Genomic DNA, 60,825 nt, shown 5'->3' with positions numbered 1-60,825 from the left:
TCCTTTTTTCTTCTCTTGTACCTTCTCCTCTACTTCTCTCACTCTTCCTTCTCTCTTTTGCCTTTTCTCTTTCTCTTCCTTCACTACAATTGCATCACTATGCTACCATTGTGTTGACTCCTTTTCTTTCTCCTTATATTCTTTATTTTTTCTTTTTCTTTTCTCCTCACCTATCTACTTAAATTATAATGTATGTCTCGTCAGATTTAGACAATAAATTTATTACTTTTTATAATAATAAATTTATTGATGGAATAATCTGTTAGTAATAAAAATTTAAAATTACCAATGAATTCTAAGATATATGATTACTGACGAATTTTATTGACAAAAAAATCTATTGGTGATTGAAATGTGTATTAACGACAAAAATAAATTCATTGATGAAATTTTTAAATAATAAAAAATTTAAAATTCATCGGTAAAATATGTCAATAACTTGAATTTATCAATGAATTTATTTTTGTTAGTAAAATTCCATTGATAATTCTAAAAAAAATTGTAGTTCAAACAACACAATATATTATGATAATTAAAGTATTATACTACATTAACATCCTTCACATTTCATACTAAATATCATGGTCGTTGTGACAATGAATAAGAAACACAATAAATCATTATTGAATCACTTATAACCAATATGCAAGACTATTATCAACTAGATATCATTGATTGAAAGAAACTATCACACTCAAAACTCCTTCTAAAAGACTCACACTAATAATGTTCTAATAGAAAATAACATTTAATTTATTAGAATCTCCATAAATAAAAATCAAACTCAAAATCTTATATTAGGATGATTACTTGCATTTGTTATTATTTTAATTCATCAAGTTTATTAAGATAACATTGTTGGATCAATCATCGGATTCAATGTATTTTCTATTAGTCTGAAACTTCTATTATGATTTTGTTCTTAAAAGATATCTCAAAAATTTAAGGAGAAAGATATATTTAAGTTCATCTTAGTTGACTTTTAATTTATGTAAAACTATTGAATATATTAAAACAATCACAAAAAATGGTAATAAAATAACAATATTTAAATTCTCACCACCTTATGTGATCATATCATCAAGAAAAGGATATTTTTCTTTCTTAATAAGTTTTGTGCTTAATATTACACAATATTATCTCAAGTATCCTCACCATATAGTAATAAAGAGACAACATACCAATAAATAATCAAAGTGTCTCACTAGATATCACTTAAAACATTCATATGTGTATCATACAATCACTTCATACCATTTATAATATTCTAAAAACATATTTTCCTTATCAAATTCATAAAATAAAAAATAACTGAAGATAATTGACTTACCTTGAGAAAAAAATCTCTCAAATGACAGAGAAAATATCAAAGATTTAAAATACATACAAACTAAAACATTATTCAAAATACAATAAAAACATCCTAAAAATATTTCATCAATTTAATATCAATAAAAATAATGCATATAAACCTTTGGAGGTCATATCATGAAAACATTTCTACTTTAGTTTTGCTAATTTATTAAGATCCATTTCTACTTTCCCAAAGTCAACATCAATTCAATAATTTCAATGTCACTAGCAATTTTACTATATTAACTTGATGAGGAAGTACCTCATAAATAAAAACAATTCAATCATATAAACCAATTCAACATTTTAATCAAAATTACAAATAAAAAAATCAAATAAAAAAAATCAACCAACTATTTATATATATTCAATTTATTTATTCTTAACCAACACCACCATTTTAAGCCAACTTGAAATTAACCAAACTAACCCCCTTAAGTCTTTTCCAAAGTTCGTCAATAAAAGATTTCAAATACTAAGTTAAGTAAGGAAAGTTTTAACTTGCTCTTGTAGAACGTGATTCACAAACAAAACAATAATACCATCTAGACTAAATATTAGTCCAATTTGTTCATATATCACATGTTAAATATATACCCACCTCATACAAAACACGCAATGAAAAAAAATGAGATCTATTCTAAAACAAAATTTGATCAATTTGTCCCCATCTTCATTATCTTTTACAAGATAATTTCTAATTGGAGAATATATTAAAAATGAAGTCAACATTAAGAGATTTAGAAATAATGAAATTTATAAAATGAAAACTAAATTTATATATTAAATATAGCTTCAAACTTTTGACATTCATTTTGGTTACAATCATCTTTACTAACATTAATAATCGGTTCTTCAATGAATCAGAGGCCAACTAGATACATATGCATAGGGCCATGCTTGATCAGAAACTTTGAAATTTAATTCAACATTTTAGACTATCACATCTCTAGCAACAAAAAGGCGTCAACGGTATTTGAGTTATGCAATAATTTCATAAGCATTTATAATTTACGTGTATGATGTGACCTTCCTAAGTTGTAACGTACGTCTATACTCAACATCCGTTGAAAATAGGATAAGTTAAAAATTAATATAATAAGATTGAACCTAGTCACGAAGTTTGGAATATAATTGCATCTAAATTTTAAAACATTACTGTCAGAAAACACCATGGGTAGGTCTTATAAGTAGCATAAAATTCGAGAAAGTGGAAAGATGGCAAATGGCACGACCTAGGGTAGTCTCTATCCAATATTAATTTAATATTTCAATGATTGGTCCTTTTGACATGCAAAAATAGAGAAAAGATTGATGATAGTTGATATATCATGATAGGAAGAGCTATATGAAAAGGTTATAAGAAAAAGACACATAATAATAAATTGACCGAGAATTATACATCCTGACTAAAATTAGAGGAGAAATTAACCAAGCCAATTAAATTATATATATATATATATATATATATATATATATATATATATATATATATATATATATATATATATATATATATACTGAAAATTATATTAACATATATTACATAAATATAACTAGTTTTTATTCGTATATGATTATATTATGTGATGTTATATGCTAGTAAGAGATTTTCCATAAAAAATATTTTTTTAAAATTAGATTCATTTATACGTAAATGTAAAAAATAAAATTTATATAAAATGACTTATACAAAATAATTTATGGGAAACTAATTTTTAGTGATTAGAATTTTATTTTAATCGTAAAATTATTAAGTATTTAATAAAAATTGAATGCAGAAACTTGTTAAGAATGGAAATTGGCAGGATGAATGAGGAGATTAAAACTGAAAATATAAAAATTACACGGAACTTAAGACAAAATAAAAAGTATATTAAACCATTTTTAAAATGTACATTTTAGGGTGGGAATATCAGTAGCACTTTGGCATGTTGATCTAAGAGAGACCAAAAAAGAAGTTTAAAGCTCTATATAAAGAATTTGAATTTTGATTAAAAAGCATAAGTAAGGTATATTTTTTGTGGCATTAAAACGTTGTGAAGTCATAACTTATATTTGCTAAAATAAATCATGAAATTAATCTCTTTTTTCTATCACATTAAATAATATTTAATTTCTTTCTTTTTTAAAATCATAAATTTGATTTTATAAACAAGAACAATATAATATTAAAATCACTATTTTTCTAAAATTCATTTTTCTAAAGTTTTTGTCTTCTTTATAAGTTTATGATCTTCTCAATTATCTATTTAACAATAAAAGATTGTGATGAGGGAAGTTATGGAGAAAAACAACTGATCGATTTCTTCTTTTAAGTAAGTGGATTTTTGTCATTTTTATTGGTTCAATTTGTTTATCGTTAGAGTCGTCAATGTGATCACTCTCGTGTTTCTATGTGTAAAACATTTGATCGTTTGAAGATGGTTGTGTCTTAGAGCAATTTTAAGTTGTCTTGCCAAGTGAAGTAAGTTAATTTTAGCTTTTACATGTTGAATTTTATTTTAATTGTTTGTTATGAATAGAATGATGTGTGATATTGAGCTTGTGAATATTGATTATTTTGATTTGTGTTGATTGAATGATATTAAATTTGTTAAGCCTGATATTTTAATATCTGTGATATATTAAAATTGTGATAAATGATGTTGTGGTATATGCTTGGTGATCCAAGGGAAATTCATCTTTTAGTGGATAATTTAAATACAAAAACAGAAAAGACATATTACTTTGGTTATTTGAGATTGAAGCCAAATTTCTTTCCTTAAATAAAATAATTAAAAAAATAATAAAACTTATAAATTTCTTTCACATATCTTTTAACATTAGTTCTTTAATAATGAAAATTAATATATATATATATATATATATATATATATATATTTTTTTTTTTGTTCTAATGCAACCAAAACCTATAAATTCATAAAATTTTTAAAATTGTCACAACTTTTTTAATATATTATATTATTCGAAACCGAAACTTATAGGATGAATTAAAAAAACAAATTTACACCAATTAATGCACCCCAATACATTATATATATATATATATATATATATATATATATATATATATATATATATTAAAATGACTTTTCCATCTTGCTTATTACCTTATAAAAAATGAACTATTAATATCCAAAATTAAATTATTCTAATGTTTTAAAAATAATACATAAACTAATCATACATATATTCAAAACAATTTTTAAATTTATCTATTTCTTTTATTAAAACTTAATAATATTCATGAATACACAAAAATATTTGTTTTTAAAAAGAAAAAAAAAGAGAATATGAATTATTTCAAATAACTATTTTTACACACATTCCTAACTATACTAATCTTCTATCAACCATGACAAATATGATATTCTCACAAATACTTTTTGAATGTAAAATACAAATATATCATCCCTAAATAACAAATTAATTGTTCTTATATTTTCAAAAAAAGCATTTAATGCGAAGTTTTAAATCCTACAAAGTTCTCAATCCTAAACATTTACGTTTTCATTAAGGTCAACATCATGTGATGATTCTGTGAGCTGGGGAACAGCTTATAATAAGTATAAAAAAATTATACATTTTTCGGTTTTGTGGCTTGTTTTCAGTTTCATCTCTTAAAATTAAATATCCAATTCACGTTACGTTTTCCATCCTTTTGAAGGAAAACCTCAGTTTTCATTCCCCTTTCATCTCTCTGAATTTGTCATTAAAAATTAGTATTCATTACTTCTTTCCAAATACCAAAAATTGTAAACTTCCATCAAATATACAATTTTAGACTAATTATTTTGAATGGCAATAAACTTATAAATAGTATTTCTTTTAAAATGGAAAAAAGTTTAGTACACTACTAATCTTAATATTCCTTGTTCTTCTGGAAATAAATTATTCCTCGACATTATCCTTTTCTCTCTGTTATTAATACCACCATTCCTTTTTCATGACACTTCTTTCTACTTATGCATTATTTATTTATACATATACACTGATATAATTTATACATATACATATATACATATACACTAATATAATTTATTTGTATTAATTATTTTATTAAGGTATGGTTTCAAATTGATCTGGCAATTTATTTTTCACTAACAATTATTTTCTTTAGTTTGAAAAATATAACACTCTTCATTCATAAATTTTAATGAGATTTTATTTAGCACGGAATTTTTTTATCAACAAAATGCACCAACTTAAATAAATAATTTCTAATGAATTGCAAAAAAAAATGTAGATAATAAGCTATAATTGAATCGTGCTATAGACTTTTAATGTGAAAATTATTGAATAGGGAATTTTGGTTTATATCAGTTGTCATGTAAATATAGATGAAGCAAGTCAAATCTGGGTGAAATGAAATCATAACACTACATTTTGAGTACAAAGAATTAGTCAACTTTTCGTACAACTTTCCATCCAAGATAAACAACTTGCCATAATAAAAGAAAAACATATTTTAATGGGACAATTATTAAATATGAGATTTTGATTATATCGATTCTCATGTTGGTCTATATGAAATGAGTAAAATCGTAATCAAATTAAAATGTTTTTGGTAGAATAAAATAAAAGAAAAGATGTTGTTAACGGAAACCAATTCATTTACAATGGTACTAACATGTTTTCAGTTTTTAATTATGATTAAACATCTTAGTATTGTTATTAATCAATTAAAAATTATTTAGTTTAATATAAACTTTAAATAAATTTTATAAAAATTAATAAATGGTTGAACAAGAATTTTGAATTAATGAATATATTGTAATAAAACTCAACGTGTACAGAACAGCTAGCAGCATGCAACTCCAACTTAAATAAAGTAATTAAAATTTGAATAAATAATTAAGAGCATTAAATTAGTGATTAAATATTTTGTCCCTTGCAATAATTTTGTTAAATTTAATTAATCTCTTAAACTTAAATCTGTAGAAAAAAAGGCAACGTATAGTAACAGAGAGTGCTTATTCATATTACTTATTCATTCATTCAATCCAATTCAATTCAGCACAAACAAACAGTCCACTCATCGTCCATTCATTTCACACAAACACACAGTCCAAGCAAAGCAAGAACCAAAGAGAAGAACCTGATTCCACCGCCACACTCTTCTCTCTCTCTCTCTATCTCTTCTTCTTCTTCTTCTTCTCATCGACTCTTTCACCATGGGTGTGTGTCTCTCTCTCTCTACACACGTACTCATTTAAATAATAACGCGTCTTTCTCTTCCGTCATGCTCTCACAACTCCCCATGAAGACGCACAACACCATTATATAACGACAGCAACACCTTTCACGTCAAACGCCACCACAAGCCCTTCAGTTTCGGTTTCTTTCTGATTCATCGGTCAAACAATGGCCAACTGGGCAGCCCTAGTTCAGAATTGCGTTTCCAAGAAGCAAAACAAACAACTCACAAGACTCTACTTTCTCACCTTCACCACCTTCCTCTGCACCCTTTTCTACCTCCTAGGCCTCTGGCACCACTCTCCGCCCTCACTAGCCGCCGTTTCAGCCGGCACACACCTCTCTGGCGCCCGCAACTGCCCCGACCCAACATCAAAACTCCTCTCCAATTCCATTTCCAATTCAACTTTGGATTTTTCCGCTACCCATTTCGCTCCCGATCCCGAGGAGTCTGCGCGTGGGTTCCACGCGCCGCCTTGTGATCCGACGCTGGCGGAGTACACTCCCTGCGAGGATGTGCAACGGTCGCTGTTGTTCCCTCGCGAGGACTTGATCTACCGAGAGCGGCACTGTCCCGTGGAGGCTGAGGTGCTGCGGTGCCGGATTCCGGCGCCGTTCGGATACCGTGTGCCGCTGCGGTGGCCGGAGAGCCGCGATGCTGCGTGGTTCGCGAACGTGCCGCACAAGGAGCTGACCGTGGAGAAGAAGAACCAGAACTGGGTCCGGTTCGAGGGAGACCGGTTCAGGTTCCCAGGGGGTGGGACCATGTTTCCACGTGGCGCAGGTGCGTACATTGATGACATCGGAAAACTCATTAATCTAAAAGATGGGTCCATCCGAACCGCCTTAGACACTGGCTGTGGGGTACGTACTTTCTTTGAACCGGTTCGGTTTAAGAGTTTCATTCCTTCATATTACACTGTTTTCTTGTTTAATTTTACTGTAACACTTGTTTTCAGATCTTCATTTTCGATTAAAATTTTTCTATATGCTTGTATTTTGAAAATAAAAATTCTGAATATCATATTCTTTTATTCGATACACGAATTACATTCCATTTCTGATTGAAAATTGAGAGGCCTGAATCTCAATTCGTAATTTATTTTGTTTTGTTTTCTAATGTTTTTTAGTTTTAGTTGAACCGGGCGGGTCACCACCTTTCCATGGATTTTTGTTTACTTTTGATTATTTTATTTTATTTTTCTGTAGAAGCTTTATGTTTGTGTTTGGTTTCAGGTGAACCGAGTGGTTCGCCTCTTTTCCATTGGTGGTTTAACAACTATAGAATAATGGGTCCACGCTTGACCAATTGGGTTTTTCCGGAAAAGATAAACTCTTTTTCTGGTATTAATAATAATGGGAAATTTTGTCTTATTTGGAATGTTTCGAAAAGAGAATGAGGATGAATCGGGATTGTAAATGCTACGTATTCTTTCCTTCTATGCTTCAAAAAATGTTATTTTTTATGGAATGGAATATCTTATTTGAGTGATCATGTGGGTGAAAGAAGAAAAAAAAGGTCGAAAATTGATCAAAATTAAATCCCGCAAATTTTGTCTCAGCATGTTCTTCCAATTTTTTAAAATATATTTTTAATACTTTCCTATTTTTTTATAACATGTGATGGTGGCCCTTCCTTGTGAATGCCATGAATTAATAGATAAGGATTTGAGTGATGATATTAGAGACGTGAAAATTGGAACAACGAATTTGTCCAGTTGTGAAGGGAGGAAAGTGAAATGGGAATCACATAAAACTAGTTTACAAAACAATCTACTTAATTCTTCAGATCGAAGTAAAGTGCGATCTTGACTATGACAATAAAGTACTACGCAATTGGCCAAACATACTAAATATATTTTTCAATTCAATCGGTGCTAATCATGGTGATAATATTATTGGAATTTATGTTGTTCGTTGAAGAATCTCTGGAAAGGACAATCTTGATTATGGAGTTAGATGTTGATCCCTAACCAACCATCGTAATTATGCTTTCTTCATCTGATTTGCAATTTACTTCATCAAACTTCATTATTAGAAGACATTTTGTTGGACCCCTCAAGCTTATTTCTCATGGTTTTGAAACATGTTCCATTACGAGCATTATTTTGGTAATCACATTGGAATGGTTTTCTGTTAAAAATTTGGAACACATTATAAGCCTATTACTATTGACATGGTTAATTACCAGAAGAAGTTCATTTTTGTATGTCACAAATTCTCCATTTGGCCTAATTTAATGATTTGTTTATACCATTCAGGTTGCAAGTTGGGGAGCATATCTTCTGTCACGAGACATTTTAGCAGTGTCATTTGCACCAAGAGATACACACGAAGCTCAAGTTCAATTTGCTCTTGAACGAGGGGTTCCTGCATTGATTGGAGTTCTTGCCTCAATTAGGCTTCCTTACCCTTCAAGGGCCTTTGACATGGCACACTGCTCACGTTGCCTCATTCCCTGGGGCCAGAGAGGTACATATAATAAATTCATCAAATCTTGTTTCGTGTGCACATTTTTGTGTGGACTAATTTTTGTTTTTTCTGGTTTTCAATGGTGATGTTGGCAGAGGGAATTTATTTGACAGAAGTTGATCGAGTGCTGCGTCCAGGTGGTTACTGGATTCTTTCAGGGCCACCGATAAATTGGCAGAGCCACTGGAAGGGTTGGGAGAGGACTCGTGAGAGTCTCAACGAGGAACAAGATACAATAGAGAAAGTGGCAAAAAGCCTATGCTGGAAAAAATTGGTGCAAAAGGGTGACCTTGCCATATGGCAGAAGCCCACCAATCATATACATTGCAAAATAACAAGAAAAGTCTTCAAGAATAGACCCTTTTGTATGGCAAAGGATCCAGACACAGCATGGTAACGGCAGTACCAATCTTAAGATGGCTAAAATGTGTTTTAGCAAAATTGATTCTATTTCCATGGTTTTAGAAACATATATAATTGGTGGCAGATTTAGGATGAGAATAGACCCTTATGGCTGAAAGTTGAGAGACCTAAAATACGTCTTAGATGAAGATAATTCTCGGATAGTGAAGCTTTAGGTCGGCAGTATTGCAGATAGATCGACTTACAATCACTGTCACTGTTAGTTCCGTGTGCTATTGATTTTGCTTTTGAGCCTATAGCTTTTCTATTTTCTCTTTTCTAAGGATAAAAAGCAAATTATGCTTGCTGCCAATGAGAGTTTAGTAGTGATACCAAAACCACTTGGAAGATAAAGCTTTTAAAGTGACTAGTCAGTAGTCAGTGCAACCATCGCTTTTTCCATCTTGTTTCTCACTCCATTCCCTTACCTTCCCGAATCTAGCTGATCAGCCAAAAGGAGAAGATTCTGTGTGGCCCCTAATGTTAAATATTTTGTTTACATGCTTTTGGCGACCTTTTCACTTTTAACATTTTGTTTCGTTGTCAGGTACACCAAAATGGAGACCTGCTTGACACCACTGCCAGAGGTGAATGACGTCAGTGAAGTTAGTGGTGGCAAATTATCAAATTGGCCCGAGAGATTAACAGCAGTGCCACCAAGGATTAGTAGTGGAAGCTTGAAGGGAATTACGGCTGACATGTTTAAAGAAAACACAGAGTTATGGAAGAAGAGAGTAGCATACTACAAGAGCTTGGACTATCAGCTAGCAGAGCGTGGTAGATACCGTAATCTGCTTGATATGAATGCTTTCTTGGGAGGCTTTGCAGCTGCACTGATTGATGATCCTCTGTGGGTCATGAACACTGTCCCTGTTGAGGCCGAGTTCAACACCCTTGGTGTCATATATGAACGTGGATTGATTGGAACCTACCAAAACTGGTATGCCTTTCTTCCATAATAGTAAATTAGTAGAGGGACTCATTCTAGGAAAAGTAGAACATAGTTGGGTAGAAAGTAGCTTTCTCATTGACTGATTAGATTAGAAGCATATCTCACTTTAGCTTAATTTCTGTTCACCACTGCTAAATGCTTAAACACAACTCAAGTGGTACCAACTTTTGTCCTTTACCATAGACAGGGCACTGTTATACAGATACACTTGTTTTCAATCTATTATTATGAATGATTTAGAAACCAAATCTTTGTCTTTACACTTTTCAACACTAACTACTTTTGCTTACAGGTGTGAAGCAATGTCCACATACCCAAGAACTTACGACTTCATACACGGTGACTCAGTTTTCAGCCTATACCAAAACAGGTATTTCTCAATTTGGTCAGCTAAAAAATGTTACAGGGATGGCATCTCCTACTTTCGAAGTTGACTAAGTACTATTTCAATAGTTGATCGAAAGACTTGAAAACTGACAGATAACTACTTCAATGGTGGTTCAATAATTTAAAAATTGTATTAAATAATTGTCTTAACCTGTGGCAGGTGTAAAATGGAGGACATTCTTCTTGAGATGGATAGAATTTTGCGGCCACAGGGCAGTGTGATCCTGCGTGATGACGTGGATGTGTTGTTGAAGGTGAAGAAATTTGCAGATGCAATGGAATGGGATTCCAGAATCGCAGACCATGAAAAGGGGCCTCACCAGAGAGAAAAGATATTCTTTGCTGTTAAGAAATACTGGACTGCTCCACCCCCAGAACAAAAATCAACATAGAAAACTCTAAATTCGTCTTCTTTCTGGCTCATCATATGTGTAATTTTTTATTTCGTGTTCACAATTTTTTTCAGAATTCTATTCTTTTCCAACCCCCGCTTCTATGGGTGGTGTGCAAAGTGAATTTTTTTCTTTACACCAATTATGGTTTCTTAAGTTTTTCACTTTTTGGTAACTTATCTATCCTGTACTCCATATCTATCAATCAAATGAGTGTGCAAAGGAACCGATTATAATGTTTTTACCAGACACCAGGATCTCTACATCATATGTTTGTCTCCTTACAAAATGTCATTTTACACGAATATGAACATTTTTATAAGAATTAAAATTTTAATTATTATTAAAAGGTAAAACTGTGAAATGAAATTTAAGCAGATTAATATCACAATTTCCTTATAAAGACTGGGAATGTAAAACGTACCTGCAATTACTGGTTATGTAAGGAATCGAGCTGGTTCATAACGCGTTTTATTTTGTTTACTGACTGTCACTTAACACATTAATATGTATTTAACAAATTTAATAACGCGTAATGTAATTGTATCGTTAGATCACAACATTTTTTCAAAAATAATATGAAAAGTTAAAGTTGATGCCAGCTTTGCTATTTTTTTTATTGAAATTAAAATATTGAAACAGTTAATAATGATTAAAGCAGCTTTCTCGAAAAGAATAATTCAATTTTTTTTAGTGAAACTAAAATTGAATAAAACTAAATTTCTTCAAAAAGTGTCATAGAATAAAACTATCAAAATAAAACATTACATAGATAATAACTTATAACTAAAGACAAAAGCAAGAGTAAGCTACGAGTAAAACAATTTATCATAATAAAACAACATTGCAACATGTTTTACATCTCACACAACATAAACATCCATCCTAAACATGCAACAAACTTAGACTTGACTATCCGGATATACAATGAATGTCGAACTAAAACATGTTCTGCCCTTTGTGTAATGAAAAAACTGACAACCATCAAAGCTACCTCACAAGGTTAGTCCTTCAACATGCCTTTTGCCAGATGGAGAAAGGCCCTAGGCTAAGACCATAGTGGGTTATGCACTTGTGTAGTGAAACAACTGACAACCATCAAAGCTACCACACAAGGTTAGTATGTACCGCGTCTTAGGCCATACTGGAAGCACCTAGACTAAGACCTCATGCTACTCTCACCACATGACTCATTTCTCTCTATTTGAGCATGAATGATCATTAGAGTGTCAGGATAACCCATCAGAACTGAGCTTCTTACCTTCATACTTAGAATACTTGAAACCACCACCAAGAAGTTCCACCTTGGAACTAACCTTTATAACTTTGAAACCATTGATATCACTTCACATTCAAATAGTACACCAATACATGAGACTACTAATCATACATTAAAGAAATAGAAACAACCATACAAGTAATCAGAAATCACCCATTAACATAATTTATTTGTGGCACCTTGATACTCATATATTTAGGTAAGGAAAACAACTCTGAAACCCTCACCAATAGCTCTGGAATAGGGTCCAAAACCCCCAAATTAAAATAAAAGAACGTCCAAAACGAACACTCGGAACCCCAAATTTGAGATCCCGAAAAGTGAAAAAAAAATCTGCTGAGTTGCGCCCAACGCCCCCAAAAGGGGCGCCCGGGTGCCAGACCCCTGGAACAGGGGCGCTAAGGGGGTGCCCAAGTGAATTATTCTCGCAAAAACGCCTAGGGGCCCTTGGAGGGCGCCTAACGCTGCACCAGGTTCTAAAATTCACCTATTTGGACTTTGGTGACTTTCTATACAACTTTAAATTATTCCTAAAAACTCTTAGGCACTGAGAAACATTTAAAAACAGACCCCTAACTTGACTTGACCACTCGAAATCCCAAATTGACCTATGAAAACCCAAATTTACTCCTATAAGCTACCCAAACTCAAATGTATACTTTCTAACCCCTATATCAGTTTCCCAACTGCATAACCAGGTCTAAACAGACTAGCTAGTACACCCCAACACCCCAAATTGATTACAATCCCTCTGTTTCAAGATCTCACCATTCAAAATCTCAAATTGGGCCAAAAACCTCTCAAAACTCATCCTAAGATGACACCAATTGTCCTATACCAGATTTTTCTCATTGAACAACCTAGACAAGTCCTAATGAGTCTTATAACACACTCTCAACTGTCCAAAACAGTCAACACTTCTTACTTCTAATTCTCACTACTCAACCCCCCCCCCCCTTTTCCACTAAAACATTTCAAAACATCAACAATGAACCCTAATCTTTGCTCCATATCAGTTTTCAACCATTTAACTCTTCTAACAAGTCCCAATTAACCACATAACAGTGCTAGACCAATTGTCATATCACTCAAATACCAAATTCTCAATTTCACTCACCAAAACCTCTCTTTTAAGCTTGAAACTCAAGTAACTTGACCAATATTTCACTTAACCACTTGAATTCAGTTTCAAACATTTCAACATCATCATCATACTCAATTATAACAGTATTAATCATCATAATCACACTATATCACTTATATTCAACATCACACTATCAAAATCACCAATCAAACATACATTTTATACACCTAATCATACCAATTTTCTCAAAATCATCTATAACTCATACATACACCAAATTTATAATATAAACACAACTAAGACAAGTTCTAGTTTCCCTTACCTTAGAAGAAACAACCTCAATCCACGGAAACGTCCCGACGGTCGCTTGAAACGCAAGAAATTCCTAAACAGACCTACGAGGCACCAAAATTGAAACAAACAGAGTTCTTAGAACTCTAAATTCATCAAGAGCAAGAAAAGAGAACTAAATGATACATGCATAACAATTTTGTCCATGACCATTGACCGAAGCAAAGAGGACAGAAAAACGAGTAGAAACTTACTTGCTCTAAAACAGAAATTGATAGGTTGGATTTGTAGACCTTGACGTCATGGTCGTCTACACACCTCTTGATCGTCAAAGAGATAACTCAAGAGTTAGAACTCTTAGAGAGAAGGTAGAGAACGAAAATTGGTTTCTTGAAAGATGATACGTTTTAAAATGATGAAACTCGTTTATAACAAAACTATTTATAATAAAATCGTTTAACATTAAAATAATCGAGTTTCACTATTTTTAGACCTCCACCACTTATAAAAATATCATTTTTTTGGGGTTTTACAAAAAAAAATATTTGAATTAATCAAGATTAGTTAAGATTTAATATATCTATTTATGAAAAATGTAATAGATTAAGAAGGCTAAGAACTCATTTCTCTAATCTTTCAAACATAATTTGGGATCTGTTGTTTTCAGGAAAAGCAAAGAAGAAGTGAAATTTAGGGTCTTTGATATTTTTTTTTGTATTGATGTTAATCATGATGTGTGTTTTCTTTTTCTACCTATAAGACGAAGTGATCAAAGAATATGTTTTTTTATTTATTTCTTAGTATCATATTGGCACTGTCACCTAAAACAATCATATTGAGATTGCAAATACTTTTGTAATAAAAATAATCAAATTTAAATATCACAAAAAATTTATGTGAAACTCTTCTACCGCCAAGAAGATGTTTCTCTTATTCTAGAAGTTATATTTATTATTAATTCAATATCATTTTATACTATATATATATAAGGTTTAAATCATCGGATAGTCTTATATTTGTTAAAAATTTCAAGTAGATTCTCGTTTTTGTAATTATCTCATGTATATTTGAAAAATTTAAGCCAATTAAATCATGTCTTATTTTTAAAGAGACGTGTCATTGTGATTAAATTTAGTAAATGATATATTTTTTAACCAAATAGCCATAGTTTAGGAAAGGGCAATGAGAATACAAAAATGTCTCACAAATATCATTACCTTTTACCATTTTCAATTCACACATAAAAATCAGCTTGCAAAATTTGTTAGTTTATGAAACACATTTTGAGTTCAACATGCAGACTTCTTCACCGTAATTTTATGAGAAAATCCTTAAATTTAGGGTTTTGTTTTTAATTAATTTTGGTAAAAATCCCTAATTCTGAAATACGATTCATCTTTCCGTGTTCCTCTGTGTCAACCTTGATCTGGAGTTCAATTGGTATCAACCGTGATCTCGCATTACTTTTAGTGCTGTGATGGAAGTGCGACAATTTCTTCTCCCTTCCCATTCTCCGTCACGATGGAGGACTGGCCTCGCCGTGTGGTCTGGATTAAAAATCAACTTAAAATTTAGTAATGAAATAATGTTTACTAAATTTATTAGAGTCGTCTTTTCAAAAGTCTATATTTAGTAAATTAACACTCATAAATTTAAAGTTTATTGCATGTGTAAATTAGCAAATTTATATAAACTTTATGTGTTAGTATTTATTTTTTAACAACATTAATCGTTTATTTTCGATCTTTCAAGTGTTGTGTTCCTGCAGGCAAAGATTGTTGTCCACACATGTTTCGGACGAGCTCTTTTGACAGTTTCTTCATCAATGGTATTCACTATATTGTAAAAACAACGGCTCTTCACTAATGCAGCAAACACATAAAAGTAATCTTTTTCAAAGTGCTGCAGTACTGAGTCACGTAACATTGTAGACAAATTTGTCACCATTTCACAATCATGGCGATAAACCTGCTTTTGCAAGGAATGTCTGTAAGAAATCTTGACGAAAAGATGGATATGGAAAAAGGTGACGATAAATATCTGAGTTCGGAATCTAACTGCACCCATTGGGTCTGAAGCCTCAATAACTATATAGTAATATTGACTTTATCATTGCATCCTAATTATACTTTATGAATCACACACTGTTTACTTAAATGGTATATCAAGCGCCTGTGGCCTAATGGATAAGGCGCCTGACTATTAAAAAAAGTAATCTTAATTTGGTGGTTATCTAACTTAATTTAATTGATGTGATATAATATATTTATAAAATATATTAAAATAAGTCATCAAATTTTAAATTAATTATTTTGTTTTATTTATTACTTGTTATATTTTTTATTTTAATCATGTTCTCTTTTTAATATAAAAACATATTAATAAAATATTAAATTTACCTTTTTGTTAATATTTGAATATTTTCATTTTAATTATTCGTTTTATTATATTATAATGTGTTTATAAATATTTACTAGTTATTTATGTTTATATATTTTAATAACTTATTATGTTACAATAAAAGGTAAATACTTTGTTTAAGTTAATGAATTAAATTTTATGTCGAATAGATTATATATTCTCGTTGTATAACTCTTTTCACACTTTAGTGTGGAAAGTTATTTACTGTTTCGTTTTTTCTTGATTTATAAACTATCATAAAACTTTCTTTTTTTTTTCTCGTTCACACACCCTCTAGTCTTCCGCCTTCGCTTCCAATATTTCAATAACACAAATTAATCAACCAAAAAATTTAAAATAAAAGACGAGTAAGGAGATAAAGTGGAGTTACGCACTGGTGTAAGGAAGGAAATTGGCAATTGCTTCGTTTTGGATGTACGAGAATGGTAGGTTTTGCCCATACCAACTCTAGTCATAGTATTTTTAAGGTTTAATTCATCATGTCCCTAATTTGGAGCGTTGTTCAAAGTTGTCCTATCTTTTAAAAAAGTTTACTATTATCCTATATTTCGTTAAAAACGGTTTAAGTTGGTCCTTTTGACTTACAACGTTAAAAACATAACGGTGCAATGATGTGACAACTGTGATCTGTCCAATTTTTTATGACGTGATAACTGTGATCCATTGATGTGGCAATGTTAATGTAAAAGGATGGGAGAACACCATAAAACCCTAATTTCCCTAAGACCAGAAACCTTTGTACCACCACCGTGAAACCCTAGCCGTCGCTGCTGTCGCAGAACGAAACGCGCCACCACCAAATCCTCAGGCCATCATGCCGTCATCACCACCATCAACAAATACATACAATTCGAAGCAGAGAAAAAAAACAGAAAACCCAGAAATCAAACCTTAGCCACCATGAAACCCTAAACCGTGTCGCCAGTAATCAGGGCAAAATCTCCACCATGCGTTGCGCCTCACCACCATTAAGCAAGAACCGAATCGAAATCTCTAACCTGCAAACCAAAAATTCCAACCCAAATATGAACAAGAAAATCGCAATCGTGACACTTAGAAACCCAATTCACACCTGCAGCAAACCATAAACATACATAATCGCTAGCCAAATCGTAGAAACCCTAGTTTGCAAGCAGTATCCATGGGTACCAACCTACAAATTGCACAAGCCAGAAACACAAAAACAATGTGAAGGTGAAGCTCAATGTTTACGTTCAGGTATAGGTGTTCATGTAATGTGAAGGTAAAGCTCAATGTTTACATTCAGGTGTTTATATGTAATGTTAAATTTAGTTTCCCCTTTGGTCAAAAAATGTGCAATGTCGTCCCCTTTTCAATTTAAAACTGTGTACTTTGCTCCCAAATGGATATCAACGAAAAACACATGAAAGATATCTGGCTTAGTTTCCACCATTAGTTTCCACCTCTAGTCCACCGTCTTTGTCCACCTCCACTCCACCATCCACCTCCTCTCCACCATTACTTTCCACCTCCAGTCCACCATCTCTATCCACCTCCACTCCATCATCCACTTCCTCTCCACCATTACTTTCCACCCTCTATTTCCACCTCAAACCCTAACCCCCAAATCCAACAACAAGAACATCAAGTAAGTAGGCTAGGGTTAGTAACACTTACCTCACGTACGTACGCTCTTCAAATTTGACCTTCAAGGAATCACCACGCCACAGTGATTACAAGACCAATTTCATCAGATTGTTAAACCCAGAAATCGCGATAGCATTCCTAGATAAGTATAATTTGATTTAACCCATTTCGTTAAACCTAGCTGACATCATTATTTTTTTAATTTACACATTCAAATATATCATATGTGCCACGTATTGCAAAACTTTACACGTCATTCAGTATTGGCCACGAAGGCAACTGCACTGTTATGTTTTTAACGCCATAAGCCAACAAGACCATTTTGAACATTTTTTAACTAAATATGGGGCCTAACTGACTTTTTTAAAACGTAGGACGACTTTGAACAAAATCCCAAAACTAGGGACCAAATGATGTATTAAACCTATTTTTAGTAAAGATTATTGGTGGTAACATTCGGATTCATCACAGTGATGAGAAGAAAGAGAGCCTAGGGTTTGTGAGAAGAAGATTGAAGAAAAAGGTGAAAGGATATGAAATAGAGAAAATAATTTTAATTAAAAAATAAAATTAAACATGTTACAATCACATCAAACTAAATAAATGTCACATGTGGTAGCCTATATTATATTTAGAGGTTTTTTATTTATTTAAGATAGATTTCTTTTCTTCTTTTATATAGATATTGAAATATACTTTTCTATATGAAAGAAAAGGAAAGTTATATCTTATATGTATCTATTTTTTCATAGATCATTTCTCTTTTTCAATATTCTAAGTTTCACCACTTTGTAATCCTCATAGAGTTTAGAAGAAACACGTGTTTGTGTCATATCAAATATGGTATCAAAGTAGGTTAAAAAATCTGTTTTTGTTTGTTTGTATTTCTTTTCAAGATTTTGAAGTTTTTTTATATCTTCCTTTTTAAAGAACATAACTACTAGTAAGGAGCCAACCTTCAATAATCAAGCAAATCTTATAGATATGACTTTAAACCTCTCAAGCCCATATGAGGTGTGCTCTTTCGTCAAAGAACAAAGTAAAATTCCTAGATGGAAACATAAAGACTCCCATATCTGATGATTCTACACGTGAAGCATGGGAATGAATGAATGTGATGATTCTTTCTTAGATCATTCAAACCTTTTCACCATAAATAACACAACGTCATATATATTGAAAATGCAAATGATTTGTGGGAACTGAAAGAAAGATTTTCAAAATGGGATTATTTCAGAATTTCTAATCTCCTACAAGAGATATATTCCACCAAACAATGTGAAATAAATGTTAGTAAATCCTTTACTAATTTAAAGATTTTATGAGAAGAACTTGAATTTCTTAGACCTATTTCTAATTCTGTTTGTTCTTGTGATCTATATAAAACCTTAGTGAAATATAGAGAAATAGAGTATTGGATTTGTTTTTGAAAGGCCTTCATGATATATAGAACACTATCAAGACACAAATTTTCCTTATGGAGCCTTTACCGAATATCAACAAGGTTTCTTCTCTAGTCTTAAAACAAGAACGACAATTAATTGGTATTGGTTTAGTGGCGGAAAGCAAACCTCTAATCAATGTTGTTGAGAAGACATGAAATTGGAAAATGCAAGGACGTGGAAACACAGGTGAGATAAATCAAGGAAGAGGACGAAAGCTTAGCTATGGTAAACAATGTTTATATTGCAATGAAATGAATCATACTACAGATGCATGCTACTCAAAACATGGTTTCCAACCATGGTATAAGCAGACACGGGAGGCAGTAAGGTAAATTGCAATCTCAACATGAAAGGAAGAAACGTCACAAATTAATATACAAACTCCCAATCAAGATCTCAATCAATTCACACCCAAGCAAATGCAAAATATTTTGAAGCTTTTAGAAAATGTTGACAACCCTACTCACTCTGTTAATCATGTTCAAAGAAATATAATCGAGTATTCTAAAACTGACAATCAACAAGGTAATTTTCTTTAAGGAGCCACATGTTACCTATGTTAAAAACTTTTGTCACTTTTTACTAAATCGAACATGTACATGTCAAGATGCCTAATCATACCCATGTTGTTGCACAATATGTAAGACCCTTATAGTTTTCAAAAATATCTTATTCTTTTCAATGTTCTCTTCATTCTAGATTTTTCTTTCAAATTAATATTTGTCCAAAAATATGATTAAAGACTCAAACTGCAAACTAACTTTTTGTTGTGTGAGTATTGTCAGATTCAAGATAGTTCATCATTAAAGATGATTGGACGTGTTGATCTATGTAAAGGATTATACTACCTATAGGGTTTTTCTTCTATTTTTGATAAAGATTTTGTCCCTATTATTTTTTTCTATACTTGTAAACAAAATGACATTGATCTATGTAATTTTAGACGAGGACACCTTGCCAACAAAATTGTTGAACAAATATGCATGCATTTTCCTTACATCATATTATACTCTAAAACTATTTGTAATATTTATCATCATGCCAAACAACAAACACTTTCTTTTAAACAAAGTGATACCAAATATCCTAGAATCTTTTATTTTGTTCATATAAATATGTGGGGTCCTAGTTTTATATCGTCTGTTCATGGCCATACATATTTATTAACTGTTGTAGATGATTTTAGTTGACAAACACATATTTTCTTAACGAACAATAAATGTGAAATAAGACCCTTTTTAAACATTTTTGTTACTTATATAAAAAATCAATTTGAACAAAACATTATCAATTTGAACAAAACATTACAATAATCAAAATTAATAACTGATAAGAATTTGAATATTATGATTTTGACAACAAACATAACATTTTACACCACGAAAGTTGGGTGAAACTTCACAACAACATTTTGTTGTGAATAAAAAATACCAGCACATTTTAAACATTGCACCCAACCTTATTTTTCAATCTAATTTACCCAAAGCCTATTGATCTTATGTAGTTTGTCACGCTATGCATCTTATCAATAAAATGCCTACTATTGTGCTTTTTTGGAAAAACTCCATATGAACTACCTCATGCCTCTCCTCCTACTTATTTGAATCTTAAATTTTTGGATGACTATGTTTTGTCTTTATTCTTGAGTATAATCGAACCAAACTTGGGCCTAAATCTTAAAGATGTGTTTTCATTGGTTATAAATTTGGAATTAAATGTTATATTCTCATGGACATTTAAACTAGAGAAATTTTTATTAGGATAAATGTAGTCTTTTATGAAATTATTTTTTCTTAAAGACCCTAAAGTTTCTATCAATTGCGTCCTAGATAATTATTGGAACCAATTTCTCAAACAGAAATGGAAATTGTATTTCATCCTATCTCTTTTGTCTTATCTTGTTCTCTATCTAAAGGTCATTTAATATGCAATCTTGTCATATTTAGTTGTAATGAACCAATAAATTATAATGAGGCCCTCAAACAAGAAGTCTGGATTGATGTTATGAGTAGAGAGATTAAGGCTCTCCAAGATAATAAGACACAATATCTAACTAGTCTTCCTTTAGGGAAGAAACCCATGGGTTGTAAATGGGTTTACAAGATAAAACACAAAGTTGATGACACTATTGAAAGACCCAAAGGTTGGTGGCTAAAAGGTATACACAGCTCAAGGGAATCGACTTTATTGACACTTTTCCTCCTATAGCTAAATAACAACTGTTAGGTTATTGCTCACTTTTGTTGCTATCAAAGATTGACACCTACATCAACTTGATGTAGGAAATGGCTTTCTCCATGGATAGCTACATGAGGTAGTTTACATGAGTCCTCCTCTTGACCTTATCACCAACAATTAGCAAGTATCTAAACTCACTAAATCTCTTTATGGCTTGAAACAAACAACAGATAATGGTTCACTAAGTTGTCTAATTTCCTTATTTCAAATGGTTTCATTCAATCAAAGGCTTATTATTCCTTATTTACCAAATGTTATTCTAATAGTCAAAAGTTGATTATTCCTTACTTGTGTATGTAGATATCATTATATTGACAAGAAATTCATTAATTGAAATAAAGAAGATTAAATACCTCTTGCACAACACTTTCAAAATAAAAGACCTTGGTGAGATGAAATAATTCATTGGATTTGAAGTAGCTAGATCTATAAAGGGTATCCATTTATATCAATGCAAGTATGCACTTGACATTCTAGAAGAAGCTAGAATGCTTGGAAGCAAAACAAGTTCCACACTGTTTTGTTTTAACCAAAGGAACAACCTTGCAATATTGATTCCTATAAGAGACTCATAGGGAAGATCTTTTATCTAACAAATACTAGCCCTGATAAAATATTTGCAGTTCACCTAATCAATTTTTACAAGCACCTAATGTTCAACACCACAAGGCACTTAACACATTCTTTGATATATAAAGTTTTGTCTTGCCTGGGCGCTTTTCTTCCCTTCCAACCCTAAACTTCAACTTAAAGCATTTAGTGACTCTGACTAGACAACTTGTTCAAAAACCTTATGTTCCACACAAGGTTCTTCATTTTCATAGGGAACTTGATTTCTTAGAAATTCGAAAGGCAAAACACAGTATCCAAATCCTCCATGGAGGCAAAATATCATGACTTGACTATTGTCATATGTGAACTTCAATGGCTCCCATTTCTTCTTCACGATTTGCAATAACATCCTTCTACTCTGACTATGTTGTACTGCGACAACCAATTGACTGGTCACATAACTCACAACCCAAGCTTTCACGAACGCATGAAACACATAGACATTAACTGTCATGTGGTTCATGAGAAGATTCAATCAAATATCCTACTTCTTTTGCCCATTCGCACCATCGAACAAGTCACAAACGTTTTTACAAAATTCATTCATGGGAGCCAATTCAAATCTAACATTTGCAAGCTAGGGTTAATGAATATTTATTGCCCAACTTAAGGGAGACTATTGTGTTTAGGGATTTTCTGTTTTTTAGTTAATGAGGTTTGTTTTATAGCTTATTTAAGATAAGCTTCTTTTCTTCTTTTTATAGATATTAAAATACAATTTTATATGTAAATAAAGTTATATTACTTTTTATTTCAATCTCTGATGTGTATCTACTTTTTCACTAATTATTCATTTTCTTTAATCTTTTAGGTTTTATCACGGGCAACCTCCATGAAGTTTGAAGGAAACACTTCTACATGTCTGTGCCATTATTGTAAGTGAAACATCATTTGTCACGTAACAAAATTTTAATGTTATTCAAAACCAGATATTAAAACCATTACTTTTGAAAGGATGATGATTAAAATACTTCAAAGTTTAACACATGCCATTTTCAATACCAAAAATATATTTAATCTTTAAGTATATTTGTCATATGGTTTAGCAAGCAATTAGAAACTCATACCTTTATGCTTTTTACACTCTCCCAATTTACTATTTTCATCTTAAACATTATACAAAATATTGATTTAAAATAAAAATCTATAATTATCTACTAATTTTAAAATAAACAATTTAAGATGTTTTTCGCTCTGAAATATAAAAAATTCATAATTACTAATTCTTAAATATAACAATTCGAATAATTTGATTATATTTAATAAAATTATTTCTAAAATATCTTAATATATTTGAGACTTTTTTCTGTAACATCCCAAATTTAGTAATATAAAACTACTAAACTGAACATTACATGTATAATGATAGAATAAGAACTACAGATTAGGTGAATAAAAATTTTCACCTGAAGAACAAAAGTAACTACCTATACTATAAGCTTCACTCCCCACCTTCAGCTGCGCCAACTGAAAAGGCTGCATCTTTGAGCTCACACCATTAAGGTGATCATCGTGAAAGAAAAACAACATACAAAGACAAACCACAAAAAATCAAGGGTAAGCTAGAGTATCAAAAGGTTTTACATACTATTTAAAACAATAACAATATACATGCATATGATTAATCAAACAACACATCAACTTGTCCAATCCATTTGAAACACTTTTTACTATCCGGATAGATGCATTGATATCGGACTCATGGGGAATCTGCACCCGTGTATGGTGGAGCAACTTAGCCCATAAATAATAATAATAACCACATCCTCAACCACCAACAATAAAATCATACACCAAGGTTAATCCGTCAAACATCTATGGCCCTAACCAGTGACCATGGACTATGACCTTTTGCTACTCTCCACAACATAATCACCCATCTCTACATGAAATGGAGTTATTGAGAGTCTCAGGATCATTCCCCAATCCAGGAGCCCCTACATCAATATATAACACCACATAATCAACTTAGGATATTCCTCCTTGGAATTCTTTTCTCACGTGGAACATGAAATCCACAACTCACACATTACTTGAACATCATCATCACATCACATCTTTGATCATAAAATCTCATACATACTTATACATCATTTACAATGAATAGAAATGTAGCTCCGCTAAGAAAACAAGAATAGAAAGAATAAAACACCCCCTGGACTAGTCGCTCAGTGACCAAGCGCATTGAGCAACCACAAAGTCCTCTCGCTCAACGACCCCACTCGTTGAGCGAATAAAAAGACAGTGGTTCAGACCCCCAACTCACTCGCTCAACGACCCTACTCGTTGAACGAAAAACCTGAGATAATGACCCATACTCCTTGACCTTTCGTTGAGCGAGTAGAGTCGCTCAGCAAGTCTGCATAATTATGTAGCACGAAAACTGCATAATTATTACCCCCAAACCACTCTTGAGCAAATGAACATATGTGGAAAATAAGACTGATTTATTATTCTCAATCATAAAAAATACATTCTGATACTTTCTATTTGTAATAATCTAATTCTTCTAAAAAGGGAAATAGGAAAACTAGGAAAGTAAAATAAAGGGAAATAAGGAAACTAGGAAAGTAAAATAAAGGGAAATAGGGAAACTAGGAAAGTAAAATAAAGGGAAATAGGGAAACTAGGAAAGTAAAATAAAATAAATATTATATATTTATTTCCTCTAATTAAGAAGATTCTAAAGATATTATCTCAAATTACAACACTCCCCCTCAAGCTGGATCATACAAGATTTTATGAACCAAGCTTGGAATAGTCAAACTCAATTGTAGAGAACGTCAATAAACCAAATTGAATAGCAATGGACAAGGGCGAACTAGCACCATGAAACTTCAACTTGGACAGCAATGGACGAGGGCGAACTAACACCATGAAACTTCAACTTGGACAACAATGGACGAGGGCGAACTAGCACCATGAAACTTCAACTTGGATAGAAATGGACGAGGGAGATTTTCATGAAAAAGGGATGATGACTTGCAGCAGCAAACAACAACAAACTACAAGAATAGATGAAGGGCCTCTAGTGGCGAACAACAACACACTGCAAGGACTGGATTGCCATCAATAGTGGCGAACAACAACAAAACTTCAAGAACATGATTTCCATGAGTAACATATGGGAGGCCTTCAAAGGCTAACAACCACAAACCTGTAGGGACTTAACTACCCTAAACAGCAACAAACCTTCAGGGACTTAACTGCTCTAAACAACAACAGACTTGTAGGGATTACACTACCCTATAGCGACACTAAAAGGCTAACAATCAGAAACCTGTAGGGACTTTAACCACCTTGAACAACAACAAACCTTAAGGGACTTACCTGCCCTAACAACAACGAACCTTTAGGGACTTAACTGCCCTGAACAACAACAAACATGCAGGAACTGAAGTGTTTGTAATGGCTAACAACAACAAACCTATAGGGACTTAACCACCCTACAGTGGTTGAAACAGCAACAAACCTTCAGGGACTAACTACCCTACGGCGGCTGAAACTTTTCTTCCCCTCACGATTGAATGACATATGCACATCAATGACAAAACGTGAAGGTGGAAGAACTGGTGAGAACCGATCCGTACTTGAGGACAAATCTGAAACCCCTAACATCGAACGAGTCAAATCAGCGGGTGGTCTCACAAAACAACTCTCATTGAGCTGTTACAACAAGGCATTGGCAGAAACCAAAAAACACCAAAGATTAGGACTTATGATGACATCAAAAGGCCAAAGATAGGTTGGAGATCCTAAGTTCTCTACTGGACTACTCCCAAATGGTGATACTTACAATGTATCACAAAAGTACGGGCTAAACTCTAGCCCAAGAAGAAAGTTCTCGACAGGGGCTGAAAAATTTTTCCCCTCACCACAAACAGCGGAAACTCTTGATCAAAGAAAATGGGACAACAATGACAAACTGTAGAGGTTGCAACAACTAACAGATGGTAGAGACAGGCTTGGCCATAGGTGTCAGTGCATTCGGCGGCACAAACGGTGGAGACGTCGGCAAGAAGCACTAATCAGTGCCACACAAGAAAGAGGAAGAAGAAATCCATTGGTGGTGGAAGAAAGCCCGTGAAGGCAGAGAACCCTTCTCAATGGAGAAGAAGATGACAGAAGAAACAAACACAACAAACACTGCCGCCCAAGAAGTTACCGAAACACTGACACACTTTGTAATTGTTAGAGTCTTTCTTTCGTCAAACAATTGGAAGTGAAAATGGGAGGGAGGAAGAAGAATTTCATTGACAAGAAGAACTCTGCCACTTTCCAGTTCATCGCTCGCGACGCCTCTGACCCATTTTTTCCCAATCCAACCGCGTCTTCGTCCGCGTTGACAACAACCCTGTTTCTTTCCCCGACGCTGAAGATGTCGGCTTCGACGATGCTATTGGTGACTACGACGTCTACGATGGAGTTAGCAGTGGCCCATTGTCCGAGGACGTCAGGAAGGAAATTCTGGAGCTAAGTGGTTTTTTAGAACATCCGGGAAACAGACAATGAGGGAAAATGGAAGGCTAAAGCCCCTCCTACAGATTTGGAATCAGAGGCCTTCTTCACAATTTTTCAGCAAATGAATTTCCAGGTGCAATTGGATGACACCTTTCAGGATGGAGAACAAAATAGCGGAAGCAGTAGAGGTAGGAATGACAACTGACTGTGATGGCAGCGACGACGGCTGACTGCATCGAAGAGAACAACAAAGGGCAGTAGTTTCGAAGTGGAAACGCGAGGTGACACCCTCTCCTCCTCGCAGATGAGATGGATCCTCGTCAACCTGTTGCAGAAGTGTGTTGCGAGGAATGAAGATTATGTGAAGCAACAAAAATGGTAGCAATGACAGCTATGGAGGGTCAGAACAGAGAAGAGGAGGTCCGACGATTCGACCGGAAGCATCGCGGTGTGATTCCGACACAGAGACAGCGGTGCATGACAAACACGCACTCGAGACCAGCTGAAGAAAAGCGGTGCGTGTGGAGGCTTCTGGGAGGTGGATTACCAGGGTTGAGCCGCGCTCCTTGAGGCACACCCAACCCTTATCTTCGCCAGAGAAAAAGACGACGGCGGCTACCAGACTGATTTGGCACTCGTGGCGGCGTGTGAATGAGAATTAGCCATCGGAACTGGCGAGGTTGGCCATCGCTCGAAGAGCTAATTTAGATTCGCTGGTCACTGGTTGAAACTACGACGGTGGCCGCCGATGGCCGGCGGCGGAGAACGGTGGTGCATAGCAGAATACAGTAAAGACTTTTGGTCTTTGATTGACAGACAATGCGAATGCCAAAAAAGGATTGGGCATCACTTAAAATACCCATTCTGAGATAAATTCTGGAAGTATAGCATATAGCTAGGTCATATTAAAATCTGGAAGTATAGCTTATAGTTAGGTCAGATTTTAACTGGAAGTATAGCTTATAGCTAGGCCAGATTATGGAAGCACAGCACAACTTTGTAATAACTGTTATCAGAAAAAACAAATGTATTTGATAATATTGGAGAAAGGCCAGAATTCTAAGGCAGAACTTGACTAGGGTAATTGGAGCCCATTAAAAACACATGTTAAAGAAGAGACTTTTAGGGGACCGCCAACGGCCATGGCGGCCAGCCGCCGACAGACAACAAAGACAGCGGAAGTGGATGAGACAAGCTCTGATACCAAGTGGAAAATAAGACTGATTTATTATTCTCAATCATAAAAAATTCATTCTGATACTTTCTATTTGTAATAATCTAATTCTCCTAAAAAGGGAAATAGGGAAACTAGGAAAGTAAAATAAAATAAAGATTATATATCTATTTCCTCTAATTAGAAATATTTTAAAGATATTATCTCAAATTACAACAACATATTTTTCCCAACTTTTAATCCTCCTAGATCATATTACATACCCAATTATACTTAAATAAGTGTGGCTAGACCTTTCTAAACATATTTTTAACAAATGGCTTCAAGATCTCAACCAAAAACTCACAAAAACTCAAATTAGAGACTCAAATTGAATTTTACCACTTGTGGCACAATTTCAAGCAACTTAGGGACTCAAACAAGTCCCAAACAACTTACCAAAGCTCTCCAAAATGACGATTTGAACACAGAACCCCAAAACCAAGTTTTCATTATTTCACTTCCTCCATTTGAGTTCTAAACCAAGTTGAACTCTACACAATTACCACCACTCACCCGAAACTAAAATCTCGCCCAATTAAAGTGTTGAACATAACCCAAACTAGTTCATAAACACCCAAACTTCAACAATTCAGTTTACCAACCATTTCTCACCATTTCACTACCTTAAACCTCCACTTAAACCCAACAAAATTACAACCAAGACTACTATTTTTCCTCTAACAGTTCAATCAACACAATTCACTTCATCAACATCAAATCCAATCTCACAAACATACATACAACAGATTCAACATATTATACAACATTCATTGTCACTCAAATCATCAACATATTATCACTAACACACAATAACATTTTTCATCCAAACAATGTAGTACTCACATTCCATTAAACTTATACTACACACTTCAATTAAAAACAATTATCTAGCTTCCCTTACCTCGACTCAACAACTCCAAAACCTCTAAACACTCCACAGATTTCTTACGGCACAAGGAACTTCTATAAAACTTACAAATCACTGATTGGTGATTGGAGACCAACCTTAGAATCACAAACAAGCTAAGAATCACAAACAAGCTAAGAATCAAGGGAGAGAGATTCTTGACCCATGCAAAACAGAACCACTTTACATGATCAAGAACCCTAAATACTAAGGAAAAAGGGGTTTACTACTTACCTGCTTGATTCAACCAATTGATCGGTCAGATTCGTAGCCCTTGACGCAGGATCGCCTAGACACTTCCTGATCGTTGAAGAGATGATTGAGGAATAAGAAATTGTAGAGAAAAGTGAGAGAAAGAGAAGAGAATATTGTTTTAAAGAGATAGAAATATTTTAGATAATGAACCGAACTTTAAAATTTCTATTTATATTATAAGATTATTTTATAATAAAATAATCGGTCTTATTATTTTAATACATCTATCAACTCTAGTACTCTATTTTATATGTTCTTATATTTTCTAAGTATTTTTTTTTCATTTTTTATATCAAATATAATGAAATTAATTTACAAAATATTTCTGAATAATATTGACACTTATAAATGATATTAATTATTTTTTGAAAGAATATAAATAATTTTTTATAGGAAGGAGGGCATTCTTTTTAAGTAAGATTTATTTTATTATTTGTTATACTTGGTGATATTTGTTTAGTTTATGCGTGCTAGAAAACTAAATGGTTAAAAAATCAGAAATGCTGAACAATATCACATCTGATCCTTCTTCTTTCCTTCAACACTCTTTCTCCTTCTCACTCTTCTCACTCGTTCAACTTGTTTCTACCAGCACTTTCTCATCAAAGCAACAAGGAAGAAAGGAAGTTACTTCACTTTTCTGTAAACCTTTCACTCTCTTCATTCCATCAGAGAGCAAAACCTGAGAAATAAAATAAAAGCACCGGATTAAGCAAGCCAAGCAACCCATCACGATTCCAACTTAAAGCACCGATTTTTACCGCCGAAACCCGACACCCAGATGAAGATTTGATTCGATCCGTCATTTTCCTCAAATGGGTCACTCCAATTCTTCGTCGCCATCCAAGCGCGGCCACGTGCGGCAGTGGCGGCTCCTGGACCTCGTCACCGGCGTGTTCTTCTTCCTTGTAGTGCTCTTCTTCGTCATGGTCTTTACCCCGTTGGGCGATTCGCTCGCCGCCTCTGGCCGCCAGACGCTGCTCCTCTCTGGTGCTGACTCCCGTCACCGCCACCAGCTAGTGGAGGCGGTCGAGACAGCTGGGCGGGGCGTGGAGGCATGCCCCGCCGATACGGCTGATTACATGCCGTGCGAAGATCCAAGGCTGAACAGCCAGCTGAGCAGGGAGATGAACTACTACAGGGAGAGGCATTGTCCCAGGCCGGAAGAGTCGCCACTCTGCTTGATTCCGCCGCCGAACGGTTACCGGGTGCCGGTGCCGTGGCCGGAGAGCTTGCACAAGGTGTGTGTTGCGTTTTTGTGCTGAGGTTACTTTGGACAGATGTTTGTCTTATTTATGTTTTGTTAATGAATTTAGGGTCCATGTGGATAAACAACTTAGTTATGAAGTTATTGATTAAGGTTTGGATAGATTTCTCAAGGAATACCTTTAAGAAAAGAAGCTAAGCTTCTTCCATGAGATCAAATTAGTTTATACTTAAGCTGGATTGTAAAAGTTCTCTTATAGCTTCTCCCAAAGCCTATTTTAACTGAGTAACCCACTGATTGACCCCTAACTAACTATTTAAGGCCATTTAATCAACGGACCTATCATTTTCATGAACTCTCAAGGGAGTCTTTCAGTAGGGGGTGAGTTGTATACTCCCTTGTACGTGTTTAATTCCTATAGATAACAAAAACGATTAAATATTTGTCACAAACTTAGTTCAAGCAACTTATAAATAATACATTCTTAACAGACCCACCCTTACCTTGACTTTTGTAATAATTATTTAGAAGTCATTTATAGAGTAATTGTGAATGTTCACATTTATTGTGTATTCAAATGAATTCTTTTTTTAATTCCGGTGTTTAGTTATTGTGTATGCTGACTATTGTTGACTTAGAGGATGGACCAAGGAGCTAGTTTTGTGGATTTGGAGTTTGGAATGGGACGGGGCTTTGGTGAGGGGTTTAAATCGGTAGTGTTTATTGTCCCTTTTTGTGTTTTGGAAGAAACTTGCATTTTCAGCGGCTTTTGGATCTTGGACCTTGTTGCCAGTTTGATTCTTGTTGTTGATGCGTCTTGGTGGTTGAAATAATAAAGTAATTGAGCTGTTTGTTGCGGAAGAGTTCATATTTTAATGGTCCAGACCAAGATCAATTTATGATTAGATGTTAGTATGATGTTTTTGAAGGAAGGTGCCGTGATGGGTGTCTCTGTTTAGAGTTCTTATTGATCTAACAGAGTCCCCCTTATGGCTGTCTCTAATTTAGAGTTCTTGTGGGTTTAAAGAATGTGCTCATGTTTTTCAGAGGTGAAATTGTGGCTACTAGGCCACATCGTATTTATTTCTAGAATCCCCTAGGACAAAGAGAATTCCTTTCAGAATAGGAATTCAAATACTTAGGAAAGGGGTCTCTTTGGTTAGGGCGTCACTTTAATCTTAATATGATGTTAGGCTGGCAGCCAAAATAGAATTTGCTACATAGTGTGATGAAATTGAGAACGAGATGGTACGGAGAAAAAGGACAGAAAAGAGAAGAAAGGATTAAATTATATTCATGTGAGTGATGAGTTTATTTCTATCTAATACTTAGTCGATCTAAAGCCAATTGTTCTAGTGTAAATTTGTAATTCCTGAGAGAGCTATGGACAAAATATGTTTTAGTAGTTGTGTTGTGTATATGGACAGCTGATCAATTGATGTTCCCGTGGTTGCTTTCTGTACAGAAGGTTCTCATTTTAATTACTCTAATCGTAAAAATATTTTTAAGAGGATGGATGGGAGATGGTAGTGCCTATAATAGTTTTCTTTCTATTTTTCCACTTTTTTCTCTTTCACATTTAACGAGGGACATCTTCAAGATGTCCTATACTGTAGTTTAGAATGATGATAGAGTTTATCATTCATGATTTGTCAATCCAAAATATTGATGATATATTCTGTGCAGATATGGCACAGCAACATGCCATACAACAAGATTGCTGACAGGAAAGGTCACCAGGGATGGATGAAACTAGAAGGTCAACACTTTATATTCCCTGGTGGTGGTACAATGTTTCCAGATGGAGCAGAGCAATATATTGAAAAACTTGGTCAGTACATTCCAATAAGTGGAGGTGTTCTGAGGACTGCCCTTGACATGGGGTGTGGGGTAAGAGGTGTTATACTCTTTTCCTTTGAGAACTCACTAGAATTTATTGTTGCTTAACATGCAAACATATCCAATTTCTTTACAGGTTGCTAGTTTTGGAGGATTTATGCTATCTCACAATATTTTGACCATGTCTTTTGCTCCAAGAGATTCTCATAAAGCTCAAATACAATTTGCTTTGGAAAGAGGAATACCGGCTTTTGTTGCTATGCTTGGTACTAGAAGACTCCCATTTCCTGCATTTGGATTTGACTTAGTTCATTGCTCTAGGTGTTTGATCCCATTTACAGCCTACAGTAAGTTTCTTCATTGCAGCTCACTTGTATGTCTTTCAATCTTCTACATGCGTGTCACTTCCCTAATGCAGGAGATCTGCCTTGCAGATGCCTCTTATTTCATTGAAGTGGACAGATTGCTCCGCCCTGGTGGATATTTAGTTATTTCTGGCCCCCCTGTTCAGTGGCATAAACAAGATAAAGAATGGTCTGATCTCCAGGCTGTGGCAAGAATCTTGTGTTATGAACTGATTGCTGTAGATGGTAACACTGTGATCTGGAAGAAGCCTGCAGGAGAAACATGTCTTCCTAATGAAAATGAATTTGGTCTTCAGTTATGTGATGAATCAGATGACCCAAGTCAAGCTTGGTAATTTCCGGCAGACTAGCTAGATTAAGTTATTTCTGCTCTTATTTTCATTGCTTTGCAATTTTGCTTTGTTCAGCATCAGTATATAGTACTACTAGAGTGTATGTTGCCATTGTTAAAAGATCTTATGGATTATTTTAAATTCAAACAGTTGATTGTTTTGTAGGTACTTCAAATTGAAGAAATGTGTCAGTAGGACATCTGTAAAAGGAGATTATGCTATAGGGGTAATTCCCAAGTGGCCGGAGAGGTTAACTGCAACACCTCCAAGATCCACCCTCCTGAAGAATGGTGTTGATTTGTTTGAGGCTGACACTAAGAGATGGGTAAGGAGGGTGGCTCACTATAAGAATTATCTAAAAACCAAGTTGGGCACTCAATTTGTACGCAATGTCATGGACATGAATGCATTATTTGGGGGTTTTGCTGCTGCCTTAAAATCTGATCCGGTGTGGGTGATGAATGTAGTTCCTGCTGAAAAGCCACCCACTCTTGATGTTATCTTTGACAGAGGTCTTATTGGAGTCTATCATGACTGGTGAGCTCTGATCTTTTTGCATTTCTTCTCTTAAATGGGATTATCCAGAATCTTTAGTGCTCTGATCTTTTTGGCACTTGCCTTTGAAAATAAACCTTCCTTTTTTAACTGATAATATGATTTGAAAATAGGATATATTGTGAGAAATTTTTGTGATTTGCAATGATTATTCGCATGGTATTCAGTGGTTTTATTTTTTTGCAAGTGCTTCCTTCTTCTCCAATTTTGACTTGTTTGCAATGCTTGTCACTCTACTACACTTGAAAATTACGGACCTCTACTGTATTATGGATGTGTCTTTGTGTGCTAACAAATATGGCTGTATAAGAAATTCAGAGTGTCTCAAGCTAATTTTGTTCTCATTTAAGATAGTTTTTTGGATCTAAATTGTGTTAAACTTCTCAATTAATCATACGGCTTCATCAAATAAAACTTCAGTGGTAATATTTTGTGATTGTAGCGAATCTTCTATGGAAAAGGAGTGAAAGTCTTTTACATATCATTTATAAAATGAAAACTTAAGCACATAAGCTCTCTAACTTAATTTTAATCCAGATCCTGCTTCTGATAGTCTAGTTTTTTATTTAATATATTTGAATGATTTTTCAATTTATAATGGATGAATTTTATTGGATCTAAGTTTTATGTTTATCCTTCCAGGTGTGAACCATTTTCAACATACCCTCGTAGCTATGATCTAATCCACGTAGCCAGCATTGAATCCCTTATAAAAGATCCAGCTTCTGGTAAAAACAGGTATTTTCATTTTTAACTTCTTGTATGAAGTCACACCACTTCCGAATTGATTTGGGATATCTATTTTTTGTACAAAGGGACTGTACAAGATCTTGGTGAATATATCGAATTCCTAAATGAAAACTAATGGTCATTGCGTATAGATATTTGTTAACAAAGAGAACAAACAAGGCAAGCGTGATAGAAAGAAACATTGCTACGGGAACTAAGTTATGAGTTATACACACGAACATGTTACATGTGTATTGAAGCATATATCTTCACTGCTTGATTTGCCTCTGAACTGGTGTTTGTATTTTGATATTCAAGAGAAACAATTATATCCACTTGATTTACTTAAGACGTATAGTGTTTTCATTCTCTCTGCTTTTATGTCTTCATAGCTTCTTTGACACATAATTTTAGTATGATTATTTTTCCTCAAGAATATGAATACTTATATCATTGTATTGAATGCATTTAAATGTTTCAAACTTCAGAATGTTGAAAATGAATGATCTACTTCTGCAACTAGGTTATATTATGTTTGAGTTTGTGTAGCCTGCAAAGAGACATTCAATGTTCTAATTCTTTGGTCTGCTCTGGAATAATTGATTACGATTAAATTACCTTGTATTAAAAGTCTGTTTGGATACAAAGCTAAAAGTATTTTTGAGAGTTTCTGAAAGCTTCTTAACTGAAACAAGTCTATATTTCTAGTAAAGATCTTGAAAACACTTGTAGCTTGTATCCAAAGACACCCTAAATTCTTTACTTTGATGCCAAATGTAGTGCATAGTAAACAATGAGCTCACACTTTGATTGCAGATGTAGTCTTGTTGATTTGATGGTAGAAATTGATCGAATGTTGCGTCCAGAGGGAACTGTGGTGGTAAGGGATGCCCCTGAAGTGATCGACAAAGTAGCTCGCATCGCCGGAGCAGTGCGGTGGAAGCCTACCATTTATGATAAAGAACCCGAATCACACGGCAGAGAGAAGATTCTAGTTGCAACCAAGACTTTATGGCAGCTCTAAGTCACATCCCATTCACACAGCTCTGTAATTTCGGTAACTTCCCTTTTTCCATCATGTGGAGGGTGAAGGTATGCATCAAAGAGATGCTGTTTTCTGACTCTCAATATTCTCATACAAAGAACATACTCAGGTAAGATTTCAAAGAGATGGAAAGACCCTTGTGCAGTTTTTGCATGGAGAATGCAATACAGTGTTCATTACATTTTCTCTAAACTTTAAGGATGTGAAATGTAATTCAAAACTTCTTTTTTATTGTAAACATATTATCATTGATTATAATTCAGCTACATTTCACTCTCTGTTCTGTTCCCTTTTACTTCTACTTTATCGTCAACTTTTTCATGCATTGAATATAAATACGAGGGATTTAACATTTAATCATTTTGGGAGTTCTTGGTTTTAGTTTTGTGAGGGTGTTCTTGACGCAGTGTTTTGGTTTTTCTGTCATTTTCTGTCATGAATAGAGACCTAGACAGATGAATCTGAAAGATTAATGTCAAAGGAAGTTTACCAGTTAATTTTTTTTTCAAAACTAAAATCAATTTATACAATGGAAGAAATAAATCAGATTTTAGAAATAGAGATAAACAATAACTTTTTTATGTATAAATCAAATTACATTTTTAAAAAGGATTTAGTTTTTGAAAATATTAATAGAAATTGGTGCCATGTTGAATGAATGAATTTGAGTAGTAACTCTTTAATTGCTTGGGGATTGTAATGGATAAACACACTAATAATCCCTACAAATTCATTTCAAATAAATTGAGTTAATTGCTTTTAATGATCAAATGAATTCAATTTAATGCAATACCTTAACGGTTAGGTCATCAATTATTTACGTTAATCCCAGATTTAATATGATTTAATCAAAATTAGTTAAAGTGATCAATTTGATGAGATTAGATACCCGTAACCTCAAACATGTTAGGTAAAGTTTGTTTGGAGCAGCTTTTATAAACCAATTTTTTTTTTTATAAATCAGTATTAGTTTATATTGAGATAAAAAATAAAATTTATAAAAATATATATTACAAATAATTTTATACATAAACTATGAAAATCTCAACTTTTTTATATATATTTTTTCATTTGTTTAACAATAACTAAGACTATACAATGACGTGGACCCTTACCTTTTTAATGTCATTCAATACACACGAAATCCAAACATGTTTTAGTATTTTGAGCATATAACTTTTTTGTGTGTACTGCATTAATTCATATAAGATTTTGACACTGATAAATTGCTAATCAAATCAATTTTTATTTTTATTTTGATATACTTCAATGATGTATTAAATAGTTTTAGGTGAATGCAAAAATTTATCTATGATAATATATTTTAATCAGTTTGTATTATAATAAACATCATAAATAATCTATATATTTGTCTAAAGTTGAAGCTTTACTCTTTTCTTTTGTTGGTAAGGATAACTGAATTCAAATTTTGATTTTGTTAAGAACTGATCTCCCTTTTCAAACTATATTTAAATAGAGGGGTACTACTAGTAATTTAGGGTCCTGAATATAGCAAAAGCAAGTTGGCCCTTTGAGTTGTTAGCTGAAATTATAACAGAATCAATACAAAACAGGATGAACTTATTAAATCGAGGGGTGCCATTAGTAATCTGAATTTCCAAATAATATCATATTAAACCTAATTAAGCAAAGCTTGTCTATCATTATTCTCCAGCTCTTCTTCCTCTTGTTTATAAAACAGCACATAAAACCTTTGCTCCTTCGTTTCATAAATTTCTTCTAATTACAAGGACAATGTAAAACATCATTATGCTCTAGTTATGTTTTTTCTCCTTTCCTCCTTTTTCTTCTTTCTTTTATAGTGATTAGGAAATTTTGGGTTTTTAAGCTTCATTTTATGATGTTAAATTGTTAGAATTTCAAAAGTTTTATTGAATGCTTTAACTTCATTATCTTCTTCAACTTTAGTTCTTTACTTATAAAGGAAATTTAAAGTTATATAACCTTATTTTAAATTCAAATTTAGATTATAAATGAATAGTTTTAAGTTAAGTAAGTTAGTTTTTATCTAAATTTCAATTTAAAACACAAATGAATAGTTTATTTTGTGCTTTATTACTAATTCTGCGTATACAAACTTTGTGAATCAAATTGATATCTTTAATAGTTTAACTAAGCTTGAGAGATTTTAAATGATGAGTTTTAGTATCATTGTGGTTTTAGTAAGATTTGATTCTTTCTAGTATTTGAAGGTGAATGATTTTCTTGATATATATTACAAATGATTGGTGTAAATTCATGTTAATGTTAAAAGTGGTTATTACAAGTTTTTTCTTTTAGTAAAACATTTACATCAACGGAAATTACAATATACTAATAAATAAAATAGCATACTAATCAAATTTACTTATCTCCTTTATGAAAAAATATATATTGTACTAACACTGTATATAAATTAAATTATATTTCAAAAATAATTTTACTTTATTAAAAATATTAATTATATCAAAATATATCCAAAATACAATTAAAAATAATTGTAGTGATTATTATTGAATGTATTTCTTTTAAAATTAAAAGTATTCAAATTTATTTGATATTAACTATTTTAAATTGTAGACTGAAACACTTTATTATTTTTATGTTAATAGTGAAGTATTAGAAATGATTAAATATATAAATTGATTGATTAATTATTATATTAAATATAAATTCCACCAAAAGCTTTAACAATACCTGTCATTTTAATATAATACCAACAAAATTTAAAATTATTATCATTTAAAATATGTGACCAAAGAGATACTAAAAAACAAATACAAGTACAATAATAACATATAATGTAATTTTATTTATATTATCCATTATAATGTGCCCAAACACAGCATTAATGTTTTAATAGCATTAAAATGAGTTTCAAGTTGGGCCATTGATGCAATGTGAAACACTGAAAATTTGACTTTTATTGTATATTAAAATGAAGAACATTTGACTTATCAAAACCTACATAATCGTTCCAGCAATGTCGGCACTGTTTTTTGTTGATCATGACACCGTGATTCTTGCAACATCAGGAATTTCAATTCTTGATTTTATGATATTATTTATTATATTATATTTTAAAAATATATCAATATACACTAATTTTAATATTTTAAGGCATATTAAAGAATCTGAATTGGTATCATTGTCTAATAAAGTCAGTCTAAAATTCAGAATCTCTCAGATGTAATACATTGTTGTAAGAAAAACACTGATTAAAATAATTATATAAGTATTTAAAAGAGACCTTAATTATTAATAAATCGAATGTGTACGAATTTACTAANAGAAAATTCCCATTGGACACTAAAATAATCAAAAATTTATCGTGAAGGTATATTTTAAAAGAGTTCAAACGAGGGAGAGGAGGTTGAAGAACTATGATATGTTAACAAATTTTTTTAACAACTTTTTGACAATAGACTATGTATCACTATTTTATTGGTTTGTATATTTAAAATAAACCAATCACAAGCTATCACATACACTGTTGTAAAAAAGTTGTCAAAAAAAATTGTTAAAAAAATATTTTTCGAGATTAAATTCTAACAAATAACGAGAGAACAATAATGAACATAAAAGATGCATAAGCATAAAGAGCAAGAACATAAAAGAACATGGAAAAAATACCAAAAGATGAAAAGAATAAGAAGGGATAGGGAATGGAATGAGGCACAACACTTAAGGGATAGCAAAGCCTCTCCGACTCAAGATAAGTGGTGATTGTTGCCACTTGAACCAAGGTTCAAGTTAAGACTAATGGTAAACACTCTCACAAAAGCAAAATTCACAAATTCATACAAAAGGTGTCTCTCAAATTCAATATTAATCGATCATTTACATATGGTTTAGAGGCTCCCTTAAATAGGCATGGTTAAGGATCTCTTAGCAAATACGAAATGTTACCAAGGTAACATAGGCAACCCATGCTTTCTTCCTTGTGTCCAAGCCATCTAAAATGTCAACAAAAGTATCTTTTTTCTCTCCAAGGCTCCCTCCCAAATTTTTTACCATCTAGAATTGGCTTATCAAATGAAGTAACTCAAAGCTTCAACATGGAAGACACCATTTTTGTGACTGGAAGTGAAATGGCACATATAATTATAATAGACCTTTTAGAACTGATGAGATATTTTCTACACATGATAAGTTATTTGAGTGGGTGCAAGGTATTGCTTTTTAGCTTGGTTTTATTGTTGTTATTATGAGATTTGATAAAACTAATGACCAACCTGGAAGGAAGACATATGCGTTGTTAAGAATGAAAGGGATGGAAAGTATAGGAAATATAAATCCAATGTGCAGCCTAGTATAACTAGCACAAGAAAATGCGATTATCCTTTTAAATTGCGAGGTAAACCAGTTGGTAATAGAGAGGAGTGGGTATTGAAGGTAATATACGAGTCTCAGAACCATGATTTGTTAAAGACTTTAGTTGGTCACCTTATGTTCGAATATCAAAACCACATGAACATTCAATACTTGTTAACATGACTAAGAGTCTAGTTAGCCTCCAAACATTATGCTTACCCTGAAAGAAAATAATGTGACAACAATAAAGTAATTATATAATGCAAGATATACTTGCAAACGATATTTGAAAGGGTGAAAAACTGAATTGCATGTTGCTCAAGCGTGATAAATATATTCATTTTAGTATATGTGTAGAGGATTCTGATGTGGTAACACTTGTTATAGTAACACTTCTAGACCATGCATGCAGTCCATACAAACGCACTACATTATGTAATCTGGTATCTCATTTGTTAATTGGAACATATAATCTGATTATCTTCTTCAAAACAAAACCAAAAGTTACACCTCTCCTCCAAAATCTGGCAACCAAGAACACCTTTACAAATATATACAAAACCCCATTGCTAAAAATAAAACAGTATTTACCACGTGGCATACCGTTAGCCACATCATAAAAAATTTAATGATATTGGTGTTGGAAAATTAAATCTTGAGTTTGTATAAAAAAGAGAGATGAAAATGAATGAATATTTAAAAACAAAATAACTAAAACCAAAATCGCATAATGGTGGAGGAACAAAAACATATTTAACCCTTTATATGTTATTTTGTTAATCTTTATTTAATGTAGGACTATAACTTCACACTTCAATTCCTCGTAGCTATAAAATGTTGAAAAGCATACCAAAGGAATATTGTATTAAAGAAATAGAAATTTGAAGTTTCTTAATATTTCAATGCTGAAATAAATACATATTGCTATAAAGAATAACCAATAACAAAGATGTTTAATTAACAAAAGAATACATTAAGAAACAACAACAAAAATACAATATTATTATAAAACAGCTTTTTTAGACTACTTACCAAAATTGTTTCCTTGTTGTAAGTTTGTACCTATTCGGTTTAATTTGATAATGGTGATTACAAAAGGTGAGGATCGTGCACTCAAATGAGGTACTTTTTTCTTTTACTTAATTTGATTTTTTTTTTTAAATTTATGCTGGCATATAACAAGTTTAAAAACACAAAGGAGAAGAAGAACAAATTGGAAGGAAATAATATAAAAAGAAACAATTTTTTTGTTATTTTTTAATTAGTTGGAAAACAGGAAATTTAGAAATGTAATAAGGAACAAGTTTGAATCGAAAAGAAAAAACCAATATTTTTTAGGGTTTTTTAAAAAGGCTATAGCAGAAAGAAACGCAGGGTAGTTAAAAGCAAACTTAAAATATACAGAAAATATATGTTTCTTAAGCTTCTTTATTTATTTTATTTTAGAAACCCAAAGGTTTAAAGGGTAAAAATAGGATGTAAATGAAAGAAAAAAGTTTGATGAGATTCAGAATTGAGTTGAAATGTTTGTTTTTCGTTGCTTTGCATCAGCAAACACTGAGCCAAAAAGAGAGTGGGAGAGTATATTATCATGAGACAAAGAGAGGCTATGTTCTATGCTTGGCATGAGAAAAAAAAGATAATTAAAGATAAAAAGGTTGTTTTACTCTGCACCTCTAATAATTTCATTTTGTATTTTCAAATTTTTTTAAAATTCTAAAATGGTTCTCTACAAATAAAAAAAAACTCTACAATTTATTTCTTTTTATTAAATTTCAAAATTTGTTGAAATGTTTAAAAAATGTTTTATTTCGAAATTTAACGAAGACTAAATCTAAATTTCAAAATGATAAAGAAAAAATTATTTCTTAAATTTTGAAATCAAATAAAAACAAAATTTTCATAGGATTTCGAAAATTAGATGTATAAGATAAAATGATTAAAGGTACAAGATGAACGGATAAGAAACATTCTCAATCTTTTCATTGTGTGTTCGAATTTCTATTGCATGTATATAGGTCTAACACCATAATAAAGGACGAGTTAATAATCACGATTTCAATATCATAGTTTTGTATAATACAATTATTGGTAAATTATCACTCTTTTTTGTTTGGAATGTAGTATTGGTCAATAATGTTAACTAATAAAATATGTATATAAATTATGACGTGTAGATATTTATTTTCTTTCATATCCAAATGTGGGTTGCACAAACACCAATAACATTCGAGCTAACTATATATAAAGGATCAACACCACTTTTTATCCAAAATCTTAAGACAATATATTAGTGGGTATTTTATCTTTATATACTGCTTTACTTTTTCATTTCTATCCAATGTGGGATTTGGATTCACACTTGGATACCCAACATCTCCCCCTCAATGGTAAGTCTCTTTCACATAGGTACATTCCCCCTTCAACGGAAGCATTTCCAATTAACCACAACCACGAGTAGCCATTTCCAATCGCTGTATCTTAATGAAACTCGCTTACCTGAATACCCTTTGTCAGAAAGACTTTCGGTATAGGAATCATTATACTCGTGTATGATGTTATTAGGTGCATCCACTTTAGAGAAAAAGCAGTGGTGGCAGTAGTTAAAGCCTTTCTTCACCAATTAAATAACTAATGTAGAAAATTGTTTTCGATATTGATTAATGCAATAATCAATAAATAATATGTCGCTTTTTTTAATAACCTCTGTGTTATGTATACATCTCACTCGGTAAATCAGAAAACCAACAAAGAATACTTATTCCAAATAAAAGTTAAGTTCATCACCCATCACAAAGATTTTATTAAAAAATAAAAAATAAATAAAAATATAGAAAACCATACTAAATTCATAATAAAATTACATCTCACACACACAAAAAAGAAACCTATTATAATTTTTTTTTCACTTTCTTCTTCTCAGATTCTTATAACATGTTACTTTGATCGATCAAATTGAAACAGTAATAATTGAATCAATTGATATAAAAGAAAATGAAACAAAAAAAATATATTGTTATATATATTCTAAGCTATCAAGCGTAAAATTTTGCCAATTTAATTTAGTGAGACATACAAAAAACTACATATAGACGTTAACAAAAATATATAGCACAAGATAAATTGTCATGCTTGTAGATAGGTCTAAAAACAAGATAAAACAAATGATATATTCCCGAATTATCTAATCTATAATATTATCCATCTATTAAATTGGAGTCCTGAATGGATAAATCCACAGTATTATGTTCTCTTGAAACATCTTCTTCTTTATCTGCATCTATAATATTATCCAATCTATAATCTTAAGGTTTTATTTGCGAAGGGGAACTTTTGGAAAGACAGGAACGCGAAATGCTCTATTACTGAGTAAATGTTGTGCATTTTGAATAATTAATTTAATTAATTTGATTTCAATAAAAAAATAAGATTTAAAAAAAACTCATAATTTCTTTCACAAAAATCATTTTACTCTTTGAACTATACGAAAAAGACAAATTCCTAATTATATTAAAAAAATCATTAATTAATCTTCTCACAATAAAAAAAAACAATTTTTTTTTTGTTTTAGATGATTTAATATTAACTTCTTTTTAACCAAGAATACTTATTCAATCATACCTTTCTTTATGTAATTGAATAATTAATGCATAAATGTACAACTGTATGCTAAACTAATGTAGAGTTGCAAAGTTTCTAAATTCATTCTAAAGAAATATAAATTTGACCAACAAATAAAACTGAAGTAAACTACCCTAACCCCCAATAATTTTCTCTCTTCTGAAAATTATCTCGGCTGAATCTTTTCAATAGGTTCTTCAGTCTTAAATAACTGCAGAAGGTAAGAATTTAACATTACCACAATAAATAATGAAAACTATAATTAATCTAAATTGTTAAAGAAAAACAAAACCTACATTACCGGTGTCCATGAATTCCTAATCTTTGCAGAGATTATGGCTGACATCCAGTAATAGTCACCTTTGTTTATTTCACTAAAATGAATATAAAATAAAAAAAAATCATTACATGACATGATTATTATTATTATTATTCAAGGAATGTAAATTATCAATAAATTATCAATATACATATTGGTAGGTAAAATATATTGGAATGAAATATGTTGCTTCTCCCACTAAAATGTCGTAAATTTGTTTTTAATATCTCTTCAATTTTGTGTCCAGATTTAATATCTGCATATAGTATATCTTTAATGAATGCACTTTTAATGCAAAGAAACAGTCTTTTTTATCTTCATTGCACCGTGAAAAAGAAAACTGAACTAAGATTTTTAATGAATTATTTGGCCTATAGAGAATATGCAACTAACTTAAAATTCAAACCAAACAATAGATAATTCATAACAATGTAGGTGAATGTTAGACGTAAAACCACTTAAAAATAAGATTTATCATTAACCTTTATTCGGATGTGTAATTATCACCATCACTGCTTCCTCTATCAGTTGATTCCATGACGGAATCCCCCTCAACCTAAAACCAAATTAAAAGAATAATTAATACAAGTATCCTTTCAACATATTTTCAAAATGGGTTAAATGTGATTTTTGAACATTTTGCATTATTGGAATTAGCTTGCCCTTTTTATTTTGCTCCAGTTAGTTCAAGTACTTTCAATATCAATTTGAAGCAGTGTTTCATATACAGGGAATGGGAAAAGTATGGAGCAAAAATATCAAACACGAACAATATTAATGCAACCATAGGGAAATCATAAAAATTACAGTATAGCAGGATGATGCATAGCTACATTCCGAAATATGTTGCAGAGGGTGTGAATGTACGTTTAAAAAATGAAAATTGACATTGTAATATGTTTTTGGTTTCTCAGATGTATCCTTTTTTCACGACAAACTTGTTTTAAGCATAAATATGTTTTAAGCATAAAATACAGCATGATTGCAATATGGACAGACCTATAAGTGTGACAGTAAGCTTATAAACATACAAGAATTCAATTTTCCAAAATGAATTCCGCACCTGTTTGTGACACAAGTTCTTGATTGTAGTGTTGAGATCATCGTGGAAGGTTAAATCAAAATCTCCAATCGAACTTCCAACCCCAGAAAAAAATGGTGCATTTATGTCTCCTTGGGAGAAAGTCTTCATATTGGGGCATTTAGATAAAGTTACTTTTTTTAAACGTGAAAATTGCAACTTGGCTTTCCCTGAATAAAAGCTTCCAAGCAATGGTAAGGAATCCAGATTTAATGTTTTGAGCCATCCAAATATGATCTCATGAGAAGCATCTTCATTTTGATTTTTGACTATTTCTTTTATTGATCTACAATTTTGTATAGATAGGTCCACTAGTTGCACCAAGCTTTTGGCAACGGAAAATGTGAATAGATACTCCATCCTTTTACAGTCTGTCACATGCAACAATTTCATATTCATGAAAGATACTGCACCAGACACTAATTTTACTACTTGCGGACACTCAATAAGCTCTAATGATTCAAGTCTTTCAGAGTATGGTTTTACCCATGGGTGCTCTAACCCTATAGACTTCAACTCTTTAAGGTTATCTAGGGTTAAATGTTTCAATCTGGAAAGTATTTTATCTTGAACTTTGAGCTTTTTGGAGGGAAATATCTTCGTCAGACCAAAGTAATCCGACAGCTTAAGATGTTCTAAACTGGGTACCTTGCGAAGGAAATTAAAAGGCAGAGTATCTTTCCTGTTGTCTTCATCCTCATCCTCATCCTCATCCTCTTGGCATAGCAGAAGAAGATTTAATTTGCGAAAGAGGTCTTGCGGCAAATTTGCATGGCTCAACAAGATAATGCTTTCCTCATTGAGGGTCAATTCCTTCAGTTTGGGAACAACCTAGCAAAGTCAAACAAATTCCAAAGAAAATGGTGGCAGTTAGAAGGCGGTGTTGATAAGAAGAGGAAATGAAAAAAGTTGGGATTCAAAAGAGATTAAGCTGTCACCTTTTCAATCAAGAAAAGAGGCTGTTGAAGACGGCTAATTGTAATTGTAGAACTAACTTGAATTTCTATAACTGATTCTTTCTGACTATCATGAAATTCCGAACTGAATAACTTTAACTTAGGACAATAGGAAACGTCTAAGGTTTCTAACAAGGGGCATACCAGATGGTGTTTTCCAGGATAAAAGCAACTAAGTCGTGGCAGCCTAAAAAGAGTCAAAAACAACAAACAAGGGAATTTGAACATTTTAGTTGTTTCAAGCTCTATTTCATCATCCTTTCCAACAATATCTACCAACTTCTCACAATTCTCTATATCAAGTTCATCAAGCTTTACAAGATTTCTGGCAAGGGATGAAGGGAACAGTGCTTCCAACTCCCCACAATCAGAGACAAACACTTCTTCCAAATTGGGAAAGCTGACAATTCCTAGAGGATTTTTGTTCCATACACACTTCAAATTTGGCAGGGTATCTAAAGTAAGCTTTTTCAATCGAGACACTATTCCCTTTTTCTCCGTGTCAAGATCATTTACATCAAATATTTTCCCCATTTCCTTGCAGCTTTTTACCTCCAATTCTTCCAAGCTCTTTAAGCAAAGAAGTACTTGAGATGGAATCAGATGATCCTTTGTCACGTTGTTCACCACCAATGATTTTAAACTGCTAAAATTATTATCATGAAACGCAGCTTTGCTGTGCAAAATTTTCTCCAGCTTAGAATCATCCGCAAGAGTTAAATGCTTTGAATGTTCATCCGAAACCTGTGAAAATGAAGAAGTGTGAAAAGTAGATTTTGGCAAGACAAATATAAAATCTTGAAAAAGATAACAGCAAGTCAATTATATCATTTGTTATGTGTGTGTGTAACATATATACATGTGTGTGTGTATATAATTAAAATATACATACATTTTTAATATCAAGACATGATATCCACGTTTTTTGTGATTTTTGCAAAACTATTAGATTAGAACATTAAATTTAAGAACGATTATGTAAGAGGATTGTGTCTACAAGGTTGTTTAGTTATGACTTCTTTTTAATCACTCAAGGTTATATCTAATTCATTTTAATGTTTTATTTGGATTCTCTTGATGATATGCTTAGATGATTTAAGAGTGAAATTTCTATTTTTATAAAGATCAAATAGAAGATGTGGTGAATTACGGACAATGAAACTAATAGTACATAAATTAGCATTTTCTAAGTGATATAATAATAATCAAACGAACACATGTAAAAATCGTACCCAAATAGAAACATAAAACCTTGTTTGTAGTCAAACAAATGTGCTTTACATTGCTAAAACATAAAATTAAGCATATTAAAAATAATATAAATACACTTTGGCATGCATCTTCCATTGAGGATTTTGGACAAATCATTAGTTTATATCTATTAACAATTACCCTTCTATGTTACCAATATTACCTCACAACATAAAAAAAATCAACTAGATTCTGCTTCGTACTCAATCATGTAGTAACTTTTTAATCTATACTATTTTAGATTTTAGATTTATAGACTTTATACATAAGTGAAAGTAGAAGATGATGGATATATGAGTATCCAATAGGCATGAGGATAGGATTAAAGCTGATACCCACACAAAAATGGAAGCAAATTCTAGTTTTTTTTAAAAATAAAAACGGGTGGTACCCGATCCAAACTCAACCTCTTATCATCCCTATACTTATTAGGCCATTTAATGTGATAAATACATAAAGATTTTGGAAAATTTATCATATAAAAGTTGTGAAAACTTTCTAATCTGAAACTAAGTATTCCCAAAAATACTCATGTCTATTCAAACAAATTTTAATCATTCCTATAAATTATGAATCAATACATCACCAAGCACCTCCTTTGGTGTAGGGAATTTTTCAGAGGGAAACGAAGTTTTTCCAAAAGTTTCTTTCAAACATGGTAATAAAATCCTTCTTGTATAAATTAAAAATTAATTTTTGCTCAAAAAATATAATGGGGGAATCAAGGAGACCCATTTGAATTAATTAAATTCACTGAGAATATTGATCTAATTTGGGTAATGAATTACTCACGTGTTGGTGAAGCCACCGGACTGTCGAGTTGAGATCATTGTGGAAGTGGAAATCAGAATCCTTCAAAGAAGTTTTAATCCCCGAAAACATTGGGGCATTTAAACCTCCTTTAGAGAATGTATTCATTTTGGGACATTTAACTATCGTCACTGTACTCAAACATGCCAATTGCAACATGGCATTCCCTGAATAAAAGCTTACTAGCTTTGATAAGAAATTCAACTTTAACTTTTTGAGCCGTCCAAGTATGATCTCCTCATAGGCATCTTCATCTTCATTTTTTACTATTTCTTTCATTGATTCACAATTTAGTACTGTTAGGATCTCAAGTTGCACCAAACTTTTGGCAGTTGAAAAAGTGAATAAATTCTTCATCTCTTCACACGACTCAACAGCCAACTGTTTCAGATTGCTGAAAGATACCACATCGGACACTAATTTTTCTAACCGGGGGCACTCCTCTAGCTTTAAAAAATCAAGCTTTTTAGTGTATGGCTTTATCCATGAGTGCTCTAACCCTATTGTGTCCAGCTCTGGAAGGTTATTTAGGGTTAATTTTCTCAATCTGACAAGTATTCTTTCATGATATTGGAGTGTTTGAGATGGAAATATCTCCATTAGACCAAAGCACTCATACACTTGAAGATGTTCTAAACTGGGCACCTTGTGAAGGAAATGAAAAGGAAAAGTATATTTCTTATTGTTCTCATCCTCAAAGCACAGCTGAAGAAGATTTAATTTGCAAAAGAGGTCTTGTGGCAATGCATGGCTCAACAAGATAATGCTTTCCTCATTGACTGTCAATTCTTTCAGTTTGGGAACAACCTAGCAAGCCAAACAAATTCCAAAGAAAATGGTGACAGTTAGAAGCTAAGAGAAAAATAATGAAAAGGAAAAAAGAAAAAAGATTGAAATTCAAATGCTTTGTCACCTCTTCAACCGAAAACAGAGGTTGCTGACTCCAGGTAGTTGTAATTGGAACACTAACTTGACTCTCTGTAACTGCTTCTTTGTAACTATCATGAAATTTTGATGTGAATAGCTTCAACATAGGACAACAAGACACGTCTAAGACATCTAACATGTGGCACTCCAACCGGTGTTTTCCAGGATAAAAGCAAGTAAGCAGTGGTAGATTATAAAGAAGCAACGAAAACAAACAAGGGAACTTAAACATTTCAGCTGTTCCAAGTTCCAGTGCATCTTCTTTTTCAACAATTTCTACAAGATTATCACACCACTGTATTTCAAGTGTCTGAAGCTTAAGGAGATTTATGGCAAGGGATGAAGGAAACAGTGATGCCAACTGTCCACAATCAAAAACAGACACTTCTTGCAAATTGGGAAAGCTAACAATTCCTTGAGGATTTTTTTTCCATACACGGCTCAAATTTGGCAATGTAGTTAAAGTGAGCTTTTTCAGTCGAGCCACTGTTCCTTTTCTCTTCGTGTCAATGTCATTTACATCAAATATTACCTCCACTGCCCCGCAGCTTCCTACCTCCAATTCTTCTAAGTTCTTTAAGCAAGGAAGTAGATGAGATGGAATCACATGATCTTTTGTAATGTCCATCACCAACAATGTTTTTAAACTGTGAAAGTAGTTATCTTGAAAAGCAGCCTTGCTGCGCCAAATTTCCTCCAAATCAGAATCCTCTGTAATTGTTAAATGCTTTGAATGTTTGAAAGAAACCTACAAAAATGAATAAATATATATTACCTTAACCACCTCCGACTTTGAACTTCCAGTATAAAAGAGTAATGACATTTTCAGATCCCTCAATTTTTTAGGCTATCTCTACACCTCCTCAAGGAAGATAATGAAACCTTTCCTTCCTTCTTTTTTACCATAAATAGGAGGAAAAACTGTAGTGTATAAAATAAGAATTTGAAGGAAACTTTTTCTTTTTTTAATTTTAAACTTTTCTAAATTAATCCATAAAATATAACTATTATTTCAATAAAACCTTCTGTCAAAGGTTTAATTATTGATTAACAGAAGACGTCACATGATAATATTTATCTTCAACAAATCTAGATCATCAAATAAATTATTTAAAATATAAATTTCTGACATTTTTAATTAAAACACTCTGAATAAAAAAATACCAACAACACCACCAGCCACCGTACCACCTAGAAAGTTTCAAAACAAAACATCATTTGTGCCTAACCAGCTTATTTCCAGAGGTAATACTATGAATGGAACCAGAGCTTCTTCTTCCTTGGATCTCACAAAAACCCTCCTGAAACTATAAACCTCTATGTTGCCTCAACATTTAACATGGCACAACCAGGACCAAACAAATGAACTAACACAAATCTTACAAATACACACTGTCTTGTATTGTTGGAGACATGACTGCATGTATTTGATTTAACTTATTTCTAAAAGATAATTATTTTCTTATATGACATAATTATCCAGTAGCAGAACATCAACTGAAAATTTACATTCGAAAGAAAAATGTGTGATAATGATAATGATTTCTAATATATGCATACCTTATCAGTGGAAAGTTTTTGAAGAGTACTATTTAAATCACCTTCCCAATACCATCTGTCTTTTTCACCCACTAGAACATGTATTTTTCTTAGATTAGGTGCACTTTGGACTTCAGAGAATGTTTCCATTAGAAGACAATCACTTACTACTAAATTTTCAAGCGAGGGGAACTTTAAGTCACACTTCTCAGAACTGCAGAAACAGGTGAGGCTTGGTAGAGACACCAATTCTATAGCTTTCAGATGTCTAAACTCAATCACTTGTGTTTTTTCCTCTTCCGCAACAATTTTCTCAATCCCTTGACAGAGGCTTACCTTCATGATTGTTAGTTGAACCAAGGTCATGGCAGTTGAGGATGTTATTAAATTCCTCAGTCCTGAACAATTAGTTACTTCCAAGTATGTCAAGTAACTGAAAGACACCGAGGAAGGCAATAAACTTTTCAAATTTAGGCATTCAGAAATGACTAAGCGCTCTATCCTTTGAAGAAGCAGGTCATGTTCAAAGCCTATATTCTGTAAATACCTCAAATTGTCAATTATCAACTCCTTAAGTTGTACCACAACCCCAACTTTTTCATGTACAACAAGGCTTGTAGAAGCCCAAACCCCTTCGAAGAGACAATTTTTCAATGTAATGCTTTCCAAATTTGGAAGTCTGTGAAGCAACCAAAAGAGAATCTCAGTATTCTCCAATCCAGACAAAACAAGTGATTGTAGTTTGTGCATTCTATGAACACTAAAAACATAGTCTCGTAACCACTGTGCTTCCTTCAAGCTAATAGACATATATTCCAAGTTGTGTATGACCTAAAAATAGTAGTTATCAAAGCAAATTTAGAGCCAAAATCATGCATGCTAAAATATATATATATATATATATATATAATATAAGATGACTAAATATTTTGTTAAGAAATAAAAATATAACTTCCAACCTCCTTCAACAAGAGTTTCATAAGTTTCATGGCTTTCTTTAAATCATGTTTTTTTTAACTTATACCTTTTCTGTAGCTAAAAAGATCGACTTCACTTGCAAATTTGTGGTTTCCTCCAACTTGCTACAAAAGAGTATAAATAATTTTTTCAAAAATGGCCATTCTACATCATGTGGTCCTTGATAGAAACTCCTGAGTTCAAATAAATGTTGTAATGATAGAGTGTTTAGTTGAGGGAACCTAAAGGTGATACGGTTTACATTTGATTGATAGTTACAAGCAACAACTTCCTCCATTTCCCAGCAATTACATACATCAAGTGTTTCCAGTTTTTCTAGGCCTTTGGCAACTGAGAGAGGAAAGAGATATTTTAACATTTTACTCTCATAAACAACAATGCTTTGGAGATTACTAAAATTAAGAATTTCATCAGTGTCCACCTTCCATATATGCACCAACTTTGGCAGCTCTTTTAAAAAGACACTATGCAAGTTTGTCCCATTTGTACCATAAGTTTGTGAAATATTTCCAAAATCAAATATGGTTTCCACTGACATACAATTAGTAATCACCACACTTTGAAGGCTCTGAAATCCTTCCCCCGTGTGACTAGGAAATATTGTCTCAAGTTTGTTGCATTCTCTTATTATCAAAGAATCCAAACTGTGGAAGGAATGAAAACCAATATAGGGCTGCCATAGGGTACTTAATTTTTCCATGCAGTTAACCTCCATTTTCTTCAACTTAGGAAAAACGTCAATATTCTGCTGCAAGAGGAAGTAGATTGAGTGATCAAATAAAAGACCTTAGCAATTACGGACACTGCCGTTAAGCAACAAATTAACCATAATTTAATTAAATTGAATGAATATACCTACCATTGCATCTTCTGCACAAAATATGTCCTCCATCAATTCACATCCACTTACAAAAAGACTCTGCAGATTCACTAAACTTTCAGACATGGAAAGTGACAATAAACATTTTAAATTGCCACAATCTGATACATTCAGTGTAATCAAACTTTGAAAGCAATGCAAAGATTTCTCATTCCATATCTGCGGGATGTTGATTGAAGACAACTCCAAGAACTCTAATTTGGGCATTGCAACCTATAAGAGCACATAATATTATTGTCTTAAGGATAAGTAACTTTGATGTACAAAAGTTGACTGACCCAATCGAAAGAGAAAGTGATCAAAACCATGAATTCTTACATCTTTTAGAGAAATAACATATCAAATTAAACATGAAAGTTTGCAAATGTGAAGTAAAGGATAAAAATCTATCATAATATTTATTTTAAATACCTTTCCATTGAAGAGTGAAAAGCAAGCATTTGTATCTTGACCAGCTACTGCGGTAATTTCTTTGAGCTCCCTGTTTTTCACTTGGTCTTCTGATGATTCAGAGATGGAAGGCATTTTATCATTGGTATACAAACAAAAAAATGCTGGTAAAGATTGCAATGTTAAAAATCGTAATTGAGGAAACTCAATCTTGTCAGTTTGCACATCACTAACAATATCAGATTCTCTTTCAACATAAACAATCTCCTTTAATGAATCACAATCACACACTTCAATTGTTTCAAGCATGGTGAGACGACTGAGCATGAAAAATGAGAATATACTTTCCAATTGACCACATGTTTTAATCTTGATGATCTTTAATCTGCAGAAGGAGGCCTCTGTGAGTTGATTGTCACATATTTTCTCCAAATTCTCCAATTTGTAAAGACACATGGACTCCAATTTGGGGAAAGCAAGTAAAGGGTGAAATCGCTTCACGGAGTTGATAATGTACAAAAGGCCAACATTGTTTACGATAAACAAATGTTTCAAATTTGGAAACCCTTCAACATTTAATTCATAGAAAACATCATGAACATCATTGAGTTCTCCTAGAAGCAAATATTCAACTCTTTTGAACAACATTTTAATCCATTTTTCAGAATGAATGTTAATACCATCTTTTAGGTTCAATGCCAAAAATTTCACTACTTCATACTTGTCAGGGATTTTGAATTCTCCCACTGAAAGCATGTTAATTTCTCCAATGATAATCTTGTAGCTATCCAACTTGTCAAAGAATAAGTTTTGTGGAAAATGGGCAACACTTGGAATGTGTATGTCTAAACTTCTTAATTGCTTCAAGTGCCTCAATTCAGAAAGACTAGAATTCTTACTTTGAATTTCCTCATTAGTTTCCCTCAAAATCAAGTCATCTCTCATATAAAACTCTTCCAAACTGTTCATCCCTAATATCATATTGGAAGGTATTGCTCTTAATTGCGAGCAATTGCTTAAGTCCAAAAGTTGCAACTTATCCAATTGCCTCAATTCAACAGGCAAATTTTCAATATTAGATCCTGAAAGAGAAAGAATTCTTAATTTCTTTAACTCTCCCATGATTGATAAGTTATTTCTTAGAGTGCATCTCTCCAAACAAAGCATCTTTAGGTTTGTTAGGCATGTAATTGAAGAAGGTAACCATGACAAATTAACACCAGTCAATATCAGTACTTTGAGTTCAATCATATATTTAAAAAGGTCATCTGGTATTTTCAAAAGATCATCTTTACTGTCAATGTGGAAGACTTCAAGTCTAGAACAATATTTACTCTCAGGAAGCCCAACAATTTCACAATAATGTAAATCAATAGCTGTGTACCTTTCCAATTTATCTTTGTGAGGCCACTCATTTAGTTTGCCATTTTTCATGAAAAATACATTTTTCTCTTTAGATGAAATTGAAAGAGCAACGTCGCGCACAATGTCATGCATGTTGAAACAGTCATTAGAATAACTTTTCATCAGCAAACTTGACTCGGTTAGCTCTTCCATCAATACATTTACTCTATACTTCGTTTCTCTTATTGTGAAAACCCCTTGAAGCATATCCAAACCAATACAGAACTTGACTAGGTCCATAATCGAAAAATCACTTCCCATTCGAGCACATTGTAAGAAAATATGCTTAAGCTCCTCAGTTTTTAGATGATCATAACTTAACCTTGCAGAGAATTCAATAGGTTCCTGACCTCCAGTAAAATTTTGTCTTTCAATTTGTCGACAAACATCCTCCCACACATAATGGTTCTTATTCTTTAATGTTTTTCCAATGGAAATCAATGCTATGGGCAAGCCAGCGCACATTTTGGATATTTCAATAACTTTGTCATCAAATGCAGAATTGGTAACACTTATTTCAGCCATTTTCTTAAGTAAAGCCTCTCCCTCCTTTTGGTCAAGGACTCCTAATGGGAAAGTTGATCTTTCTTGGACATCCATTTGATTACATAATACTTCTTTATTTCTAGATGTTAAGAAAATTTTGAATCCTTTGTGATCAACAGATAACTTTTCTTTTTTAATCTTATTGTAGTCACTAGATAATTTTTCTTTCTTCATCTTATTGGAATCAGCAGGTAACTTTTCTGTCTCCACCTTTTTATAACCATAATCAGCAACATCCTTGGCAACCTTTTGGCTGACACCATCATCTTCATTACGTTGAATCCCCAGTCTGTTCAAGTCCAATCCATTCCAGAGATCATCTAGGATTATAAGGGTATTCTCCTTTTCTTTCTTTAATCTTTTTCGAATACGATCTGCTCTTACAATCTCACTTTCCTCTTCCAATCTCATTCCTAACATCTCAGCAATTTGTCCTTGAACTTTCTTTATGTCAGGATTTCTTGTTATATTTGCCATAACCACCTTATTGAACAATTTCCTTTCTTTAGCTTGCTTAGCAACTTCTTTGACTAAAGTGGTCTTTCCCACACCTCCAACACCGTAAACTCCAATCATACTAATTGTAGAGTCCTCAAGTGCTTGCATAATCATTCCCATAATTTTCTTTCTCGACGTGAAACTTTCATAACCAGTGTTTGACAAAGCAGCATCCATGGATGGGCCTATATGATACGAGACTTTATTAAACTTTTTATTCAAAAGTTCATCTGCTATGATTTCCTCTACAATCTTCGTAGCTTTTCTTCCTAGCCTATACCTCAACTGCAAGTTATTAGGAAAGAAACCAATGGAGCCCCTTGTCTTCTCATGGCGTTTATCGCACAGGAAATTTTCATATTCTTTGATCTTCTCATCCACATGTTTCAACCAATGTTTAACATCTTCTTCGATTTCTTCTGCATTCATTTCTGCAACCATAACATCATTTTGCACCCTCTTTCTAGTATCATCAAGCATCTCAATACGACGTTTCACCTCTTCAAATTTGCCATTGTAATTACAAAAGTAACCCAAATGACGGGTAACCAGATTTTCCCCAAATTTAAATACACTTTCAGTGGCTGTAGACACTATAATGCTTGGGTCCATGCTTCCTGGACACTTCCTGTTGACTTGTTTTCAACTGTGATTACAACTTCTTCCTGAATTTTACAAATATAAATTTAGACTAGAAATACAAAAATAAAATCACAAGACAAATGATCGAATGGTAAGGGATTCAACAAAACAACATATATTAAAGAATTGTGGAGTAGTCCCAGCTCAGTTTATATTTCGGGTCAACTATGCATGTAAAATATGCATATGTTAGAGTTTAATTCTGAGTTGAAGTTCATATTGCGTAAAAATAGACAAGTTGAATAACACACATATAGCCGAGAAAGACAAATTGTCTTCAGGTTTTTGGTTAATACTAGTCTAAAATTTCTAGTGTTATTATTGCAACCATTGATCCTCGTGATTAAGGTTATGTTGGGCAAAACTAATAGATAGATTTAAATTTAACTCTATATTTAATTAATAAAAACGCATTTTGTGGTATTTATAACTTTATTTTGTAATTAATTTTAAACTTTTATATTTGACATCAATTATTTTGGTTATATTACTTAGTTTCAATTATTATATTTTTTATATGGTATTATTCTATTATTAATTATTAATACTATACAATGTCTTAACATTTTTCTGATTATGTTTAAAATAAAATTGATATCATAAAGTACCATCATACTTTCATTGTGTTGATTTATGTATGTCTTCAATTACAATAAAACCTACCATATTTGAGAGAAAGTAAAATACTAAGTTAACAAGTATCATAAGACATGGAAAGGAATAAAAATAATAAGTTAGAATCTAGTGTCCTAAAAGACGCTACTTGAAAAGCTACTAAACAAATCCTGTTTATAAGCTCTTAAAGTTGTTTAGGCAGAAATAAACTGAATATAGTCTTGTAAACATATATCTAAGTGGGTAACAAAATGGGAGGGGGAATTACAAAATATTGGTAGGGTGGGTTTCCTTTACTGTTTTATGCATTTCTTATGTTGTCTTTATCGTAATATTAGATTCTGGTTAGAATGGTGACACCTTTCCCATGTTCGAGATTACTTTTCTCCATGGATATTGTTAGAAGGTGGGTTTAAGCCTAACTCAACTCCACAAAACCGGCTTGTAAGGTGAGGTTTGCACCTCACTTATATATTATAATTTAGCCTTATCTCTAGTCGATGTGGGACTTCCAACAGATATTAAGAATGTCTTCTTCCATAATGAGTTGCGCTTCCAATTTATTGTATGTTGAGACTCAACCACCTTGAATGTGAACTTTGATGTTCCATATATGGCTTGAAGCAATCTCCATGTGCCTAGTGCGGTCATTTTAGCTTTGATACTAGTTCTTGTGAGGTTGATCACTTTGTTTCTCCCATTCACTCCCCATATAGTCTAGACATATATTGGGTGATCTATGACTCCATCATCACTAGTAATGATTTTCAAAACATCCCTGGAGGACCTTTGTAGTTAGTTTTAAATAAGACTTGAGTACACTAAAATATTTTTTGGACATTGAGTTGCTCAATCCACCTTTAGCATTGTCTTTTCCAACACACGTATACTCTAGATATTCTTACTAAGACTGGTAGTTTTAGATTGTCATCCCAATTACACTCCTATATATAGTTGTCAAAACAGAATGGTCTTGGCCATACCCACTTAAAATTTAATCTTAAAAATATCAACTTAGTCTAGCCTAGCATGGATTAATAGGTTAAAAAAGCAAGTCCACCTAAAATTAAAACAATTATATTAAAATAAAAACACAAAAAATCACTTATTAGAACTTTTATTATATTTGGAGTTAGAAATCCTAAGTGGCATAGAGATATGGTCAACTAAAAGTATATATATGGATACAAACCTCACCTTACAAGCCATTTTTTATAGATTTCATTTTCTTAAGATTTAGTAAATCATAATACATGAAAACTAAGACTCCATAACTAAGAATTAGAGATTTCACATAATATATAATGCTTATTGAACTAAGGAATTAAATATTCCACACCAACTTAATTTTCAATACTCCTCAACTTCAAGTTTTCCAAGTTTTAACATTATTTATGTCCATAACTCCAAGTTTTCACAAAATACACAATCAATTAAAGAATTAGTTTTAATTTAACATTATTTTTGTAATTATGCTGATCTTTTATCTTTTTTCTAAGTTAGTAGGTGACTCAACTCAACCCACCACAGACTCAACCTAGGTGGCTATAAGTGAAGCGAGCTGCTCCATGGATTTCGGCACATTTTGACAAATCTACTCCTATAGACCCCAACATTAATACAAAGTCAAGGGAAACCACTAGAAGACCTACGAAGATATCATTAGATTCAATCACTTCACCATCACCTGGTGACATATTGCTTTTGCAGTCAAAGTGGCACATTAATGTCCCTTGTGATAGCCATTCAGGCATTGTGAAGCAGATCCTTAGATATATCAAGAATGCACCAAGTTGCAACCTCCTATATGAAGACAATGCAATGCCAAGATTGTTTGCTACTTTGGTGTTGATAGAGTAGTATCACCATTAAATAAAACTAAATGCATAACATGGCAAGAGGTGCATGTGAAATTACATGGCTTAGGAACCTTCTCACGATTTGGATACATTTAAGACATCAAGCTTATTTGCAATATTCAAGTCATTCTTCACATTGGATCTAATTCAATCTTCTATAGGCAAACTAAATGCAACATTTGTGAAAGGAAAGGTACTCTATTTGTAAAAGGAAAGAAAGGTAGTCTTAAGAGAGACACCAATGACTTGGATGACAAATATCTTCATGAAATCACTAAAATGGTCTCGCATCAATTGTATTTTTAACAAGCTTGGTGTACATGACTAATATACTCCAATTATAGATAAGTGTTAATGATATGACCAATAAATAGAGATATTTGCATAGCTTTAATTTAGGAATTATATTTCATATTTATTTTCTTTCCCTTACTATTCTTCGTAAATAGATTATCAAAAGTACACCTAGGGATGACAAATTAACTTGTACCTATAAGTATTGTCCGAACTTGTCCCGATTTTGATTTGGAATACCCAGGTTGACTAGGCATGGCTCAACTTTTTAAAACGAGTACAAGATCAAGAATGAGTATCTACATATATATACCCCAACCTTATACCCATCTTGTCTTAAATTACTAAAACACTCTTTAGTTTATTTGGTACTCTGTTTTGAAAGTTATTCAATTATAATTTCTTCATTATTATTTAATATTAAATAAAGAAAAATGTATGTTAGTTTGGTATTGAATTCTTGGTAATATCATGTTTTCTTTGTTTAATATTTTTTTAAAAGATATTTAATAAATATATGGAGAGGTATGGATACGGGTATGGTATATTCAGTACCCGATGAAACTTAAACTTCATACCCATCAAATATCAAAGACGGGTAAGGATGAAGATGGATTTTTACTTTAGAAACAAGAACAAGTACAGTCAACTCTGCATTGTCATCATCCCTTTGTGAGGTCTTAGGACACACAATTCCTTAATTCTATGTACCAAATAACTCATTTACATATGAGAAGGGAAATAAATGACAATATTCATAAAATTATTGTCTTACCACTTTGCTATGCCTATGAGCTCCTTGCTAGAGGAGGAAAGGAAACAAAAATATTGTTTAAATGATATAAAATATAAATAATAAAAATGCTAACATATCCCAAAGCAACATACGTACTACAAGTAGATGATCTGTTATTGAGTTTTCACTTTAAATATGTCAAAGATAAAGAAATTTAATATTTCTAAACTTATATAACTTGTAATGTTAATCCCTCCTAATCAAAATATAATTGAAACAAATATATAATGCTGGAATGTAATGGAAAGCAGGTAAAAAGAATCTTATAGAAATAAAAAGAGTAAATTAAGAAACAACATAAGAGTGCAATTTTATGGAACAGCTTGTTTGTATTACATACCAATGGAGTTCTTCCTGTTTTGCTGCAGCTATTCAGTTTCACTTGAAAGAATTTGTTTTCCTCCTCCTGCTTTCGGAACAGCTATTCAGTTTCACTTTACTTTGGAATTTAGCAAGGTCGTATTGAACAAGGTTGTAGTAGGAGCTTTTTTTTTTATTTTTAATTTTTTTCAAGCAAATAACAAAATACAAAGGATAAACAGTCCAAACTGGAACGTAATAAACAGAAAAGATCAATATTTTTCCTTCTCTTTTGGCTTCAAACAATTTTGCAGAACACAATAAATTTAGAAAACACAAATGATAGAGAACAAACAAGAAAAACAATAAACAGGAAAAAAAAAAGAAAAAAAAAAGTTTAATTTTGGTTCTTGATTTTTTTTTGTAATTTGTTCAATCAAATAACAAATTTAAAACACTACAACATAAAATGCAGAAAATAACACTTTTTTCGTCTTTACACCAGATCTAGCCATAAGACAAATTCAGAAAAACAAAGGTAAACAACAAAGTGGGAATTGAATTATTAAGAAAATGGCTGATGAATTTCTGAGGCAAAGGTTTGAATTCACTGAAAAGAGAATTTGCCTTTGTTTTCCTGAAAGGTTTCTTTGCGTCAACAAACAGTGATCTTAACCTACATATAGACTTTGCGAGAATTTTTATGATGAGGAAAATGAAGGGGAAATTCTTTGCCTTACCAGAGCGAGAATGAATGTTGAGAAAAGAAAAGGATTAATTCTTATTCTTCATTGAAGGCTACTAAACCTAAAAGTAAAATTCTTTCATTAATTGAGAAGATATTAATAAAACAACAGGCTAATGAAACCTTTAAGATCATGAGATGCTTAATTACTTTTTGAAACCTTTAAGATCATGAATTAGCAAAAACCTTTAAGATATTAATAAAACAACAGGCTCATTTTGGATGAACAGATTATTCAATAAGATACTTGTTTGTGATGAGATTGATCTTGCTGAAATAATTTGTAACAAAGAAACACTTAAGTGAAAGATCAAGGTTATTAATCACTTTCACAATCTCAAATGAGCTCCACATAAACTTTTGTAAATGCCCTCAAGCTGAAATTACAAACACTAATTATTAACAGGCAAAACCAAACTCTAGTTGAATGTGCAGTAGTTAGAGAGAAGGTAATTTTTAGTTTTCTTTATTTGAATCAAGATTTGTAAAGGAGAAAAATAGTTACATAATATTGAGTATATAGTCTTCAAAGCTATGGCCAAATGATTTCTGTGAATTTGATTATGGTTGCATCATAATGTAAATTATTTATCATAAATTTAAAATATAATTTTTTTAAAAAATTATTTTTTTATGAAAAAACTGTGATTTCTCTTATGTTTTGCAGCGATTAAATCGGAATCAGCATGAACTATTAGTAGAACTGAGAAAATAGACAGTAGATTAACCAATTTCCTATTTAGTCCACGGTCCTCATTTCAAAAATAATATTTAAAATTTTAAAAAAATTAAAAATAATATTACTTCATTGAAACTCATGCATGTTTTAGAATTTATATTTCGAATGACTACATTTAAAAATTGAAACTAATTTTATTTGTGTAAACCTAAAATTTAAAAATAAAGGACTCTATTTTCTAAGATTTAGAATTATTTGTTATTTTCTTTAAATTGGGCCAAAATGGCCCATTGGATAACCAAAACTTTCACTTTATTATTGGGCCAGCCTAAACA

At 32.3% G+C, this 60,825-nt stretch overlaps 3 protein-coding genes across 3 annotated transcripts; 2 read left to right on the top strand and 1 right to left on the bottom strand.

Moving 5' to 3' along the window:
- Window positions 1–6,359: 6,359 nt before the first annotated feature.
- LOC148199074 (putative methyltransferase PMT15) lies at window positions 6,360–11,406 on the top strand. Its single transcript, XM_088114728.1, has 6 exons — window positions 6,360–7,416; window positions 8,814–9,024; window positions 9,120–9,417; window positions 9,974–10,366; window positions 10,671–10,748; window positions 10,926–11,406. The coding sequence occupies exons 1-6, from the start codon at window positions 6,721–6,723 to the stop codon at window positions 11,155–11,157; spliced, it is 1,908 nt and encodes a 635-aa protein (XP_087970854.1). The 5' UTR covers window positions 6,360–6,720; the 3' UTR covers window positions 11,158–11,406.
- Window positions 11,407–29,482: 18,076 nt separating this feature from the next.
- Window positions 29,483–35,324, top strand: LOC124823843 (putative pectin methyltransferase QUA3). The gene is made up of 7 exons (XM_088114729.1): window positions 29,483–30,215; window positions 31,868–32,071; window positions 32,157–32,367; window positions 32,455–32,716; window positions 32,883–33,254; window positions 33,915–34,010; window positions 34,818–35,324. The coding sequence occupies exons 1-7, from the start codon at window positions 29,790–29,792 to the stop codon at window positions 35,023–35,025; spliced, it is 1,779 nt and encodes a 592-aa protein (XP_087970855.1). The 5' UTR covers window positions 29,483–29,789; the 3' UTR covers window positions 35,026–35,324.
- A 7,629-nt stretch (window positions 35,325–42,953) lies between these two features.
- LOC148199073 (uncharacterized) lies at window positions 42,954–59,279 on the bottom strand. Its single transcript, XM_088114730.1, has 12 exons — window positions 59,107–59,279; window positions 52,134–55,225; window positions 51,702–51,935; window positions 50,889–51,590; window positions 49,886–50,695; window positions 48,312–49,073; window positions 47,381–48,205; window positions 45,320–46,081; window positions 44,364–45,212; window positions 43,783–43,856; window positions 43,278–43,355; window positions 42,954–43,192 (listed from the first exon to the last, which is right to left on the bottom strand). The coding sequence occupies exons 2-10, from the start codon at window positions 55,170–55,172 to the stop codon at window positions 43,785–43,787; spliced, it is 8,055 nt and encodes a 2,684-aa protein (XP_087970856.1). The 5' UTR covers window positions 55,173–55,225; window positions 59,107–59,279; the 3' UTR covers window positions 42,954–43,192; window positions 43,278–43,355; window positions 43,783–43,784.
- Between the last annotated feature and the right edge of the window lie 1,546 nt (window positions 59,280–60,825).

Source organism: Vigna umbellata, chromosome 4 (genome assembly GCF_029865625.1).
Source record: "Vigna umbellata cultivar VRB3 chromosome 4, Vumbellata_1.0, whole genome shotgun sequence".
Taxonomy (NCBI): Eukaryota; Viridiplantae; Streptophyta; class Magnoliopsida; order Fabales; family Fabaceae; genus Vigna; species Vigna umbellata.
This window is presented reverse-complemented; position numbering and strand designations above follow the sequence as displayed.

What these genes read in the sequence shown, in the direction of transcription:
- LOC148199074 (XM_088114728.1), top strand. Translation starts at nt 6,721, where the DNA reads ATGGCCAACTGGGCAGCCCTAGTTCAGAATTGCGTTTCCAAGAAGCAA. An exon ending in CATTCCCTGGGGCCAGAGAG is followed by an intron (nt 9,025 to 9,119) that starts GTACATATAATA and finishes TGATGTTGGCAG; the next exon opens with AGGGAATTTATTTGACAGAA. An exon ending in TTCAGCCTATACCAAAACAG is followed by an intron (nt 10,749 to 10,925) that starts GTATTTCTCAAT and finishes AACCTGTGGCAG; the next exon opens with GTGTAAAATGGAGGACATTC.
- LOC124823843 (XM_088114729.1), top strand. Translation starts at nt 29,790, where the DNA reads ATGGGTCACTCCAATTCTTCGTCGCCATCCAAGCGCGGCCACGTGCGG. An exon ending in GGCCGGAGAGCTTGCACAAG is followed by an intron (nt 30,216 to 31,867) that starts GTGTGTGTTGCG and finishes TATTCTGTGCAG; the next exon opens with ATATGGCACAGCAACATGCC. An exon ending in CCCTTGACATGGGGTGTGGG is followed by an intron (nt 32,072 to 32,156) that starts GTAAGAGGTGTT and finishes ATTTCTTTACAG; the next exon opens with GTTGCTAGTTTTGGAGGATT.
- LOC148199073 (XM_088114730.1), bottom strand. Translation starts at nt 55,172, where the DNA reads ATGGACCCAAGCATTATAGTGTCTACAGCCACTGAAAGTGTATTTAAA. An exon ending in TCTTTTTAGCTACAGAAAAG is followed by an intron (nt 50,696 to 50,888) that starts GTATAAGTTAAA and finishes TACTATTTTTAG; the next exon opens with GTCATACACAACTTGGAATA. An exon ending in CTCTGTTTTCGGTTGAAGAG is followed by an intron (nt 48,206 to 48,311) that starts GTGACAAAGCAT and finishes TTGGCTTGCTAG; the next exon opens with GTTGTTCCCAAACTGAAAGA.